We start from the raw sequence: 72,089 nt of genomic DNA on the forward strand, positions 1-72,089 counted from the left end.
GGGCCAAAAGAATACAGCTCCTATTTCAGGAAGTCTTCCAGGCAAAAGCAGAGATTTGGCAGTTTTAGCGTTCCTTTCAAGACAATACACGTACACCAAAAACATTATTCTTCACAGAGTACCCCAGAGGCCTTTCCAATCATCTGGATGCTCGTAGTTATTCCATTCCCTCAAATTCAACACAGATCTTCTTTATTAATTTTAATTTGTCATCAATAACCTGACAGCCTCTCTTTCGGCAAGAAATACTGTATTAACTGTTTCACTCTCTGTGGCAGCTATTAAAAATGTGATAATGATTAGCAGTAATGAGGTCAAATAGAATAATGTGAGTATAAGTTGCTACTAGCGAAATATATAACACAAGAGGATTTATTATGTTCACTTGCTGAAATGTAATTTAAAAACAGGATATTACCACCTGCTATGCTGGCTCATAGGGTTATCCAGATCATTTAAGCATTTCCTGCTAATATGTTTATTTGCTTCTGGCAGATATTACCACTACTGTATTTCAAATAACTACAGTTAGAATAAAGTTAATTGTTGCTATCTACTTAATATAAACATGATTATGTAAACAAATCATTTGATAATTAGCTTAGACAATGATAAATACAATGAAATGAGCATCTATATTATCTGGAGAAAATATAAAATAATATCTAGGACTGTATGCAATAAGTCGATCTTTCTTAACAGCTAAAACTGTGATTAAGAAACCTTGTTGCCCCCTGAATATTGTAAGACCAGAGCTGTTGAAATACTGTTTCCAGATCTGATAAATCTATACTAGATATAACCTTTAGATACATTGAGCGAAATGTTAAAATTTTGCCAATGCAAGAAATCCACAGATAATCTCATTATTCACCTATATCCTCTAAAAAGATTTAAGATTTAGTTGTCTTTATATTACTTTCCAATATGTTGATCTAAATATAATAATCCCAGGGTTTTGACTGTAGTAACACCGAACAGTTGGATAGCAACCTAGATGAAACTGTGGCTCTGTTTGATCTACAAAAGCTTTTTTAGATTGGGGAGGTAAGAGTTTAATGCAAAAAAAAAAAAAAAAAAAAAAAAAAAAAAAAAAAAAGCTCAATCTCACTTGGTTGAACTTTAATTTTGAGCAAAAAAAATTATGGATGCAAGGCCAGATTCTGGCTCCTAGCTATTTTGGTTTAAATCCACTAAAATAAGTGGATATTTTCGTCTTTAAACCAGTGTAATGTAGAGCAGAATTTGGTCCGTGGTCTTTGAAATTGTTATTCCTTGTGAAGAACTGGTTTCAAAATTGAAGTCCCCCTAGATAAAGGAGATACCAACTGGATTATTTTTTATGTGAAATATATACTATAAATTGGATCATGGTAGTTAATCCTTACATAACAGATATTTTTAAGTGTCAACTGCCTGACTAATATTTCCTATAGTTTTTTATTGTTTGGCCTCTCCATATACTTTTTTGAAGAGTAATAACATATTAACTACAAATGAGCAAAAAGAAGTTAAAAAGAAATAACGAATAAGTGACTGTTACAGGTCATGTTAAGAGCATAGAATGGATAGATGTTTTGGAAACAAACAGAAAAAACATAACTGTATTTTCACTTTCTTTATTTAAACCAATAGTTTTTAATTTATTTTATGCTATCATACTTGCACATCAGTTGAATAACTCTTCATATAAAAGTGATATACCCTGAGAGCTATAGAAACTATATGTTCCAGAAGTATTGATTTAAATTATTGCTATAGAAGAAAGTAGTTAAAAAAAAAAAGAAGATTTTTGAGTAATTGTAGGACTGTAACCTGGAATTATCATTAACACTAGGACGAAAAGGCTTTTTCTGTCTGCATCTTCCCGAGCACACAAATGGGAGAACCAGTGCTGGTAGTCATGTCATGAAGACATGCAAAGATACAAGGAAAATGGATTTCATATTTTGACATTTTTGCAATTGAAAACAGGGTATTTCACCCAAAGCAAGCAAGGCAGGGATATTTTGGACAAAAACCTTATTTGAGTAACGAACGCTGATTGTTCCTTGTTCACGGTGTTCTTCCAAGCACTAGAAACTGAAATATAGGGGTCCTGACCCACATTTACATTGGGACTGCTCTACTGGCACCGAGAAATCCTAGAGCCAACATTTCTGGTCCTGAATAGATCTCACTATAGGGGGATCCTCTAACAGTGTAGAACTGGCTAAATAGCTCCCATGCCTTCCCCACTCACTCACTGCAACTACTGAAGGAGACAAGGCTAAAGCTTTCCCTGCATCCCAGCAATCCCCAGCTGCTGTATGAGCTCATTGGGGTTATTATTTGTCACCATTATTTAGCCATCAGGGGACCATCCCAGCACACAGTCAGCCCAGGATCCAGGGAATGCAAAGGTGGATAGAAGCCTCCTTTGTGTCGCCCCTTTCCCCAGTTACACTTTGTACCCCTCAGCAAAAGCCGGAGATCCAGGATGCTGTACAAAATTCAAATGATTGATAATGAGTTTGGGGTACACAGGTGATAATTGGACCCTGACTGTTAAACTCTGCATGCACTATACATTTTGAATATAAATCCAAAGTCTTTGCTTTTGCCATAAGAAAACAATAACTAGAGCTGTGTTACTGGAGGAAGTCACTAGAGGCTACTCTGTCTAAACACTTTTTTTTATATAATCATACACACGTACCAGTTAACTTTCTAAGGTTGCTGTTTGCTTGATGTAATAACAACACAGATTTTACATATCAGCTAAATTTGAATCAATGATAGGTACAATGTTTGTAATTCTACATCAAGCCACACTTCTAGCATTTATTTGTGTTGTTGCTTTGGCAGCTTCTTCCAGAGATTCTTCTCATCTGACTTGTCAGGTCTACAATCAAAGAGGAATAGTGAATTCACTTTTACAGTTAGGCAAGCTGAATGCTATTACCCATGTATTTGTCACCAATCTGCAGATCCCAGCCTCTAATCTGCCATCTGGATGGATGATACAAAGTTAAGAGCCAGGGATGTGCATTTCTCAGTAACTACCTGCTGTCACCTATTATTTTAAGGATCCTGTGATTTCCTTTTATTTTGACTAGAAAAAACAAGGCAGCTGCAGTAATAAAAAGGCATATCAACTAGCTACTTTCTGGCAGATTTTTCACTGGTGAAGTTACGGTGGTAGTAGGTTTGTGGTTTGTTCTGGGGGGGCGGGTTGTTAGCAAATATATACTGGGGAATATAATATCGTAAACCTGTAGAATGTTTTTTTTAATATTCTTTTTAGAACCTTGCATAACAATTAAAATAAAAAATGAAAGCATATTTGCTCGGCCCTTATTATACACGTACGTTACATACTTATTCTACAATACTGTCCATCATATGCAAACTGTGTTTGTTTTAAAAAATGTTCCTGCCCTTTAGTCACCATGGTTGTGATGGGTGTTTTGTATTGCTGCATGCATCTCTCTCATTCTCATCATAAATGTTTTCTGAGAAATCCTCCAAGTAAAAGTTTAGCTTTCCAAGACCAAACCTAATTTTCAAATTAATTTATAAAAAATAATGTTTAAAAAACCCAAAGTCACTAGAAATGCAATGAGTGACAACATACTGGATCAAACTACTCCCTTATGTAACTATTTATATCAATGGAGTTACATCAGGATTAATTATAATTGTTATTTTAAACATTTTAATATAGTGCCATTGGTGTGAGTGGTGCTAAACACAGAGAGAGTGATGAAGACACAGTTCCTAACAGCCCAGCCCATACAATCTAGTCTGCATGTGAAGAATCTGGTCAACTATCTAGAGCTATTATAAGAGATTTGCACAACAGGTCAAATGATTTTTAACATCTCTGAAGATGAATGTGCCTCTACCCCACAGCGTAGATGTAAAATATCCTAATCACAGTGGAAAAGGTGCAATACCATGGGGGTAAGCCATGGAGAATACATGTAGATGGGCTCTGCACACCTTATGCTGTGAAACAAGAATATGAAGTGGTTCTCTCCACAGCAGCCTCCACAGCTGCAGAGGGGAGTTGGAAGCAATGCAGGGGCATGACCACTGGATGTAGGACTATGCAGAGTAAGCAGCCAACCCCCACTTCTACTAGTGTGAGCACAAGTGCCAGCTATGGAGTGCTGGTATTGGTGTGCTTAGGGGTAAGAAAAAAATCCTGTTCCTTGTAACTCCTGCAAAGATCACTTATGCAAGAGTTATATATTCTGGATTTGTGAAGAGGACCAATATTTGACCCTTAATAAATACTGTAGACATGCTCTAAATTTAACCAGGACTTGTCCTTGGTTTCTACAACAGTCTTTTGATATTTTTGTTTGTTTTTTTAGTACATCAGATCACAATCTTACAAACATAAAATAGCACTTTACTTCTTACATTTCAAAAACAAAACGTCCTCCTCAAGATCTGGTTCAATATTGTAGCCATCAGTCAGGGGGTTGTCTTTTTAATGCCCACCCTGACTAGAGGCGGAGGTTTTGATTGGTCCTAAACCTGTCTGTCAGGACCCATACTCATCAGTCAGACAGCTAGCCAATCTGATTTACCAAGGTCTGGGATTGTACAGCCCAAATTGTTGGGGAAAGAGTCCCCTAGTTGAGATGAATAAGAGGATCAACCAGGTGAATAAATTCTCTCTCTGGTCTCTGCCTAAGGAGGATGCACTTTGGACCAAGATGGTCAGGGATACAACCTCATGCTTTGGGTGTCCGTAACCTCTGACTGCCAGAAGCTGGGAGTGGACAAGGTCACTTGATAATTGCCTATTCATTCATTCCCTGTGAAGCACCTGGCATTAGACTCTGTTGAAAGACAGGATAATGGGCTAGATGGACAAACAGTCTGACCCAGTATGGCCGTTCATATGTTCCCTTACATGACCTTCACATTTTGAATTTGTCAATTCTTCCACAATCACACTGTTCTGAAAATCATTGCTGCTTATCAGATTGCTATATAATATCCATAGTGAATGATTTTGGTTTTTGAGAGATGCTATCGTACAACATTTCACTGTTTCTTTTTATTGCTCCATACTGTGTATATGCCAGAGATTACATCTGGCCTCTTCTGGTGTCAGGAAGAAATTTCCTGCTGGTTTTCTCCACCCTAATTCAGTACACACTAAATTTCTTTTTTTCCCTGTAACAAGTTTTTGCCTCCCTTGGAAACAGAGATACATATTTGCATATTTAGCAGAGTCTGTGAATTTCTGGGTATTCACTATTCTGTGTTCTGTCCAGGGAAGCCAATAGAGCATGATCCAGGTAAGCAGCAGCAGTAAGTGACGTGCCTCTGATAGTGTGCAAGATGGGATCTTAATCACATGTGCATCCTCAAGATAAAGCCTCATCATCTGAAATGGAATAGGAGAAAACACCTATGTGTTTGTAGGTTGGTTTTGGTAGGGCACACTAGGTTGGTTTTGGTAGGGCATGTGTAGCAAGTCTTAGGGCCACATCTTGCCAGAGGGAACGGACCCTAGAAAACTAGTGCAGAGGAGAGATGTTTTACAGCACAGATCATGTGTCGCAGCCAAAATACGGGTGATCATGCCCAGTAGTTGGCACTGGAATCAGGCCTAATGAGTAGTCAGAGTCAAGAGTCAGAGCCAGAAGCTAGGAACTAGGGCTAAGAGTCTGAAATGAAGTTGGAAGCCAGGAACGAGAGCAAGGCAAAGGAGCAGGGTCTGTCATAGAAGCAGCTAGGGATTTATCCAGTTATACAGACAACTTCCTGGCATTCCCTCCAGACTTAAGTAGTGTACCTGAACCAATCAGGGGTCCCAGGAGCACTGTTAATCAGGCCCTCGATGGGCAGCATATCCAGTGGTCCTCAGTCACACAAGATTCACAGCCCAGTCAATCGCTCCTCTGCAAGAGCTGTTGGGTGATGGCGTAGATGTGGCAGTGACTAGCAGACCCAGGGCTGCATCCTGTGGATCCTCACACCAAACATTAAGACAGCTGTCAGGTCCCCATGAAGTCATGGATTACCAATGAACATGAAGTTGGAGTAAATAAATCAATTCTTCCTGATTTAATGCCAATAATTGGTTCTTATATAGAACCCTTAGGAATAGGGAAAATGGAACCCGTATTGAAATAGTTTAAGATATGCTTTCCTCATCTCAGGTTTTCCTCACGGTATTATGTTATTTAGTGGATGCTAAATATTGAATTAAAATGCTTGTACATTTTGATATTTTGAATTCTATTTTAATAAAACCATTCCTTCTTACATTAATCTTGGACAAACATATGTCACCACTTTTCAGAAGATTATTTATTTCATTTAGCTTTCTCATTGAACTAAAGACCTGCTAAAAGGCTTACTCTTGTGTTTTAGAGTAAACATATATCATGTAATTTTTCTTTACTTAAAAGATAAATGTTGACCATTTAATTACATGGGTCCTGATTCAGCAAAATCTACTTCCTTGCTTGCTGCCCCACAAAAGCTTCTCAAGCCTTCTGGTCTCCACAGCTGTGAAGGATAATCACTGTTCCCCAGGGAAGGCAGCAGAATGCCACATTAGGCATTATGCACTATTATTTCACTGGTGACTGCCAAAGAATGAAGGTAAAGGGAATCTTCTCAGCATACTCAGGGATTCCCACTGATGGGTGGGTGTGTGAGAGAGAGAGTAGAAAAGGTGGGGAGGGGAATCCCAATGACAAAACTTTAATTGATGTAATCGTGTAAGAACCATATACCATACCGATTATATGGCTCTACCTCCTCTAGTGCTCAAATGCTGGTTGAGGCAAATTTCCATTTCATATTATTCTCTCGGGTTCTTGACAGGAACAGAGATTTTACTCAGTCATGCTAGAACTTAAATGGAGTACAGTAGTTTTCACAGCAAAAGAAGAATGGCCACAAGTGTTATTTTTTTTAAAAAAACAAAACAAAACAAAACAAAAAACCAAATAGAAATTTGTGAGCATTGGAAAGATGAGTGTCTCAGTCTCTGGTAGTTCATAGAAGTCACTACCACCCTGTGGTAGTTTACATGCCCACATCTGAAATATGGAACTCCTATGAATTCAGTATTGCACAAGCACAAATAGGAGCTGTGATACTAGTGATCAGCAGTATTATCACAGCGGTATGTTTGCCTTCAGCTGGCACTAAAACTTATGCATCTATATCTATAAAAAACTGTACATGTACATTTCCTGATTTCATTCAATGCTGATTTTTGCGAGGGATTGTTGGTTAGGGCTGCTCAGTTTTGAATGTCTGTCTCTTTTTCAACCTGGAATTAGATCTGTACTGACCTTAAATCTCTCTAAAAGTCAACAACCCCCCAAATCAACAAATGTACACAAAATAAAACCACCAAACAGAGACAGAATCAATTACTTGTTAATTAGGACAATTATAGTGCTGCCCAAATAACACTCTTTTAGTCCCAGCACTGATTAATAATCCTACCCATCCAAACATGGAGGATTTAGAAGACACTGCCGGAATTATTTTTAAAGCATTCGCAGTATGACACTATGGCCAAAATGTCTAATGCAATCTTTGGCTGCATAAACATGGGAATCTCAAGTAGGAGTAGAGAGATTATTTTAGCTCTGTATTTGACGCTGCCGACTGCTACCAGAATACCGTGTCCAGTTCTGGTGTTCACAATTCAAAATGAATGTTGATAAATTAGAAAGGGTTCAGAGAAGAGCCATGAGAATGATTAAAGAATTAGAAAACATCCCTTGTAGAGACAGACTCAAGGAGCTCAATCTATTCATCTTAATAAAGAGAATGATAAGGTGTGCCTTGATCACAGTCTGTACGCACCTACATGGGGAACAAATATTTAATGACAGGCTCTTCAGTCTAGCAGACAAAGGTATAACACAATCCAATGGCAACAAATTGAAGCTAGATAAATTCTAACTGGAAATAAGGCGTAAATTTTTAACAGTGGGAGTAATTAATCCATGGAATAATTTACCAAAGGTTATGGTGGATCTCCATCACTGGCAATTATTAAATCAAGACTGGATTTTTCCTAAAAAATATGCTCTAGGAATTATTTTGGGGATGTTAAATGTCTGTGTTAAATAGGAGATCAGACTTTATGGTCACAATGGCTCCACTTCTAGCCTTGAAATCTATTAAGTATTAGGAGCTGTGGTGGCTCAGCAATTCTGAAAATTAGGCCCTGTGCAATCAGTGCTAGTGCTGACTATACAAATACATGGACATCTGACTGTAATACTACAGCAGTTCACAAGCTTATGTGTCTACTTGCACTCTTGGCTATCATCATGGTAATACTATAAATGAAAGTGCTCTTCAAGGGAAACACTTTTTGAGGGCTTGAATGAGCCGATTTCTTGCTTCCTCAGCTGATCAGTTTTCATTAATGATGTGAGAAATTTAGGAGTTGGAGTATGGTTCTGGCAAATGTATACAATTCAAATGCTTTTTCAAGATATTCAAACATCATTGGGCTCCAAGACTGCTGTGATACCTACAAGAATTGGACCAAGTATTGACACGGAGGTTGGAGGCAATCAGGACATCTGATACCATTTATTGAATTATTTTTAAATGATTCAGAGCCATCCAGTTGTGAGCACAGGTAACCTACACAACCATGTGATCGTGTTACTGTTATACTGTCTTCCCTCTCATCTTCCTCTCATCTTCCCTCCTTCTTTGTTACACTCACTTTTTCTGTCATTTCAAATTAGACAGCAAAGTCTTCAGGGCAGAGATCATATTTCATAGATGTTTGTACAGCACCTATCTTCTCATTCCTAACTGGAACCACTGAATGCTATGTAATGGAAATAAACAATGAGAGTTGTTGTGATTATTAAGATTGAGATGGAAATATTGCAAAGAAAGACTTTATGAGATTCCCAGCATGTACATTTTCTCACTGTATTTTTGACATTTCCAGTCCTGGCCAGAAACCCAAAACAATTAATAAAAAAATTATTTGCACTTTTAAATGCAGTTCTTCTGTGAAAAGCGACTGTGAAAATAGCACCGTAGAGTTCCATGTTTATTATTTCTCCACAACTCCAGACCAAATCTGTTCAGTTGACAGATGAAAAGGTTTTTATTTCTAACTGCCAGTTCTGCAAACTGCACCTTATACCTGAAAATCAAGCTGCATTCTTTCTGTCTTGTGTATCATTTGTCATCAGCAATAATGATTCTCCATGTCAAAATCCAGCCTCAGTTATACCTGCACAGTCCCACTGAGCAAATGTTACTGGCAATGGGAAGAGCAACATGTACCCTCCTTATGCCAGTGGGGCACTAAAAGCAATGTTTCTGCTGCTGCCTTCCACCAGGGATTCTGCTACAGAGATGTTAAGATCTTCTAGAGACTCCTTGAGAATGCCACTGGTTGAGATTGCCAAGGACATGTGTTGAATCAGCATCCTGACCATTTCCACCACCTCAATCAGCGCCTGAAAGAGTTATGGTATCACCCACTGGAAGCGTCTGGAGAGCAAAAGATTATTCTTACAATTATAATGGTAAAAATACCTTGCTCTTATGTAACATTTTTCATTCATAAATCTTAAAGCCCTTTATAGGGGAGGGTAAGTATAATTCATTATCATTATTTTACAGATGGGAAAGCTGAGGCACAATGAGGATAAAGTGATTTAACCAAGGTCATAGAGTAGGTTGGTGGCAGAGGCTAGACTACAGTCCAAGTCTCCTGATTCCCATTCCATTGGACCATACTTGGCAATGCACAAGATTCACAATGAACACACTCCTTGAAGAGTTTGTTTAAATGAAGAAACAGATTCACCAGAAAGCCCAAAGGAAGGATTAACTTTGGAGTTTGTTTCTTATGAGCATTGAAAAAGTGATTCTTTAGGAGGAGATGCCAAATGGCAGTCAATTGAAAAGAAATCTTCCAGAGGGTAATCTTGTCTGTAATGTCGATGCTGTGAGTAGTGGCACCTGCCAAAATCCAAACTAGGCATCCAATTTTGAGAAGACTTATGCATCTTCAAGTTGTTCTAATGTGAGTTCTACAGATGGAAGTACAAGTTGCTCCTTGTAGATGTTCTCGTTAAGCTTGGTAAAAATCTATGCAGGTCTGGAGCTTCCCATCTGGTTTTGGGAACATATCTATGTATATGTACCATTTTATTGGGATTTCAACTCAGACAATTATGTCTAAAGCCTACATCCATTTAAGCTTCCCTTTTGCTCACTGCTATTAAAAAATGTTGCTGGTGCTTTATAGAGCAAGGCTTCTATTACTTCAATATTCACAACTGCCAATATTAGAAGCATTAGTTCTCTGTTCTGCTGTGGCTACTTGGTGCTCATAATCGGCCTCAAGTGACCTTAAAACAGCCAGAGATAATTAGTGGACAATTCCCCTTATGTAGGGGAACTCTCTGCAGATGCAGCTCTTCTGCTTCCTGTACCAGCCACCTCCTCCACCCCCTTTTAAGGGGAGGGTTGGGGACATGTCAGGGGCATTACAGGGGTGGAGTATTGGCAGGCAGAAGCATGGTGGAGCAGAGCTCCACTATGCCTCCTTCTCCACTGGCACCAATGGCGGAAGTTCACAGTAGGCCCCTGCTGCTCTAATTGCCATTAGTGCCAGGCAGCTGAGGATTGGGCAGCCTTAACCAACTCCTGTCATTGCAAGTGCAGCTTGGATCCAGGGGAGAATCAGGCCCATTATGTGCAATAGACTTTTGTATTCGTACATCTGGAGTCCTGGATTGAGCTATGCCTAAAATAACCTAAAAGTAACTTTTAAGTGGCCAAAAATGTCTTCTGAATACATCCAGGAACAAATATGAGAAAATAGGAATTCTTCCATATCAAATGTGTACAGCCAGGCTATCCCAGCATTTTCATTATAAATGTCACCTGTAAGAATTAGTAATAACATTGGTGTTGCCATAATTCACATAAAATAGATAAACCTTAGAAAAAACAGAAGGAAAATTCCCTTTTCTTTCCCTTACAGTTAGACAATTTGCAATCATTCTTGCAATTTTATTTCAGCTGCCGAATGTAAAAGAGGCTTTAAATTAAATTCTAATAGATGTACAATTATGGATGAAACACTGACAAAACTTCGTAAACATTCTTGACAACCTCCATAAACCTGAGGACTAACTCAATTTCAGCTCAGCTGAACTCAAACTTGAATTCTCTGTCAAACATGTAAACCTGAGTTCACTGTGTTTACACAAGTATAAGTGAGCACAGAACCTGGCCCCCAGGCTTCAGCTCTTCTAAGGTCCATTATAAATTCACTAGTGGATGTGCTGAAAAATTTCTATCAACACTTTTGTTTTGTTTATACATAGGAAATGGCTTTTGACAAAAGGGACATTATCAACAAAAACATCTATTTTCATTGAAAAAAAACAAAAACCAAACATGTTTCCTGAAAATTTTGCATTTTAGTGGACAGTTTTAAAAAAAAAATTAAAAAAAAATTTCAGTTTTGGGATTTTCAATTTTCCTCACAAAAAAAAAAAAAGATTTAAAAAATAATTTCAAACAAAAAAGTAATTTTCATTGAAAAAAATCATTTCCCAACCTAGACCAAAATTCTGCCATCACTTAAAACCATGAAACTCCACTGAAGTAATTTGGGAAGCATTATTTGGGCAGCTAATTTGCTCAGTGGTCAAAATACTGCTTCTGAATATAAAAGCTCCAGTAAGAAATTAAAAGCTAAGAGCTCAATGGCTCATTTGACTTAATTGAGATTATATGGGTATAAATAAGAATCTGGTTCCCCAAAATAACAATACAACAAAGGATCTCTAGAGATCATTTATTGCGCTATGCAATGAATGTTGTGAAGCTGAATATACACATTTGAACTTATACAAAAAGGAAGAGTCTGAGATGAGAATAAAGTCTATTTTCAGTATCAGAAACTTTTACAAGTGAACATTTGTATTGTGAAAGGCATCTTCCAAAGCCAATTTATTAGATGCTGGATATCAACCATGAACTGGCATATTGGCTTAATAATGAAGATTGCCATTGCTCACAAGATAGATGGAGAGGAGAAGGAGGGAATAACCATTCTAAACTACAGCTCTTTCACCTGTCACCTTTTGCCTCAGAAATCAGCTGATCAGTTAGTCTGAAGTTCTTGAACTGGGCTGTAAGACTCAGAAGCAGAACATTGAACACACAGCAATTACAGCACATGCCATAATTAGCCGTCCCAAAACTATAGACATCTTACTCACAAAAAGGGAAAAGCAATCCCTATGCTTTGTTTATCTATCCTCTATAGATCAAAAATATATGTTTTTAAAATGGGCACAAGGATAGAATCTTTGCCTGCAAAAGTGATCATATATGAAACCTAGAGTGATTTAGCACAAAAATATTCTGCTAATGGATAAAAAAAATGTCTTCTAACCTTTTTAGATTATTTATTAGTAATTTATTAATACAGTTGGAACAAAAATGGATGTTTTCAGAATTCATTTTTCAGCCTGTAATCTTATACCAGATGACACTCAGGCTTCCAGCTCTTTGGGAATACACATCAAACTCTGGTTCATAATTTATGTAATGACATATACTTGGACACTGATTAGCTACCTTATCAGCCCTGTAATAAAAGAAGCATAACCCCTAGTTTATCATTCATTTATCTGAAGTCATTTTGAATAATATCACAAGATTGTAATGTAATCATTATGCTGTACAGCATGTGTGGGCCAGTACCCTACACTGTCAGTGTCAGAGGACTGTCATAGTTCATACTACTTAATTTGCTCACTTCTTATATATTTATGAAATTGGAGTCAACAGTCTAGTATAGTAATAATACTCTGGATGAGATACTTACACAAATTGTTAATAAGATGTTCAACACAAGTGCAAGAAGATGCAAGACAAAACAGAAGAACTGGATTTGTGGCTGAACTTAGAGAAAATATGACCTTACAGTCAATGAGTTGATTGAATTTCCTTTGACTTTTACATCAAAAGTATCTAGAGATTGTGTTGATATTTTTTCTAGTTATAACTTCATCTTCCCTAATTGTTTTCTAGCAGAATGCTTAAATCACATGGTGAAAGCAGGATGCTTGTGAGGCAATGAGATGCACTATTTCTCCAATATATTTTGTCCTGGTTATGGAGCTAATGGTGAGGACTAATCAGAATAAATGAGAGCAAGTTCTGGATTGCTTGCTCTGGTAAGGATATCTTTTCTTTTGAAACCAAAAGTAGAATGTAAAATAGTGCTGTAAAGACTAGAACACAACGGGATACGATACAAACTAAAATACAGCCTGTGACTATAATAAATCAGTGTTGCCAATTCTTGCGATTTTATCATGAGTCTCATGATATGTAATGTTTTACTTAAAGTCCCAGCTCCTGGAGGCAAGTGATCACATGAGAGTTTCAGCTTTTGTTTTTTTTTAAAAAGACATTCTTTAAAACAAATGTATTTTTTCATGCCTGACTCATGATTACTGAATATTTGAGTTGACAGTAAAGTGTCCTTTAGAAATTTTGCAATAAAGAGAGAAAAATTATCCATAGTAAGCAATTTCTAGATCAGAAAGAATGACCAAGAATCTGTGAAGATGACATGATGTCTGGATGACGGACCACTATTATAGAAATGAGATCATCTCATGTGAAATGTTAACCACGCCCTGCAAAGTTCTGTGTGTGTTCCTGTGCCAGATGTTAAACAGGTGAACCAGCTCTCTGACCACTTAGATGCTAGTCAGCTTCCCTGGAGAAGGCTGATTTTAGATATGCAGCACATAAGCTGATCAGTCTGGGAGAGCTGATGAACTAATTAGCCATCAGCAGAGGGATATAAAAGAAAATATAGAAAGGAAATAAGCGGGAGAAAACCTGGCCTAGTTGAGCCCAGTATATGCTGAGATTTCAAGGAAGGGAGATGTCTGATCCTCCCTGGCCCTGTTGGAAAGGGCAGTAAACATTGTATATACCGTGCTGCATAAGACTGTATTGGTGTTGGTGATGGGAATATAAATAAATTCACATGAAGTTGCCACCTACTGATGGAGTCTGAGGTTTGTGGGGAATCAGAGAATGGGGATGGCCTCATTCTGCTCTCAGTTACATGGAGTAAATCTGGAATAACTCCACTGAAGTCCGTGGAGTTATTCTGGATTTTATACTATATGAAAATGAGGGCAGAATCTGGCCTATTGACTTAAAAATCAGTTAAGGCTTTGCAGAATTAGGCTCTAAGGTTGTAGTCTAAGTATTTGACCTTTCAAGCCTTAATTTTATGAGTTTGGTTTTATCACTGGCTTTTTGTGTTCTATAGCAGTGTTTGAAGTGACTATATCAGAGAGGAGAAGAGCAAACAGTAGGTGAGCATACAAAAATGAGAAAATTGGCTGTAGAAGATTTCTAGGATTTTTCATTCAGATTCTTCCTTAAACACACTGGAGTTATGGCAGTCAGAGGGCTGCTATCTTGAATGCAGAATCCAAATAGAATAAAATGAAGGAGGCCAGAAGCCCCAGTGGAATGAGTGGTGCAGTTGCAGACCCACAATTCTGAAGTGGGATTGATGGATAGAAAACTCTGTGACAAGTGGCACTAAGATAATGATTGTTGGACAGCATGAGCTATTACAGTATGATGAAAAAAATGCAAGATTAATTGTCTTGAACAGTGTAACTTGCATAAATAATGAAAAAGTAACAGAATGAAATCAGTTGCATAATATTTATTTTAAGATGGGTAATCAGAAGAAGAAAACAGTGAAAATTACAATTTTTTCCCAGAACATAGTTAGTTTAATGGAACTAATACTGCATACAAATTATTACTGAATAAGTGTCCCAACAGAAGCAGTAAAAGCACCATTACTAAGGGTTTTAAAAAAGTAAACCAGGGAAAGTATTAGAAAATGCACTGTAGGGAACAATCCTGCCTTAGCAGTGTGATGGGTGAAATGACTTAATATGTCTTTTCCATCTCTGATTTCTATGACTATGAACACAAATTTACATGTTATGCTTTAGACTATTGCTCTTCTGTCAAAGATAAATAATTACTCTGATGAAGAGTTAGATGTTTACTGTAAAACAATTAAATTAGTCTCTAGCATTTTTGAATGTAAGACAGTAAAAACAAACAAGTTAATCAATCTTGTATCCAACTGTTATTCATGAAGAATTTAATCCCATTTAAGATTTTATTTCCAACCGAATAAAAGCATATTCCTTACTGTCATGTTTCACGACAACTTTGTTGGCAATCAAAAACCCTGACAAATCTCAGCATTCATCTTCAAGATTTATGTAAAAGAATACAGAATACCAGATTATTTCTTCATAAATACTCAATACTGAATACAATCCATGAAGGATTGGTAGAATGATCAGCATCATGTGATATGCCAAATGTTATAATTACTGTAACTATCACACTGTGAACATTTGTTTTGTTAATATTAGAAGTGTGATGAAGATCAAATCATAGTAAATGACAGTGATTGTATCAAACCTGGGTCAGAAGCAGATGATGCAAAATATAAAAGGGGACTGTGATGTACGGAACAGCTGGAATATCTAGTATGGGGAACTGCATGGAAAAGTGGAAATAAACCTGAAACATTGGTCTTCATTTGAGCAACACATAAAACAAGTCGGGGCACATCGGGAAGCACAGAAATTTAAATATGATTGAAATGCATATGTTTTTTTTAGGAAAAATAGAAAATGCGAGAAGCTTTTCACATGTAAAACTGACTTTTATTATAATCTGAAAATAACTAATTTAGCAAGTAAAAATAAGCAAAAGGATAAGGTATCAATGTGGACAAAGATGTCAAACTAGTACAAGTTGGGTTACTAAAACTTGTAAAACTAAAAATGGTAGATCTGATAAAATGAAAGATACCAAAAATTTAATGCTATTTGGAGTACTATGCGAAGTTCAAAAAGAGAGGATATGGCTAGAGGAAAAAGTGTTCCTTTCTGATCTGTGCAATGGTTCACTTCAAAGCAATTCTACTGCCCCTAATGTATAGAAAATTTCCATGTACAATTCCAATGATGTCAGTACCAGTGATGGAAATTGATTAACAATGTCTGATTGTTTTCGGATATTACAACTATTTCATTAAAAATGTTATATGAAGTGGAGACGTATTTTCACATAGCGTGAACTTTCCAAATGTTGTGGTGAACATCTTTGCTTTGCTTCAAAGCAAATTCATCCCTTAAAAAATGCTCTGGATGGTGGAAGAGTGCAAAAGCCTGTTCAAGGGCAAGTAGCCAAATTAGAAACTGTTTCAAATTAAACTGAATCAGACCCTTTTATTGCTCACTCTCTGCAAACTTTTATGCAACAGTTCTGTTTCTACAGATATTTGCAAAGAGTACATTTCAAGCTTGTAGTTAAGATCAAATTGGTTTGGTGATAATTTTAAATTAACTTTAGGCAGATATGGAAGAGGATTACAGAAGTCAGATCATCCAGTGAGGGAGCAGAAACTAGACCATATGACTTAGATGTTTCTATTCAAAGTTCTTGATAATGTTATTTTTCTGTGTAAGAGACACCAACAATGTTTTATCTACTATGTAAAAGTAAACAAATAATAAATTTTACTTTCCTTGATGCAATTTTTCCCTCGAACAACAACGTTTCTTTACATTTTTATAGCACCTTCCCTCTGCAGATCTCAGAATACGAAAAATATTTAGGCCCAGATTAGTGTGTGGCCACTACCACACACACCTTTGTGTAGGGGAAAATGCAGAACTCCAAAGGGAGCATTAAGAAGTTGCAGTATGAACGATGCATTCACTCCTCTACATCACCAGCAAACTGCACTGGCTGGAGCCAGGGTGGGAGGAAGTTCAGACAAAGCCCTAAATCTTGCCTTTCCCTGCCTCTTTTTGAGTGGCTGGCAGAAGCAGAAGGATCGCAACTGTGGCCACTCCCTTGGCAGGAGGAAGGATCCCTCCCAATCCCCACTAGCACACAGCCATTAGCCAGGCCCTGGTGAGTTTTCTTCTCCTTCCTGTATTTGGTTATCTTCTCAAAATTTTTATTGTATTTTTATTTACAGTTTTCACATACAGTTAAGCACCTCTGTTTTCAAATGGAATACAAAGCGGGTGCGATATAGCATTCTTTTAAAGCACTGCAGGCACAGGCTTGGCACCTACTTATTCTAATTTTGCTTTCCTCTGAGGTCATGTTTTAATTCCATCCTAACTATTCTGCTTTTTTTTGAAACTATGACAAACAGAAAAGAAAAGAAAAAACATGCTTGAAGTTTTTCCTGGGTCTATTCACGGACATATGGCTCTTGAGGAAAAAAGAAGATAGGTACCTGCTTACCAAATTATTGGTACACAGCATAAAAGATAACAATGCAGCAACAAGAATGCTAAAAAAAAAAAAAAAAAAATTCAATAAGCCCATAAAAGCTTTTGTGTAAAATTTCTGAGTTCAGCTATGCAACTTAATGGCTCACAGTATATGAAGGCCAGCCAAACTGTTCATGGTTTGAGGAACCCTGTAAGCCTATTCATAGCAAGGGAAAAAATGGTTGAAATCTTTACAAAAATGCAAGGGTGTAAATTACTACTCCTGAAAACATGGATACTGCTTGTAAATATTCTGTATAGTGGCACTGTCAAGTACTCTCAAGACCTCAAATTTTAATTACCTTGAAAATCAGATCGTCTTTTAGTAATTGTGCTTCACTTACATGGGTATGTTTTGTTATAAAATTACTCTCTCCAGCTCTGGCTAATTAGAAAACAAGCCAAAATAAAACAAATTGCCATTTTAATTTAGATCACAAACAAACAAAACTGTGCACAGTGCCCTCTGCAATAGCGGCATACATTTTACTTTTATTGAATTTTATATCTGCAACTTTGTATGGTCATTCCTAGCTGTTTTTAAATGATCAGAACAGCCCAGCAATGCCACTATACTAGAGAATGTGTTGGCTTTTCCCTTATAAAAGCCCAGTTTTTAAGGGCCTTCCATTTAAATTTATACTGAGGGGAAATTTTGCATATAAGTTCACAAACCAGACATTTTTTTAAATGTTTTTAAGTCATCTTGCCTACCTTTGACATAGTGATGTGCAAAATATACAGTTTTTTAAAATATAATCTCTCTTCTGTAGAGTTCTGCAGTTAATAACGTAGCTCAGTTGTGGAAAACAAAATACCTGGGTCCCAATTCTCAGGTCTGGCCTATATGCACTCAGTGCAGGACACAGTTCTGGGGCTGTCCTGGGGGGAAGTTCAGCTCATCATTATTTCAGAACAGCTTCAGAGCTGCTTTGACCTACAGCCAGCTGTCACTGGCCCAAAATGTGCTCTGATAGCCAAGAAAAGCTGAAATACACAGGTGCAATAGCCACTCATCATTTTCCTAGCCATTGCCCAATGCATAGAGGACTGTCAGGGTGGTGGCATAGACTCACTAACCAGATCTGCAGGTCTACACATCCAAGGATTCCTCTTACACCTCCTAGGTAGCCAATTAATCTATTTTTATGGCTCCTTTGCATCACCAGAATTTCACAAAGGTATTGTAGGAGACCTAAGAACTGGGTCCTAACTAAGCAACATGATTCTTTATTAACATATAAGGAACCTTCTTCTCTAGAAATATATTGAACTACCACTTGAGCAAACAGAATATCTCCGGCCTGGTCTACACTGGCAATGAAGGTCAACATAATGTTGCTTACATCAACCCCCTAAAGTATGCGTCTCCACTGGCACGTAAATTCTGCCCATCTAAATCGCGGTAAGTGTCGACCTAATAAAACCACCTCCACAAGTGGCGTAGTGCTGAAGTTGAATTCCATGGCTTGCATTTGCATCAGTGTAGGCAGAGCGCAATGTACATTGACGCCATTGGCCTCCGGGAGGTATCCCATAATGCTCTATTGTGACCGCTCTGGACATTCGTGCTCTGCTGTAATGTGGCCACATAAACAGGAAATAGTTCCTCCCGTCAAGCCCCAGGAAATTTTGAATTACCATTTCCAGTTTGGACAGTGTGGAGAGAGCTTTGTAGCTGAACTGCTCATGACGACTGCACGGCCCAAATGCACTCCAGCTTGGAGTGAACCAGAGGAATTGGATCTAATTGGTCTGTGGTGTGAAGAGTCTGTTCTGGCTCAGTCCTGAGCCAGCAAAAGAAATTTAGATATCTATGAGAAGATATCTCACAGAATGTTGGAGAAGGGGCACAACAGGGATGTGCAACAGTGCCGTGTTAAGATCAAGGAGCTGAGGCAGGCTTATCAGAAAACTAGGGAAGCTAACAGCCATTCTGGCTCCTCGCCCAAAACATGCTGCTTTTACGAGGAGCTGCATGCGATTCTCAGCAGCAACCCCACCACTCTGCCACCACTCAGTGTCAATACATCTGCAGAATTCCAGTCCAGAACGAATGAGGAGTACTCTGTGGACGAGGAGGATGAGGATGAGAAAAGCAGGGTGCAGGAGAGTGGGGTATCCATTCTCCCTGAAAGCCAGGACCTGTTCGTTACCCCAGAGCAGCCCTGCCACACACACAGGACACCGGAACTGATCAAGATGCCAGGGAAGGTACATCTGGTGAGTGTCTGTGGCAAATCTAATTTTTGCGGTTATGTCCCCAGTCCCGCTTCTTAAAAGGAGTTTGTGTTTTTGAGGGGATGGGCTTCCTGGGTGTCACCAAATTTCAGTGGAGGGTTACTCCTGGAACAGACTATTTATGTGCAGAGGTATGCTCTGAGAATCCTCTGTGGATATCTGAAGAAAATGTTCATGAAAGTAATCTATAATCCTTTGCAGAAGGTTTCTGGGGAGGGCAGCCTTATTTCTTCCACCACGGTAGGAAACTTTACCCTGCCACTCTACTATTAAATGAGCAGGCATCATCGTGGAATACAGCATAGCAGCATAAGGGTCAGACCTGTGCCCCAATGCTTGCAGCAAATGTTCCATTTCCACCTGCGTTACCCTCAGCAGACTGATATTTCACATTGTCACCTAGGGAAGATGGTGCAAGTTTAAAATACCCAACCAATACTGTCACTCCATGTTATTCCTCTGCCGTGCCCGGTGTCCCTGGGCACCTCCCCAGACAATTCTTAGTACTGGTATTTTTGCTATGGGTATTATGGGTCGGGACATTGGTTGCCCTATGTTTTCTGCTGCTACAATTCACCCACAGTGTCCTCTAATCTGCTTTGCCCACCTCCTCCCAAACCAGTCCTTGGGATGTTACTGGGGAGCCCGGTGATCCGTCTCCTTGCTCAAGTGTGGGTTGTGGATTTTGGTGTTAATTAAACCCTCCATAATGGATGCAAGGGCCCCTTGCTTACCATGTCTGGAACGCCACTCTGACCCATCCGCTACTTACAGATTTGAATGCAGGTCTGGTTTGGCCTTGTGAACATGAAGGGGAGTACTTTTTACATTGTAACATTTCTTTTACTACTTTGGGTCAGCTAACAACGGCAACTTTGTGCTTTGCTTTTCTTACAGTCAACACTTCAGCCTTTAGCCCACCTTGCAGAACTCCTGCTGAAAGACTTTCCCAGATTAGGAAGCAGAAAAAAACCCTGCAAAATGACATGTTTAGCAAACTAATGAATGCCTCTGCAGCTGCTGACACAGAGCTCAGAGCCTGGAGGATGTCCTTGTCTGAAAAACTAGACATGGAACACAGAAGATCAGCACAGGAGCAGGAGCATGATATGCAACATAAGATGTTGCATATTATGAAGGATCAGTCTGACATGCTGAGACGTCTGGTAGAGTTCCAGGAAGAGCAGTGGCAGGACAGCCCCTCCAAAATGCTCCACCGCCTACCACTTTGTAATCAGCCCCCACCCTCACGCGCTGTAGGAGGAGGCTGACCAAGGTGCAATATGTGCTGCACTCCACACCGGTGGAGGCGAGCAGAAAGATGTGATGGCCCCTTTAAGAACTGCACACAACCACAGTTGCTTGCACAGTGACACTTTACAATGTTAACTTATCCTCCTTTCCCCACATTGAAGCAGGTCACAAATAAAACTTTGCAGCTTTAAAAAAGATCCGTCTTCATTCATTCATAGCTTGAGCGTGGAAAGAAGGGGAGGGTGCAAGGTTGGGGGATGGGAAAGAGAAAGGCACAGCAAAGACATACATTACTGCGGTTCATTGCAAAACCAATTTTTCAATGCTTCCCATAGATGAAGCGCTCTGCGGTTGGCTCCGAGCATAGCGCTGGAATCTGGCTGCTCAAAATTTGTGGCCAGCCTATCAGCCTCCCTGGCCCAAGACTGAGGGAATTTTTCACCCTTTGTTTCACACAAATTATGGAGCACACAGCACACAGATATAACTGATGGAATGTTCTTTTCACTGATGAGTAGACATCTCCATCGGCCATTTAGGCAGGATCCCCCAGGATTACTATTGGGATTTCAACATCTCCAATATTTAATTTTTGGTCAGGGAAGAAAGTGCCTGCCTGCATCTTACTGAAAAGACCAGAGTTCCTAAAGATGCACGCATCATGCACCTTTCTTGACCACCCCAGATTAATGTCGGTGATACATCCCTTGTGAACCTTAAGGGCCTGCAACACCATTGAGAAGCATCCCTTCCGGTTTACGTATTCTGTGGCAAGGTAGTCAGGTGCTAGGATAGCGATATGCATACCATGTATTCCCCCCCCCAGTTTGGGAACCCCATTGCGGCCAACCCATCCACTATGTCCTGCACGTTTCCCAAACTCACTACCCTTCTTAGCAGAAGTCTATCAATGGCCCTGCACATTTGCATCACAGCAGCTCCAATGGTGGATTTACCGACTACGAATTCATTCCCAACTGACCGGTAGCAGTCTAAGGTTGCCAGCTTCCACAGAGAGATGGCCACTTGCTTCTCCACTGTCAGAGCTGGTCTCAAGAGAGTATTCACACGCTTCAGGGCTGGGGACAGCTCCGCACAAAGTTCAAAGAAAGTGGCCTTTCGCATACGAAAGTTCTGCAGCCACCGCGCATCATCCCACACCTTCATGACGATGTGATCCCACCAGTCTATGCTTGTTTCCCGGGATCAGAACGAGTGTTCCACGGACTGAAGATGATGTGTGATAGCCTGCAGCAAACGGGAATTGTTTCTCTCTATGGCTTGTAACAGGCCGGCCTTGGTAATATCGCTATTTTCTGTGCTGCGGCTCCTGTCTTGCCTTTGAAAATACTGCAGGATAAGCCATGAGGTATTTGTGATGCTCACAATGAGAGTGCAGAGCTGAGCGGGCTCCATGCCTCTCCTGCAACGGTGTGCGTGCGGCATAAAAAAACAGCGCAAAAAAGCGTTTGCAGTTTTTTTGGGACAAGAAGGGAGGGGGAGGAAAGACGTTGCATCATGGGAGGACAACAAGCTTCCCAAAAGCCTCTGCGGCTATTTGCACTGTGGGAAAGCTATCTACGGTGCACTGCTTTGAACGTCAACCCAAGGGTGGCGAGTGGGGATTCAAGAGACTGACGCAAGGAGCGTGGTGTGATCACGCTCCTGCGACTTCTACAATTCAGCAGGCGAAAGTCCATTTAAAGTAAATTGACTTCACTCTGCAGTATAGACATACCCTCCATCAGCTATTGGCAGTAATATTGCTTTTATTATGTCCTAGACAATTTCAAACTGAGCACTTGAGATCTAGCATAGTGTACAGCAGTAGTCATGGTCTTACATAGGGCACTATCTCTTTTAGCCCCCAAACTGGCTATTATGTACAATCTCAAGAGTATCGCTCTGATGTTGCTTCAGTGCTTCATTCCCAGAGCAGCCTTCACACAAAACCAAAACTAGCACTTGAAGCATTAAACAAAATAAAATACCCTTACCCCACTTTTCACAGAGTTGCATAGGTCATGATGGTAAAATTCATTGTTTTCTTTATTATCTATATAGTGTCACAGCTGTGCTCATGTATACATAAACTGCATATTTATGTGCCAGATAAGTCTGTGTTCTATGTGTATATATATATATATATATATATATATATATATATATATATATATCCACTGAACTCTTGATCCAGAAGTTCTAGGGATGTGTATGGGACCAGAAATGTGGAAGTCAGGAAGATTTGGATATGAGAATTGTCACATAAGTATTAACATACTTTGAGCACTGCTTTTATCACGCATGCTCAGTGGGTACCCACTTTCTCTCCTTCTTCCCATGTCTGGGGAATGGGTAGTGGCCATTCTTACCTCATCTCTGAGGAGAAAACAAGGCCTTCCAGAAGACTATTCTCTCTCCCTTTCTAGCCAAGTTAGGAAAAGGGAGAGGATCCAATTACTACAAGAATGTCTTTTGGTCAGGCAGATGAGTGATCAATTAGTTCTGCCTGCTCTAAGACTGCAGTCTTGCTTGCTTTTGTTGCAGCCACCAAAACACAACATGGAGTCTGTGGTTACTCATCAAATATACACATTATCTGAACTGGCACTAACATGTTGTAAAGTACATTTATGTTTGTGTTGAATGAACAGAGCCACAATAATTAATCCAAAATATTGTTCCAAGAGGGATTATCTGAGATAATGTCTTCCAGAAATGTTATGTCACAAAAAGCCAAATATTCCTCTGCTCCTCTGCTGGAGCCTTCAATAAAACATGTTTACCAAAATGTTAGGTTCCAAAAGAAAGAAGTAAGGGCTGTGAAATTTGGTAGCCTGTTGCATGTGCCTGTAAATTAAATGACTGATGTATTACACACATGCTTTTCATCTACAGTTGCTAGTTTAAGTGATGCCCACATTAAAGTAGGCATCATACAACAGCCAAAAAGCCAGGTGTGCTTCCATAGTTCAGAAAGCTGTTCTGTCAGCTATTCTACTGTTCTGAGGCATAATATCTTTTGAACCTGAAATGGTCATCATTTCACCCAATGTCAGCAATGCTGAATTCAAATACTTGCAGTGCTAAGTTAATAATTTTTTTTTGGCAAGTCTTGCATCCATTTGGAGATCTGTTTGCCCTCACCATAAAGCTGGAGTGAAGTCAGTAGGAAACTCTAATAGGAAGTTGTAAGTATACAGGAGATTGGTATTTCTATGTTACAGCCAAAATAATCCTTTATTTCTACTGAGTATCTGATATCCACATGTCTCAGATCTGACCCCACAGTAGATTTATTGCTAAGAGTGGAAGTATGTCAATGAAAATTTGGTTCCACTCTTTTCCCGTCATCATTCCTTTGCAATATGGAGCTCTTCCACCCTATCATTTAGGGGTCTGTATTGCCAACCTGAAGCTCAGCAGCACGATTATCAAAACAAGAAATATAAATTTGTCAGATGCTATTCTCTGTCTGAACCAATCATATTTTAATTTAAATAGTAAAAATAACAGTTCCAGCCATGTAAGACTTAAACAAAACAAAATAAAGCTATTTGTTTATTTTGTTTAAACAGAAAAAACAATTTAGACAGGATTTCTCTTAGTAAAAGCCAAAATCAACAAAAGATTGATATTTCCCCCCACAAATGATAATGCATTCATTCACACAATGCTCACCAAGTCTCCTTCTCCCCAACACCTCCTCCAGCACATAAACAAATACAATCTTTCACTTAGAAGTGAAACTCCAAAACAGTTGCTTATCTAGCCTTTCCATGTCCCACAAACAACGTATAATATGTGAAGCTCTGGAAACTTGTTCAATAGGAATCATTAAACTACATTCCCTGGTGGTGCAATTCCATAATTTCACCCATAAACTTTATTATTATATTGTTAATTTCTTAAATGACATCTTCCATATTAACTTGGAACAGTGTATGGTACTCATAGAAATCAGACACTTGGAGCTAACAGTGGAGGATTGTGCTAAGGACTATTCCCTTCATGTGCCCCCAGATAATGTGGAGGAATGAAGAATTGGCCACACCCACTTGCCCTTGAAATGGAGCTGCCACCCTGGGCAAAGTATGGAGTGCTTCAAGAAAGGGTGTAGTTGTGGGTTGTTCCCCTTCCATTTCAGGCTGCTGGAGGTGGTCCATCTCTTTGAGGAAGCATCCACTAGCGAGCTTTAGCTCCATACTGCCAATTAAGCAAATCAGTTGCTAAATGCCACAATTTTTCCCTTATAAACATTTTCTCATTTAGTTTCTGGGCCTGATCCAAAGCTCATTGAAATCACTGAAAGCACATTGACCCTAGTGGGCTTTATATCAGGCCCTATCATTCACCGATAGGCAAGCCTTAAAATAAGACCTTGCCCAATTATATGCAAAGGTTGATACAGTCTTGAATCACGAGAACGTGTTTGCTTCATTTCAGTACTAAGTAGCCTATCCTAGATAAGCCAACCATATACCAAGAATGTTCGTTTAACTCAGGTTTTTGTTTTTTTACTCTTTCATCAATTTGAGCACCCTTGCCCGTAGTTTCTACTTTGCTTAACTGAACCATTTACTATGATAAAATCCAAAGTAAGATGCTGAGTCTTTAAAAAGAATTTGCGTTTTTTTATTCTTAAAAAAAGTACTATATTCACTACTGCCCATATTTACTTGGAACCATCTGTTACTCATCTAATTAAAATATATTTGTAATGAGCTTATTAGGGCACAGAATATGTCTTGAACAGGATGTCAGTCAAAAAGTAATTGTTTTGGAAGATAGGATACTGTAAACTCCTATTTGTTTAACACAATAATGCATTGATATTTTCATCCAATATAAAAGCAAATTCAAAGAGGCCATGCATTCACATATTTTTATAATAATATCCTTTCCAAATATGTTGCTGTTCCTTTCTAATACAGAGTCAGATGGCCTCTTATAATTGCAGTATCAAATCTTTGCCTCAATTTTCAACTGCAGGTGATTTCAAATGATTAAAGATGCACAACAGGGAATAAACAAAAATGCTTACATGCAATTATTTTTAATTAGTATTTGGCTATAAAGTGTATGCCTTCATAAAAAAGTCTGTTATTCACATAAACATCTGTTACCATACACACAAGGAAACACACTGTAAGTCTGTCATCACATCACCAAAACAGAAAATACTAAGGAAGGCTGGACAGGAAAGCCAACACTTTGAGTTTTTAAACAAAAGATATAAGCGTAACTGCCAAAACAGACACAGCACCACACCTTCCAATTAACGTAGTTCACAATCAAAGGAAGAGCTATTACCAATGGAATTATACTTGAAAATGTTAAAATAGATGGAATTATTCTTTGAAAACAATAGAATCCGTAAGCACAAGACAATTTCAAACTCTTTACTAATTTTGCACCAGCGAACATAATCAAAAGGCTTCCTGTTTGCACAGTTTCTGGTGGGTACTCTTCTGACAATTTTTTTAAATCTTAGTCCATTATTTAAGAACCCTCCCCATAGCCCCCACCAACACCACAAAAAAACCCTGCTATGGCATAAAGAAACCCACAATATTAAATTCTGGCCTCATTTTACAATCTACTCAGTGAAGTTGAAATATTTTAAGTTAAGCATGCGAGAAGAAGCTAAGTCAGAGAGATATACACAGCAAAATAAATTAATACCACAGTAATTGATAGGTGGAGATGAGGTTGCTCTGTGGAATACTGAGAATAAAATGAAGAGGAGGTATGAGAGTACCTTGCACATGAATTACTGAATCAGTGGGAATTGCTGGGCTCTGCTGTGCGGAAGCTCTTGGAAATGTCTTGCTACAGTAATACCCCCAGCAACTGAAGTTAACACATTACTTCCATGAATATAAAAATCTATAGCATTATTAAACACACAACTCAAGAGGAAAAATAACTTATCTTAATTTGCATGAAAATGAAAACAATTTAATTAAAATAGCGCAAATGACAATATATACTATTGTGCTGCCAAGATGTCCGTAGTCAGATTTAACGAAAAATCATTGCACCTCAATTGTAGCCTTACAGGGACCAATAACCGATCATTATACTAAAGACAACCTGGAGGTGGCTACTTTTTGCAACATGGATGAAGATGCCACATGTAATTTTGATAGGTATACACACCTAGACCCATTATTTATAAGCACAAATCCTTCCACATAGATGAGGAGTTGTCCCTTTTAAGATCTTTCTTTCATACGCTGTTAATGAAGGTCCCTTGGGCCCAGCCTCCTACTCAGATCAGTACATCCTGTGTCCAAAGGGAAGTCAAAAGCATCCACGAAGTATATAACAATAAAGATGACCCTCTGCCTGAAAGGAGATCAGAATCTTATCCAACTCCCTTTGATTTACAAACCTTCTCTTGCATATCAGCATTTCATATATCTTCCAAATTGTCAGAAATATGAAAGCCATACATTATGTGTGAGGAATGGCCCAGTTCATTATTATCATTTTATTTATTTAACAAATACTGTATTTAATCAGGAGAAACAGACAGCTACAATAGTTTATTGCAATCATACAACACAACAATAAATAAACATTGCACATTAAGTATTAGGTACAAGGATAACTGAAAACATCCCACATAAAAAACTCTCCTAAGAATTCCTCACTAAACAGTCAGTATTCGCAAATCTATTGACAAAGAGCTCCAAAAAGATGGAGCAGTAAATAAAAAGCCATCAAGACCAGAGGAGGTAGGTTTTACACTAAGAACACACAGATTCATTCCTGGGGTGACACTCAGAACAGAACTCTGGTCCTTCCTGCAGATTTTCAAATAATTACATAACATGCTACACAGTCCCTCATGAATAAAACAAGCTGGATGTAAATCTAATCTGCTTTTTGGGGATAATCTATTTCTTATACACTAAATAGCAAATTACCATATTTTTCAGATGTATATGTGATGTTAGGCGAGGGTCAGTATTCAATAAAGCCAAATCCTTGGGTAACTTACTGGTGAAATCCCCCTCTATGCCAATTCACAGAGGATAGAAGTTGTTACAGAGCTACAGAACTTTAGCTCAAGATGTAATGCTTTTAACTCTGGAGGCCCCAATTTCAATCTGTGTCAGCCAAGACGGCAGCCATCACACTTGCAACCTTCACATTCAAAATTCCCTCACTCCCAAATGTTTACTGTTTTGTTTTGTTACCTGATGCAACAAGGATAAGATACAAATTCAAGAAGAGAGATGTTCTTGTCCTGGTCAACCTCTTAGGACTTTTCTCAAGCAAAACTCCCACTTTTTGTGATCATAAGGCAAATAGAGTTTGGCTCTTAAAGGTACCTCTACCTTCATGATTTCAGTGAGAGTTTTGCACAAGTTGAGCAAGATTTGGGTCTCAGTGACTGTGACAGATGGCTGGGCCTGAGTTTGTAAATTACAATTATCTGCACATTGTTATCCTCATGAAATTTGCTATAATATCACTGTAGGGAATACTACCCTCCTCTATAGGACTTCCCAGGATGAGAATAAAGTTGGTACTTTTCTTTATTTCAGTCTCTCGATTCACTCTTTCTAGTAGTATAAATACTACTATAATGCAGACTTGACTGATAACACTGAGGGAACAAGTGTTAATTGTTTGTCATTCTAGTTGAGAAAGATAGTGGTAGGAAAAAAGAAAAGAGAAGGATTCCACCAACCCAGCTGTGTCCAGCTACCACATTCAGCAGAGTCTGTAAGCCCCGTAGTAAGAGGTACCACAAGAAAGGACAGTGATGACATAGAAGGAGCAAGGATCTTAGTAGCACTGGTTAGACTGAATTACTGTTCCAGATATAATGACTCAATCCAGCAATGATGATGATGATGATGATATGATGATGATATCTGTATTGTGGTAGTGCCCAGAGGCCCTATGCAGGATTTGATCCCTGTAATACCAGGTGTTTTACAAACACAGGGGAACACACAGTTTTTGTCCCAAGGACCTTATGTGCTATGGTAGTTGGAATCAGACGCAGAGGAAGTTTGGGTATGAGTGGATACTTCCGTATTTAAGGCATAGTAGCAGAGTTTAAGTTTTGTAGATGAACCAGAAAGGAAGGAGGAAACATTTGAAAAGATAATAGATGTTACAGTTCCACTTGGTTCTGTTTTTTTCACATTAAAGAAGGAACTCTTAAACACAGTGTCTGATTTCAATGCATCCAACAATGAATAAAGACAACTGAAATTTCAGTGGATATTCAAGGAGAATCAATTCCTTCATAGGAGTAATTTGAGATTGAAGGAGATGTGAGTTGACTTGATTCTGCTTTGTTTGAGTAAAGGGGACTATAGACTAGGGATTGTGAATAGGAAACTTCTACAAAATGCCAAATGCATTGGAAGGATCTGTAAATACCTCCCTCTTTTTCAAATAGGCAAAGATTGTCATAAAAAGGTACAATCAGATAACATTTCCACAGTGTTTTAGGTATGAAAGGAATATGGTCATTTTGGATGACATAAAGGACAGCGGCATGGGAAGACAGTATTATCAAGAAGCTGGAAAAGAAAACACTGTTTGCAGTGAAGGACTTGGCCACCAACTCACCTCAGAAAAGCCACTGACCTTGGCCCAATTTGAATTGTGATCAAGAAGTTCAGTTAAATGCTCAATAACACAAAATCATTAACGACTCAATCCTAATCTGAAATTTTATTCTTAAACCATTTGTAAATATAAATTTAACTGCATCTGAAACTGTAAACAAACAAACAAACAAAACAAACCCAAAACCAAAAAACAAACCCAAATTTCTAAGTAAATCAATCTGGGGTAATTCACATGTTCTAATATATCATTCTATAAATTCAGATCATTTAAAATATGAGTGAAGGCATAATCTGAAGCTCAAACTACATGAAGAAGAGATGGAGTTCAACCTACAATCACCATAAAATAAAGGGATTCAATGTAGCTAGAATCACAATAGGATCAAGGGGTTAAAAATAATACATTTGTATTAATCTTCAGATTTCACTTGGAAAATATTTATGTGCCAATGCTGTTTCAAATGAAGAGTGAAAGACACACTGAATATCTTCTACAAAGCATAATATTGACTCATACGGACCAAAACCATGGAGGAACAGTTTGACTAATTCTGAATATGCTACTTAGAAACAAACAGTAATTGACAGTACCAGAAAATGATTCATTCTCATTTACTAAGTGCAAAATATAAGAATTCCTTGAATAGGCTTGGCAACTACAGATGTTTTAGTTTCAAATTTTTGAGAACCCAGGATAAGACACCTGAGTAATGAACATCACAGGGGGAAAAAAAACTGTATTCATTATACCAGCTTTATTTGTGCAGTTTCATACTTATTCACTCATAGTTAATATTTATGTTTGGTTCAAAATAAATTGTTAGTAGTGACAGAAATACAATTGCAATGCACTCAAGAAGTTTAAACCTTAAATTTAACCTACCTTTAGGGCCATAAATTATAGCTGTATGTGAGGTTCTCATTACGCTCAGTGGCAGAAATGTAGAGAAAAGTAACTCACTCCTCTCCAGGAATGAGAAGTTTTAAAAACATTCATAAAAGTTGTAATTAGTAAAAGCCCTTCAAATAAACAATGTTATGCATGTTACATGCATTTAGAAGAGTGTGTGCATATCTTTGCTTATGGTTAGGATTTACAATAAGTGTCATGTCTAAAAGAGATTAATTTTAGTTTTTGTTTTTTTAATTAAACTCCAACCAGAAGCTTATTACTCCTATAGGCAGATTCTACCTGGGGCCCATGCGGTGCTTATTTACATATACTCCAAGTATACAGTGTTGCCAAGTCTTCTGATTTTATCATGACTGTCATGATATTTGGTATTTACCTCAAAGTCCTAGCTCATAGAGTTAGGTGATTCCATGTGAATCTCAGCTGTCATTTAAAAAAAAGAAAGAAGTTCTTAAACTTCATGGTTTTGCAAAACGTTTTGAAAACATTAACACTAAAAGCTCAAAAACTAGCAGGCAAATAAAAAGAACCCAAAATATATTCTTTTTTAAAAATCTTGTGATTTTTAAACCAATGTCATGATGGGGGGACAGTGGGGGTGAGCGGATTCATGATTTGGAACCCCTCATGGTTGGCAAACTGCAAAGTTGAGAAAAAGAAACAATACAATTACAACTACCACCTAATAAGTCACCGATAATGCTGAACAAACAGAGATATCCAAAACAGCTGAGAAAAACTGCTTCAAAAATACCCCAAACGCCTGTTTCTAATATTAACTCATTATTATCTGTTTCTTTGATGTTCTCTGAGGCTTGATCGACACTAGACTGTTTTGTTGACAAAACAGTCAGCTTTTTTTTTTTTGACAAAACAGTGCTTGTGTACACAGTGCAATCACACACACACACCTGCCAACAAAACTGCCCTGTTTTTTCAACAAAGTAAAATCAACTCGACAAGAGGTGTGGGGCTCATGTTGGCTTAGTTAGGGCGACTCATCAATGTAGACACTGCATCTCCCCTCACACTGGCTGTGGGGCTGTCATTCTTGTCAATTTCACCGCTCAGCCCCGCAGTGAAATTAACAAGAAAGCCCCACTGAGAGTTGAGCAGCTGGTCTCCACTCCCAGCTGCCAGCGGGTGAGAAGCCTGGGCAGCTTCTCTTGGCTTGCGGTGGGGAACGGGAAGGAAGAAGCAGCTTGTCCACCTATTCCCAGCCAGGAGCTGGGTCAGGGACCGGGCAAGGGGGGGCCAGAAGCTGGGGCAGCTGAGTGGCTTCTCCCTGGGAATGCGGATGGGAAAAGCCTCAGGCAGGTGGCTTTCCCTGGCTCTTGGCAGGGAACATGGAGGGGAGAAGTCCAGGGCTGGCTCCCAGTGGGGAATGGGAGAGGGGCAGCCCACCAGGAGTCCAGGAGCCTGTGGGGCTCCCGGCAAGGAGCTGACAGACTGGGCTCTCAGCTCCCCACACTACCCTTATTAGGTCATGGAAGTGATCCTGGTGAGGACGCACGGTACCGACCCAAGGAGGTAGTGTGGACATCAGCCATCACAGTAATTACTGCAGTGGCTGTAAGTCGACCTATGTTAGGTCAGCTTATTTTTTTAGGGTAGACAAGGCCTTAGATTTCCTTTTTTTCCTGAGGCCTAAAGCTCTTTTTCCTCAAAGCCCCTGTCATTACCTGCTGTTCCTGCAGCTGCTCTGAACTGCAGCACATTTCTGGGTCTATTACAGATTGCAGCCTCTGGTGTTCCATGCTACTAAGGCTATGGTGGGCAGTGCCTTCCTCTCCAAATCACTTCCACGGGCTGCCATCTCTGCTCCTTCTGAAAGTATTGTTTGCAGCCCCTTCACATCTCCTCTCACAAGCTGCAGCTTCTGTTGTTCCCATTGCTATTTTGACCTGCAGTTACTTTCCCTGTTAATCCCACAGGTTGAAATTTTTTATTGCTGCTGTTGCTACGCTCTGCAGCTCCTTCTTTTCCCAACTTTTTTTCAGACCAGGGGCCCAATCCCTCTCCCACCCAGTTAATGGGTGCTTTGCCATTATGTCCAATGAAAGCCAGACCAGTCCTGCAGCTATTAAGAAAGTCTCTTGAGATTAACCACTACAGAGCTGATAGTCTCAAGAAACATTTTGAGGAATACCTCTTTGTGCTCTTTAGCAGGAAGAATTTTTCTTTGAGAAACATGGGGTTATGCCTCAGAAGAAGATGTCTAAAATACAGAGGGGAAAAAATCAGAATTCATTTTATCAATTGCTTAGTTGATTGTGAAGAATTTGTGAAGAATTTCTTGGTTTTATCTGAAACTTTTCCCATAGCTTTTCACTAGGCTATCCCAGGTGCTAGCACATGTCAACATTTGAAAGCTATAAATAGGAACATAAGGGATAGAAAAATAGGGATACACTTTTTAATTCCACTGAAAATACAACAGCTTTTTGGATGAACAATGTGGAAACATGGTAAATATTTTGCTGGAAAAATAGCAGCTATCAAATAGAGATTGTTGATATATTTGTTAAGGCACTTTTGCTACAGTATTTAGAAATCTTGTACACAGACATGGCCAGCTTTGTTTCTCATTTGCAACACAAAAATATTCAATCAGTTGCATTTTTTCCTTTGTTTTTTAAACCATAGAAAGGAAGAAAGGTCCTGGCTATAGAATATTCTCTTATTACTGAATGGAAGAACTTTCTTGTTTTTCTTAGAGTCCTAGGAACCACTTAGGATGATCAATTTCTGTCCTTGCTTTCTGCTTATCTGCCCTATAATTCCTGGGACTAGTTAGGATCTATCCTAAATAATACAGGATGTCCAAACATTAGTATGTTACATCAAAAGTCAAGACACATGAAACCAGTTAAACAACAATCTTTTCTGTAAATGCTTCAGCAAGAAGAGTTACACAGTCTGATTCTTTCCTGAAGTTTCTATCTCCATCTCCCGGGTTTCCTGTTTCCTTCTTGTTGGCTCTAATCCATAAGAGATGATACTCTCCTACTGCAACAGTGCCATAAAGCTATAGAATTACTCCCTTCTTTTCCAGTGGAAATAATTCCAGTAGAAAGATTATTTTTTACAAAAGAATGCTAAACTTACTGTATATGATGTTTTTGCTAATGTGATACCAATACTATCAAAATATGCTCTCTTCTCATGTGCTTATACTTTTGATATCTTCCTGCTAGATTTTAAGTTAGCCCAAATAACTGGCCAAGGTAAATAGACTCTAACATTCACCATAACAGTTTCATCTCTTTTCCAGGTGGATTCAGCATGATCTCTCTTACTTAGATATTTCAGGCTGACTTCATTGCTTTTATTTTACTGATGGCATGCCACTACCTAGGTGTACAGAAATTACCCTAACAGAACACACCAGGTTTCTGATAGTGGGCTCCACCAGGTGCTTCAGAGGAAGGTGAAAATAAAACCTATTAATTAATGGTTTAGGGCCATATGTTCCCATGATTTGCATGCTGAAAGGTGGAACAAATTACTACAAAAACTTGCTTCCAAATTCTACACACAAGCTAAAACCTCCTATTTGGTTTGCTGCCATGCCAATTTAAAACATGAAAATTGTTCCAGGGCAGGAAATCTGCAAAATATCCAAAAATTCCAAAACTGTGAGGTGTGGACTGGAGAAATACAGGAGGGATCAAAGCAAAACCCAAAATACTAGTCTCAGTAATTTACCCTGGAAATTCAAAATTCTGCCCCAGCACCATAAAGCTAATCTCATGGAGCCCCATTTAGTTCAGTGGGGTTCTATACAGGTGCAGGGATCTGCCCACACAGTTTTCTTTCCAGAATCAGGGACCAGAAGTTACTAAAGAAAACATGGTAAATTAACGCTGAGCTGAGAGTAGTAAATTACTACCAGCCAAAATCTGTGCCTCAGTCTGGCAAATATAGAATACAGAATATAAATATTTCTACAAGCATTAAAGAATTCACAGACTACTTGGAATCACTGGGGGCATGTTTTCTTCATCTCACGATGGCAAGATATTTGGAAATATTTGCTACACATTTCCTTATGCTGTTTCCCCTTACTGTAGAGTCTGCCATGTGTGTAGTGATACAGCTGTTCACATCTTCCTCAACCTAGGGTTTGCCCTTTTTTATCTCTTTAGTGAGAGTTACCAGTCATTCCCACTAAATTTATTACATTTTTGTAATAAGTTTATGACGATCTGAGCACCTTCTGTATCTTTTTTAATAAAAAAAGGAAAGAATACAGGCATTGAATTTGGTTTTTTTTTCTTCTTTGCTTTTGTTTCAAGGGGCATCACTGGTTAAAGTTTGACATGATCCCTCTTTAGCTGTAAATATTTTGTCTGTGAAGCTGAGAAGAATGAGGGGGGTATTCCATGACTGTTGAAAAGCTGCTTCTTATGGAGAAGAGTTCCATGGAAGTCTTGACCCCTGTATATCACTAGAAGCTAGAAATATCCCTCCTTTTAACCGTCCCATTTTTGCTTCAACCTTTCAGCACCCTTTCCACTTATCACATTTTTCAAGGTCACTCACTAACACTGTCTCTCCAGTTGCCAAATCAATACAAGTAACATCACACTCTTTCCATAAAGACTGCTTTGCTTAAATTCAAGCTCCATAGAACAAACTTACACTGCAACACCGCAGATGTCTCCTCAATAAGAACAGCCCAATCCTGATACTTCTGAAAAATCAACAGAATTATGCCAAAGACTTCAATGCAAGCAGGAGTTGGCAATGAGGGCCAAATTCAGCAAGCCAATTAAGCACATGCCTAATTTTAAGCATATGAGTAATGTTGTGCTTAAGGTGAACCACATGCTTAAGTACCTTGCTGAATCTGGGTTTAACATTCCTCAGAAGATCAGTCAAAGCAAAACTCCCACTGAAGGTATTGGATATTTTGACTGAGTAAAGAAAGCGTGATCTGGCACCAAGAAAGAAAAATACCTGATTGCAATTTAGACGTCTCCCAATATGTGCTGTGCTGCAAATTAGCTTAATACACTTTGCTTACAAATATGTTCAACAAACAGCTATACAGAAGTTTTATTATCAGATTAAATGGTGCTGATGATTTAGTTAGGGTTGGTCCTGCTTTGAACAGGGGGTTGGACTAGATGACGTCCTGAGGTTCCTCCCAACCCTAATCTTCCATGATTCTATGGTAAACATTTTGTTCTTCTCAGTCTTTCTACATATATCCAAGTATGGATTCCCTATTACCATGCATAGGCCCACCCCAATGATCCATGAGTTTCACCTCCATCTTGTCATTTCGGGGCTACTTTATCATATTCTATGGTCTTTCCTGTGTGTGTGTAAGGATCTGGGGTGTGGCACACTGACCAAAGGTCATCCTTCATTTTGGAAGGCGGGTCTCTGGGCTGCAGGCTGCAGTCACCACAAGATTCTGGTTGATTTTATGTTAAAGTTACGTAATGTTTAGATAAAAATATTAAATAAAAGATTTCAATACCTTAATAAGGAAAATGCCACAAAATGCCTCTCTATAAAATTTACATCTTATTGTCAGAGAGCAAAAGGGCAAATGGCCTCCAAAAATCAATGCTTTTTCATAAATTCAATGAAACACAGAGTTCACAGAGTGGATAGTTCTCATTCTTCTTTTCCTCCCAGTCCAAATACTCTCATCATGACATGACTCCAATAACCAGGAGAAAAAAATCTTAAGGTCAATTCTGAACTGCAGCTACTGTTTATTATATATTAATGCCTTACGCCTGGATATCTACTGGCCAAAAATGGTTTATTCATTGAGAAATTCAGGCACGTTGTTATTATTATGTCATAATCTTACACATTATATTATAGGCAGAAATGCTTACTATTTAGTAACATGAGATTGGGAGTCAAGAGACTTACATTCTACTCCTTGTTCGGCTACTGGCTCACTGTGTGACCTTGGGCAAATCTTTTAACTTCTCTGTTCCTCACTTCCACATCTGTAAAATAGGATGAATAATTCTTAGCTGGGTAAACTATTTTTACATCTTCAGATGAAAATTGCTATATGAGTAAATTAATAAAAGTATAATTATAATACCTTTCATACAAAAAAATTCTACAATATATAGGGATCATTCACCCTCCAATGAAATTCAGCTAGCAGCCATGTTATGCTAGCAACAAAACTCAATAGTTTTTAGATGGAAGTAAAGATTAACTTCTCCAGCTGAAACTACAGTGGGAATTTCAGGTATGATACAAGGAAAAATCCAGGAATGTTGTATCTTGACCACTCAGGACTGGACCCGTCAGAAAGACCAGACTACTGCTCAGCATGAGCCTTCATTATAAATACCAGAACCATTATCTTTCACTATATAGGAGAACAAAGATAAGAGTTTGCAACCATTCTAACTGCCGTGAAGACACTTAATTTAAATGGTTCAAGAAAAACAGCAATATTTCATATGAAGCTAAATAGATTTTTTTTAAACCATGCTAAAAAAATTTCACTTGCATAGTAGTTCTTGTCAGTAAAATTATGTTCATGCTAAATTCAGATGCCCTCTTAAGGACAACAGCTGTTTAAATCAACTGCTTTAGAATGTAATCCTCTTGTTCAATAATGCCTTTTCTTCCAGTACTGTAATTTGCATTTTTGCCAAAGAATCAAACTCACACTTAAGTGTGAGAACTGTTGAGGATTTTGCCTCTTTGTTTCAAGTCAACTGATACCCCAGGCTCTGCTGTGACATTATATAAATATTCAAAAAATGCTTGTGCAGACCATAATTTCTCCAGGTCTCACAAATGAGGAATTATCCAAATAATGGATTATGAATGGGATCACAACACATGGAAACATTACCCACTCAAAACATATTAGAACTCCCAAAGACTCCACATGAAACAAAAAGGCTGGCAGTCACAGGTTTAATGAAATAAAGCTGCCCGCCTGAGATTTAATCCTAGTAACTCAAATTCACAGAGGAGGCACCAGCAAAATGTGAAAATCTGTGTAAATATTGTTTATTGATTAAACACATTGTCAGAACTTGATAAATACAGACAGACAGGCAAACCTAACTAATGTAAACACCCACCACAGCGAAAGGAGAGTTTTGACTGAATTTATGGTTCTGCACGATTGGATCAATATCTTGAAGTTTTAAAATCAGCTCAAGTTTTCAAATATTTGATACATTTTTTAATATGAAACTTTCTCCCCACCGATCCCATGCTCCCTATCCCTTTAAATGTTTGCTTTTTCCATCTTGATAGCTTTTCAAGATATTTTCATTTAGTTAATATGGTCATTTTAAAAACAAGGTGTCCCAAAGACAATGAAAGACATAACTAGTTACCCGCTAGCAACCCAGTGTCACTGCTGTGTCACCTCCGAAAATCATTGTAAAACACATCTATCATAGAGTCGCTAACAGTAGATTTTACAGAGGTTGCTCAATTCATTCTTCCATTGGTGCCAGAACCTCCAACCATTTATTATATGAGTAATCTTTATACATGCGACTGGGACATAAATAAAGATTACTCACATGAACAGAAGTTGCAAAATTGGATCTAAGATTGCTGCTTTGGAGCCAACCATTGTATCAAGAGTGTGTTTGTAATGACTAATAAACCAAGAGTCCTGTAGCACCTTAAAGACTAACAAATTTCTGCAGGCAAAAACTTTCGTGGGCTGAAACTAACTTCTTTTTGCAGCCAGTCTATCTTCTGGGAAAGTCCAAAGAATTTTTTTTTTCAAAAATAAATTTTAAAACTGAGATTTTTTTTTTTGAAAGTTGCAAACAGCCAAATAAAAACTGGAACAATGGGTTTATTATTTTTTTTTATAGAAAATCTTTAAATTAAAGGAAACTTGTTTCTTGGCCAAATTGGGCTAGTTTGGACCAAGAATGGATGTCTCCATTCTCATTCTTTCCCGTATATTTTGATGAGCAAAATAAAAACTCTTTATTTAAAAAAAAAAAAAGTGAAACAGACTCTGAGATGGACTGGCTCCCTAACTGTATTATTCATGACAGGCATATAGGACAGGATCAGAAGTCCATTTAAATCAGTTCAAGGATTCCCCTTGGCTTCCATAGGCTTTGGATTAGACCCTTACAGAGCATTTTTTTCATTATATCTAGAAATCAGATACTGATAGGACTAGCAATAAATTAAATGCAAGATTGGGAGGTCCTCAGATTCAATAGGAAAGACGGATGGAAAATGAAACTACCATAAGAAGTAAAAGAAGTTCAATATAAATTAGATTTGTTAATGTAAAGAAAAAGGGAGGAATAAAAAAAAAATCGGAGAATTAAAAAATGACTGCCTAATTGTAATATTATTAATCAAATATTTTCTGAATGGCTAAAGCACAGAACAAATCCACTTCCTGATCAAGTCAGAAGACAGCTTTTCGGTAAAAAGTTATCAACCCACTAGGTTAGAGTTTTCCTCCTCAGGCAAATAACCATGGACCTGCCCCTAATCTGGTGAATCCCTACGGAACTGCAAGAAGCCAGGCTGATCTCTTTGTAGGCTCTGACATACACACAAGCCTCTCAACTCCCTAGGGGAGACACCATGATCAAGAAGGTGGTTTTCCCAGGGTGAGGCTCATCCATTGCACAGCGGGTGTGCTGACCCCTGCGATTTCCCCAAATGCAGGAAGCTCGACTGCAACTCCCTAGTAGTACACACTACTAAAACTGCACTCTCAGAGCCTCCTTTAGTCATGTCAGTCACTAGGATCTCCAGAAGGTCTGTGCAGGAAATATAATGGAACTGGTACTGTATTATAATTTTCACCTAACCTCTGTGGGTAGAAGGGGGATAAATGTAAATTCCCCAGTCCCTATGTTCCCCCAAGCACAAGGAATGAAATAGGCTGCTAGGTCTTGCATGGAGTCATCCTAGAGCCAATTCCACTATATTTAAAATGAGAAAATATTCCAGTTTTCAGTAGTGAAGAGGGAAATGCATTGAAACTATCAACTTTTGTGAAACACATCGGTCTCATATATATGTAAAACTGACAGCCACGTCAGAAAGAGCACTACCATTCTTACCTACTGAGAACTGCACTTGATAGGGATTTGGGGCTACCTCCTTGGTAATTGATAATTCCAAAAACTGGAATTTTATTCCTCGTGCACTTTTCAAGAGACAGTCTAACATCAAATCACACATCACTATTATATATAAATAAAAAATTTTCTGGGGCCCAAACCTGCACCGAAGGTAGCTGGTTGCAAATCACCAAAGGTAGATTTGCAGTTGACTTAATAGGATCAAGACTGGGTCCTTTACATAGGTGATATATTTATGGAGAAAGGTATAGCTAAAATGAAGAGAAAATGCATAGCTAAGTTCTTCACTATTATTAATAACAACAAAGTCTAATTTTCATGAAATTTTGCATGTATATATCAGCGAGTCCTCATATAAACAAGAGAGTGAATGCACTTTGTTTGAACTCTATAGCTCTTACATTCTATTTTTTACTGATTTTTGCTTATATTTCTCAATATACTTCCATTGTGTTCATGGCAAAAATATGGGTCATTTTTAGTCCTTCAATTTTCTATCATACTTGTTTTTCTTAGATTTCTATTTGTGTAATTATAGATTACTTCCTACCACTTCTCTGAAATAAGCTAAAAATTACTGATTTCAGCTGTCCTAAAGAAGCAAGTTAGAAAATAAAGAATTGATAAGGGGACACGTTCTGCTCTTAGATGTAGATGTATGGTTTCCATTGATTTCAACAGGAATCCTTCCATATATGTAAGGGTATAATTCACCCATAACAAAAAGACCTGGTAGAAAAACATCAGCCTTTCAGTCTTTTAAATGGTTGAGTTAAGCAAAACACACTAGAAGATAAACTTGCAGTCTGAACCTGCACTCTAAATGAGTAATCTTTAATCACATGAGTAGTCCCATCAACTTCAAGAGATTGTTCATGAGTAAGCACGATTGACATGTGCGGCTTTCAGCATCAGATCAATGCAATAGAGGGACCATAGCTACTACAGATGCTAATACAGCCTCTACAGAGACACGGTGGGCCATGATTAATTATCACCCACCTAATTCTTGCTCAAAAGTCAGTTTTCTCCACCTGGCACTGAAAAAGGAAGAACTTTGAATTGCCTTACTGTTGGGATGCAAAGCATTAGATATTATCTAATTGTCTGACTAAAGCACCCTCTTGAGTAATGTGTAACATTAACAATAATTAAAAGCTGCAGTTCAGTCATAGAAAGGAACAGAATAGTGGCTTTTACAAATCTTTTTGGAGGCTGACTTTGTTAGGAATTTTACAGTCATCTTGAATACTGCATTAACTGTGTTTGAACTTGTTTCCACCACTGAAAGCTTGGCTCTTTTCCATATGAAGCAAAGTGCCATTTGGGGAAAGACTTCAGTGAATCAGAGTGGGGATGGAACAAGGCTGTAGGGGCAAGTGGATGAGGGAAGCCATGGGGGAGTTACAGCAGGGATGAAAAGCTGTAGCTGGTACTGGGAAGACTGCAAGGCCATCAGGGAGCCATCTGGGGAAAAATCATTTTATTTATAACTTAAGTAATAGCACAAGCCACACAGCAAATCGATTTGCTTTTGGATCCCAGTTATTGTCTGATTGTCCAGACAAACAGCATCTAGTTTAAGTGAAGTCCACTGTAGTAATAACAAGGAAAGAACACAAATTTTAATTAAGCTTCCTGAAAACTGTGTAAGTATTGAAGACCCACATAAAAATGACTATTTTTTTTTACTAACTTGCAGTTGAAAATGTGTCATTAAAAGCTATGTATCTGATTTTCTGCTCTGCTGGTTGGGATACTAGCCAAAATGATAAAGCATTCATCCTTTAAGGGGAATAAAGTACAGGGAAATAAATGCTGAAGGTCTCATGCTGACGATATTATGAGATGACACTGAAGTGAGAAAGTTCATTGTCCTTCACTTGTTGGTTTCTGTTATACAACAAGCAAGTGATGATGTGAGAAATTTGAACAAAGAACATAGGAAGCGAACTGAGGAAAAAACAATGATGAATTTCAATAAGAAAGTCAAAAGCTTCATCAATATATTTTGAGTATAAATGACACTGTTTTCTGAATTTTCTGTTTCAACTTTAACATGAACAGTACGTCAGCTTCAGATGCTGTATACAAGAAATGTCAGAATGTGGTCTTTCATATCACCAATGATGATTCAAATTAATTTTTGCTTCCTTCACTTGCTTCTTTCCTAATTCTACAAGCTTGACTTCATACCCAGTGAAACTTACATTTATTTGTAATCTCACTGCTAACACTCCGCTGAACGATAAAAGAACAATAAACTTAATAAAAAGCCCAAGTGATTGGAAATTGCTTTGGGAATGGCAGTCCAGTATGAAAGCTATAAATTTACTTGTATACTCATGACATTGTCAGCTAATTTTTATGAAAAGCCCATCACAGAACATTGCACCAAAGCACTGTGATCACTCGCATGTCACCTATCATACTTCCCCTGGTAACAAAATAGAAAATGCATCATAAAATGATGCTTCAAACCACAAATTCATCTTGAAATGCTCACTGTAACCAGTAACATTTCTTTCTTGACCCTGTCTTCCACCTGAACCTTGAATTAATCATTCCTTTCCTGTAACATTAAAGAATACCCAATGGTGCTTTTGATGAAATTTAAAATAAGCTAAAACCCAGACCCACAATATTATTAGTAGATAGGTTAATATTGCACTATGCAAATCTACACAGGGATCAGGAAGTACTATTGATTTAAACTAAGTAACATCACCACTGACAGTATATATTTAAATAAATAATTTCATTACTTTATCTTATTTACATGAGAATCTATCAGGTTATAGTTAGGGCCTGATCCAAAGCCCACTGAAGTCAATATAAAGACTCCCATTGACTTGGCTGAGTGCCCTAAAATTGCTCAGGAGTTGAGGGTCCTCAGCACCCGGCAGGATTGGTCTCTGCTAAGAATGCTGGGTTACTTTGACTTGGACAAATAGGTGCAACAGGATGAAATTAGGAGAGGCCTAAATGGAGATGGCTGGTATTATTACTACATTGTAGTCTCTCTCTCTCTCTCTTTTTTTTTTTTTTTGGTAATATTTTCCCGGTTAAAGTAAGTAAAGGGGTACTGTCCAGATTGGTAGGCCCCAAATTTTGACCTACCTCATTTCTTGTATAGGTGTTTAGACTCTGTATAGTTCTTTATGAATCAAACGCTGTCACTCCTGTGTTGGGATGCTCATTACTTCTGGGATGTGATCATTAATACTTATAACAATGGCGCTAAAGCACTTTTTAAAAATACCACATTTAGGGCAACTGCCCACCCCTACTACCCACCCTAAAAAACTGGGTGTATCACTGAAGATGTGTATAGGAATAAAGAGTGAGGAGCCTTTTCATCCAGGCTACAGAACTGCTTCGCTGGCTGAAGTACTTTCTGCAGCCCTAGAATCCATTCACTCATGGGAGGAAGTTACTATACCTTTGTTTCTTACTTTGCCCAGCACTTCACCATGCCCTCGTTCACACAGCTGCACAAAGAGTCCATTAGACTCATAGACTTAAAGTCAGAAGGGACCATCGTGATCATCTAGTCTGACCTTCTGCACATTACAGGCCACAAAACCTCACCCTCCCACCTAGGCTTTGTGCCACCCATGGGGGTATGTGTCTCCTGTGTGACATCCTGAAATGCTGTCCCTCCCCGGAATTACACTGATGTCTGCCCGAGTCTGCAGACAGTCCCAAAGCTATTGTTTTAGACAAGTGTCAGCTTCTCTCTTCCACAACAGTGGGAATGAAATCTGATTATGATGTAAATAGTACCTATTTTACTGCTGATCATTTTAGAAGAACTATCGAACAAACATGCTAATCTACTGTTGCTGGATGTAATGGCAAATAATAGGACAACTAGTTACTGCTGATATGGGATATGAGGAATTCAAATTGCCATCCCCTAAATCTAATTCCACCACTGCCCCTGCCCAAAGTGGAAGAGCTGAGGAGATGAAGCCCCACCTCAGTACCAAAAGCCTCCCTCAACTGCTTCCAGGATACACCAAACAAAAATTGTTTCCTACACTTTCCGGGCAACCAAAAGCCACAGCTTTGCCCAGGTCAGCTATCAGAATCTCCAGCTTCTCCCAACAAGTTCTACAATGCAGTAAAAGATTGTAATACAAAACTCTAATGCAAACTGAAAATTCTGGAGAAGACTAAAATAAATATCACAAGAAATCCTGGTGTGGATTTTGGGGGAGGGAAGGGAGTAAGGAGAGGGCTTCTGGGAGCAGTCTCACAATATTCCGTGGACTCTGATGCATAATTCCTTCACCCAAAACATAATTTAAATTTAATGTGCCACTGAGGGCCTTTCTTACTGAAAAATCTTGACAATAATGTGCCCTTTATATTTCGCTAAGGACCCGATCCTACAAACACTTAATCACAGGTGTGGTGCTTTCTACCATGAAAAGTCCCAATAGTAAATATTTGCAGGATCAGACATTAAGGGCCCAATTCTGCCATCCTTAATCATTTTGGCCTGATCCAAAGCCAATTTGCTGGTGTGAAATCCTTTCTACTGACTTCAATGAGCTATGGATCAAGGCCTTTGAGGAGTAGTATCTTCCTCCACAAGAACGCCAGCTGAAAGAAATAGAACTACTTGTAGAGTAGGATACCACCCAATGTGAGTAATAGTGACAGAACTGGGCCTTGATTTAATAAGCATAATGTTGTTTATCATAACATGTCAAATTTGACAGATCTGCCAAAATACAAGTGTAAGTCATTCACAAGACTAGGTTTTATAATTCTGATAACATAGGAGGAAAAATCCTCAATGTTTTACAAAGAAATTAGAAAAGTAAAATGACATGCAATTGAAGATGTTTATTTCTTTTATCATATTATATATGAATCTTTTATAAGTTTTCAGTGAACTATATTAATTAAAAATTAGTTCTGGGAATATTTTGCAAGTAGCCTAATAAGATATTACGTCAATACAGATTTTCGCAGTCTATTTTAAATTTGAAATAAAGAGGTCCTCCTGAGTATGTGTAATGGAACAAAAATGTAAAAAATCATTGCAATACCCAACACGTTGCATTTGTATGCATTAAGGAGCAGAGTGTAGGTCAAAAAAGTGCAAACTTTTCTAAGTACTTTGAATTAATTCCACTCCAAAATGTTTAATTATTAAAAAAAATTGTGATGGCAAACACAATAGTTGAGTTGATTATTATTATTATTATTAGGAAATTATTTATTTTGGCCTCTGTTGTGACTCAGCCCTATACTGCAATGCAGGAAATGAAGGCCCCTCCACCTTGTGACTTTTCATCGATCATGAATCCAGGTACGGTAGTGAGAGCAGGGGCTGTATGCCTGATACTAGACCACATACTCCCAAATAGGTGCATGGCAAGGGTGTGAAGAGAGGGGTAATGTAAGCAGAGCCATACCTCCTACCCAACCCATGCTCCAGCCGGCATTGCTGCCTCCTGTAACAGGCCAATGCAGCACGCTTCCCTCCCTGCACTACACAGGTACGTTGAAGGAAGTGTAACTCAAAAAGATATCTTGAAAGTTACAGTTCCTTTCAGGAGCTCCTCCTGGGCAGCACGGTTACATGCTGCTCCTTACACATGGCTGAGAGTGAAATCTAGCCCTTTTATAGCTTCCAGGACGTAACAGGTACTTTGCAGTGCAAACAAGACAACATGGTCTCTGCCTTAAAGACGCTAAAATCTAAGCCCCTGATCCTTCATCAGGATCCACCTATTGTAGTCTTCTTGGACCACGTGGAGGTCCATTGACTTCAGTGGATCTCCACACATTTGAAGTTTTTAGACTTGCTTTTTATGGAAATTGTGGGGGAAATCTTATCTTCTCTGTTCCTTTTTAAACCATAAAAAGTAAGAAGAAAGGGGGAGTTTCCCCACCACAGCACAATAAAGCCTCCATTCCTCAGGGTTGGGATGATTCGTGTAGTGTTGCCTCTGTTAACAGATGTAAGGGTTCAGTCTGGACCACAGTGCATCAGTGTAATAGACCATTTGGGCACATCCCATTGTAGGATCAAGCCTGATTTTCTTGTTGAGGCTTTTGAAAAAGTAACCTTTCCTTTTCCACGGTTGATTCTGAAGCTTTCCACGCCTGGTCTAAACCCAGAGGTTAATTTCTCTGGAAAATTTGGGCACAATATCTGTAGCTATTTATGATCAATGGTAGAATAAACAAACTCTTTCAACTAAAATATATAATTTTGCTCACTGATAACTCAAAAACAATGAATAAAATAATCAAGTTCTTAGGGAGCCAATGCTCAGAACTATGCCTGCAATTCAGATGGGTGTTAATTTTCTAGCTTCTCAAAACTGATCCCAATGTGAGCACTGTGGGTAAATGTTCCTAGGAGAGCTATAACCTCAGTATTTCCTAACTTATTTTTTCTGTTTAAATTTTCAGTGTAACATTCTATGGGATTTTATTAATTTTGCACTTAGTGATTTACTAGAAGTCAATTAAACAGTAAGCTAAGCACATATGATGGCGTCTAAACATTTCAATAATGAGCAAGGTTGTCTTTTGTCTACCCTGTGTTTCCATGCAAGGAAGTAAGGGATTGAAGGTGTCCCTTTACTCCCCTGTGCGGGTAACCCACATCACAGGTCACAGCACAATGGGAAGAGTAGCCTCTGTAGTGCCAGTACTCCTTCTTCCTACACAGGCAAGCAGGGAATAGGCTGGTATGGCCATTAGAACCTTGACCACCGCTCAGCCCCAAAAGTACTGGCTGATGGCAGTTGGTTGTGGTTTTGTGCTGGTTGAGCCAGCACAAAAGGAGAAATCTGAAACCAGTACAGATTTGGAGCAAATCTGGCACATGGGAAGGGAACTATGGTCATAATTCGTTCTCTATCTGCTGCTCATGCTACATGCTGCCCGTATTCCGGGCAGGTTACAATGTCTCTCACACTCTAGCCCAATATTATTAATGCTAATTTTGTAGCCTTACAATAGCCATCTGTTGTAGGTGCAGCAAGTATTATAATTTCAGTTTTTTTCAATAGATGAAGAAACAGGCACAAAGCAGTTAAATGATTTCCTCAATGTCAGAGCGTAAGTCTGATACAGCAGTGAATAAAAACAAAGGTTCCTGGTTCTTATTTCTATTGAAGTAGTTGAATTTTTTTTAAAAAAAGAGCAAGTGTGCCTATAGTATGTGGCCTATGGCACATCACTCATATTTGCGTTATTTACTTTGGGGGTTGAAGCATGTCCTTCATATTCATATTAATGAGCTGCTTCTCATGAGGCAACCCATTAAATTTAATAGGGGAGCTAACGGGTCATAGACTTTGTTTAATGTGGAAGATAAACATATTCTAGAGGTTTGTTTCTTATTGATGCAATATTTCATCACTTTAAAAAAATAAATCTATCATTAGTCAACTGAGTTTCCACTATAGGTGGTAATGAACAAATAATCTATTGAGAGTGGTTGGTTTTTGTGTTTGTACTGCTTGGAGTATTACATGGTTTTCATTTTCTGAAGGAATTGGGAGTGTTATTTCTAAACAGAAATGTCACAAGCTCTGAGAACTTTGGCATCCAGAAGATTTCCTCCCTCTTTGGTTCAGGAATGAGCTCTACCTCCTCCTATAGTATCCCTTGATTGTTGTATGATTGTTTTTTTAGCTTTCAATTGAGATAAGCTAAAGCCGTATTGCTCTTCCTAGCACAGTAATTAATATGTTGTATGATGTCCCCATACTCTAGGCCAGAGCCTCAGTTAGTGTAAATTGGCATAGCTTTATGACAGTAATTTAGCCCCACAGCAACCTTGTGAGTTAAGTTTTAGAATTATTTCAGTTTTACAGAAACTAAGGCACAGTTTGACCAGTCGATTTTCTCAGGGTCACATAAATCTATGGCTGAAAAGAACCCACGTCTCCTGATTCCAGGTCCTGTGCTTAACTACTAGACTATACTTCCTCCATATGTGGTGCTTTATCTTTACTGATAGGACAGTCCACCCTCTTATATGGTCCCCATCATAGTACCTGAACCCCTCACAAGCATGAATAATCTTCATCACAGCTCTGTGAGCTAGGGAAGCATTATCAACCTCATTTTCTAGATGGGGAACTAAGGCAGAGAGAGACTAAATGATTTGCTCATATTGGAGTGTGCATCAGCACACAACTACCTATGAAGACTACCAAGGAGTCAGATGCCAGAACTACTGAACAATATTTTTCTGCAACTTGGCATTCAGTTTCTGCCTGGGGAAAGATATAGCCTGTGCATGGCATTGAGTCAGTGCTCACCTATTGCTGAAGGAAGTAACCAAGAAGCATGAAAAAAGGTGATGAAATGACGATCATATTGGTCCCTGCTGGTCAAATTCTATAGGGAAAAAAGTGTGAAAGAAATCAGGAAGGAGGAGAGTAGTTTGCTTGTTTAAAAAATAAAATGTAATCTTTGCTTAAATGTAAGCACAAGTTTTAAAATAACTTTGAAACTATTAACATCAAAATATTATTGGAAGCATGGTTTTAACTCCCCCCCTATTTCAAAACTACAATTTATAATTCACATTGATGTGAAAATGAAAACAAAAAAGTAGAAAGAGTTGATTGGAAGAGTTATGCTTCTTGAGGAATAGTCTCTAGGGTAAATGTATGTTTAATTAAATATACAAATCAGTGTTTATACTGCAGAAGTATCTCTCTTTTGGATAAACGGCTGTTTGCTGTCACACGTTACTTTTGAATATTTGTGGATGACCTTAATTATTTTGGATACCATACACTTCTTGGGGAACAGATTTAACTACGAATGTAGGGAAGGTGAGGCAATAGTTAATGTAATGCGGTAAACACTACTCTTGTATAAGTTCCATTTTGTGTAATGTCTTTTAGTTTCTTGTTGAAAACAAGAATAAATTAAATCAGATTGCATGGGGGTGCGTTCAACAATACTTACCATTGATGTTGATCATGTAGCAAACCTCTGTGTTTCCAGAGTAGTCTGTGAATACTCTTTTGTTTTTTTGTTTTTTTTTAAAAAAAGGGCCTTGAACATTTAAAACTCAGTATTAAGTACTTTTGTAATGTCAGGGAAGGAATTAACACATTTGTTAAAGAAAGAATTTAAGTTATTTGGCTAAAAAATTGCTCCCTTTAGAATGAGTGCTCTTTATTCAACCTTTCAATGTCAGTTATCATTTTTAAAACAGCTTGACCTGGAAGCATACAGCTAAAATTGTGGTGACTGTTAATGACAGTTTTATTGGACACTATGCTTATAGTTCACATTTTGAGGTCTGTATGTAATTGATCTTTCTACCCTACATGAGAAACACTGCAATAAGTTGGTTGCTGCACCACATTATAGATATAGAGAAATAATAATGATGTCACCTTGAGATTCAAAGATCGTGGAATAGTAATAGTCTCCTAGCTCATTCTCCCAACTGTGATGACCTCTCCAGTACTAAATCTTAACAGTCTCAGCATTATTTTTGAATTATTCATGCTAGCCTTTCCCTCACTACAAAATCAAGGAAAATGAATGCATCATGCTCTGTCAGCTCCACAGGTATTTTGGTAAAAATATAAAATATTATTTGGTTTCACAAAATCTGTGCAGCAATACAGGTCACATGCCTATCCTGAACAAAAACAAAAATTTCATATGCAGAAGAGATGGAGCATATCTGTTGAAAATTCTGAATCCTGCATTTTGAATCATCATAAATTCTCAATCCTGCATTTTGATTAATAGCACGTATGTCTCCAGAAATGAAATAAAAATTAAACAAGCACCAGTACACACAAACCACTTTTCAATTACTTTGACAATGCAACATTGACAGTATTTTAACAATCATCATCAGGTGAGAGTATAAAAGTATCAAATTAGTGATTTACGGATAATCTGTCACTTTTCTAATATCCTGTTTATAGCTGATTTTAGAGAATTGTGATGTTTGTGTAAGAACCAATAGCAGCAGATAGATAAAAGAAAATATGTATTTCTTGGAACTGCAGTATAATGAGATTAAAAACAACTAGTTTTTTCTTAAAGATAGTAGGTTGACAAGTCTTTTAGTTTTTCAAACCTAGATAATAAGAGGACTACAGTTTAATTCCAGTGAGGGATCTTATAAAAAAGTGCATGTGGGAATAAAATAAAATGCATGTAAATGTAAACTCAAGTAGGTATCCTGATTCATCTGTAGCTGATGACCTTTAAGTTCATGATGAAAAACAAATGTCAAGCTTTCAAAAGACAGGAGTATCCCTGGCTTTGCTGGGGATTTTGTATGCTATCGCACAGACTGTATTAATTTAATCTAGCATCAATAACCTTGAAATCAGAATTTTGCACTAAAAATCCAGTTTTATGTTTATTCAGAAAGCAAAAGATAAGAGGTGACTTTATTTTAAAGGGCTCTCCAGTGGCTTCAGGGCAAATATAATGTAACATTACTGATTTTGCCTACCTTGCTATTCAATACTAGCTCCCATGGCAACAGATTTTATATGAATATAAAGAATCTGATGAAGATCTCGTTATTTTGCATACAATTTTAATTACAGACAAAGCTTCTTTCAGTGGAGTTATAGAACATTCCCTCAAATGGAGCACACACTTTGAAAGTCTTGGTGAAAGAAGTGCAATTTATTTAAAATGATCCAGAGAGTCTTGTGACCCATCAGAGAAGAACACAAGGTCTTTTTTTCAATATATTAGGTCAGCAAAAAACCCTATTTTGGAAAGTATAAATAAAACAGAAAATGAGTATTTTTCATACTGTAGATACTGTATGAAATGGCCTGTTTGGATCAATGCAAGAATTTCAAGTAGATTAACAAAGGAATGTCACATAATTGTTTATGAAATTGAATATGTAATTGATTAATTAATGACTTTGATGCTAATGAAGAATGCTTTTATGTGAGTTGTATATGCTCCCCACAATGTGTATATTAGTTGAGATTCAGTTATCCTGCACAGGAGTTACACCTAAATTTAGAAAGGAGACTAAACATTTTTATTTTTTCCTTTTAATTACATTTAAATCCCTTCCAGTTCGGTCTATTTCTTCTTTACCACAAATTTAGAAGGAACACTTTTATTGTGATGAAGGTAACTTTTTTTTTTGAAGACACAAAAAAGCACCCACATGTTGGAAAGAACTAGAAAAGCACTAAAAACTCACTGGTTTTAATCTAATTGAACATCAGCTAGGACTGCCTTTATTGCAATTCTGAATGCTATTAACATATATAGCAGAATATCCCAGCAGGTGGAAAGAGTACATTAGACAGACAGACTGGTAGTAACAGTTGAATCTGGATATACCAAGAAACTGAAGATGGTTAGGATCCCCCCTACACACACCCCTATCATTATAAAACTAGGTCATTTTATAGCTTCAAGTAAACCAACCTTTGTTTTTCAGCATGATCCTGCTCCCAGTGAAATCAAAGGAAGTTTTGCCATTTATTTCAATGAGGAAAAGATCTGACCCTTACTTAATTTGCTGCTAAAAATATTAATGTTGATAATGTGTAGGAGTGGATGCCATCTTACTATCTTTCATACAACAAAAAAGATTATTCCACATGTAAGCCCAAAACAATGTGCTTTTGTAGCTCAAGCACTTTTATGTTTGTTTTGTGCTATGCTGAAAACTGACAGAGTAAAGATCCTACACAGAGAATTAGCCAACCCATTTTTTTATTTTTGTTAAAGTACTTTGATGCTTAGACATATAGTATCTTTTGAAATTGTGCAGGATCTTCCACAAACAATGTCTGAGTCATTCCATCGATGTGTTGAAGTTTCCTTTTTGATGGCACACTGACATGAAAGAGAAAACTTATCTGTCTACAGCAGTAAAGTCTGAGTTTAGGTCCAAAGAGAGCTGTTCCAAGATACCACAATGACTCTGTTTTGACAAAGGAAGGCTGTCACTACAACATGAACTGGTCATACGGTGGAACAGCCTTGCACTGGCAGGGAGATGGACTGGATGACCTAATAGAACTTTTCATCTCTAACTCTAGGTTTCTGCGATAACCAGGGTTTATGGCCTCAATGATCAGAGAGTATTTCAAAGTGGAATGTATGGCCTCTTACAGAATAGTGACAAATGAGATTTAACTTGGAAAAATGCAAGCTAATATATCTAGGGAAAAATAATCTGAAACAAAGGTACTCATGGTTGGAGGAAATCTGGAAAGAAGTAATAGCAAGAGAAACCTCTGGGTGATAATAGACAGCAGATTACGTATGAGTTTTCAAAATGGGTAATAAACTTTTTGGATGCATACACAGACGTGTCATGTCACAGAAGAGGGAGATTATGGGGCTTCTTTATGTGGCTCTGGTTAGACTGCACATAGAATCCAGTCTTCTAGTCAGGGCATCACTTTTTACTTTCTATTCTGTGCACCATTATTCTTACATACTGTGCCTTCATTCTAGCACCAAATTTCCACAAATCAGTAATATTCTGTGCCTAACGCCTCAGGAAAAAAATTAACTTGTCATTAACTTTAAAATGACAAAGGAAAACAATCTACAAGACATAACTGATAGAAAGTTATCCCTAATATTCAGTTTAAGATTTTCTTTTCTCTTCTTACTTCATTCCATTACACTTATTATAGTCGCTTAATGATTCACCCATCATGTATTTGTAGGTAGTTACTGTATCTCTCCTTAGTTATTAGTCATGCCATACGTAAAGAGGTATTTTACTTTTTCTTTTTCTTAAGAAGTCTATCCTTGCTCCTCTTAGTTGTTTTTGGTGGTCTTTGCTGAACATCGTAGAGTTTGCTGACATATTTGTGGTAATGAGGAACCCAAAACTGAATAAACACTTTAGGAGCAATCTAAACAGGGATAATATAGAGCGATATGAACATGCCTGCTTTGTGAAATGATAGGTGAAATCCTGGTCCCAATGAAGTCAATGCACTGTACTGAAAGATTTCCAGTGACTTCAGGGGATTCAGGATTTCAACCCATGCCTCTACACAAGTATTCCAAAATTGCATTAGCCAGTTTTTTATCCACAAGGTAAGTTCTTATATCCAAGTTCATTTGAATTCTGGAGTAAGATTTTGTGAAATATGTGTCCAAAGCTCTTCTAAAAATCAGTTAATTTTACACATAACATGTTCCCTTTATAGTTTACTGGCAGTTAGTGCTTCCAGGGCTGGTCAAAAAAGTGTGTGGAATCCAGCTCAGTTAGAGGGAGGTAGTGTTGTCTAGTGAATAGAGCGCTGGACAGGAATTCAAGAAACCTGGGTGCTGTTCCTGGACCTGCTGTTGGGTGACCTTGGACAAGTCATGTCTCCAGCCTGTGCCTCAGTTTCCCCATCTATAAAATGCTTTGTAAAGCGCTTTGAGATCCACTGCTGAAAATCACTGTAAGGGCTGGATATTATTATTTCTGGAATATTTTTTCTTAATTGTGACAACAACAATTTGGGGCAAAGCGGTGGTTTTTAGTTTAAACTGAGCACAGTCTCCTTTCTTACTGACCTCATTAAAGCTATTGGGTAATCTTCTGAGATGTTTGTGGAAGAATACGAATGTTAAGGTTAAGTACGACCCATGGAATAATAATGACACAGCCAATATTTTGATTCATTTTAACTGGCAACGTTTCAGGATCCTCCCCGTAAATACAGACAAAAACCAAGGCACAGTGCTCATGTCCCTGTAGAACCTGGAAAAAGGAACATTTGAACTGCTTATGAATAAAGTGGCCATCAAATATGATGTTACTAACTACAGTATCCAGTTATAACTATTTTTCTGTCCTTTAGAGCCAGAGAAATTTGGCTAAATATTGGTTTATTTAAAGAGCAGGTGTTGCAGTATTTGTTAGATTTGACTTAGAAGAGGTTGGCCCTTCCTGCTGTTGCTATACAGCTGGCAGAGATGACATTCTTAAACACAATCATCATGGGCTTGTGGGAATCTCATGAATCATTTTCTAAGTCACAAACATCTAGAAGGGTGAACATGATTTAGAGAGTGAAAACAATGTGGCAAGTCCTCATAACTGTTTATCTATTGAGCAGGTACAAGCAGTATCAGCTATATGCCACTCAATATTTGAGGTCAACTTAGTTTGAGTAGTGCTCTGCATTCCTGAACTCATTCCCAAATCATGGGAAGGCAAAGAAAGGAAAACAAATAGCAGATGGGGGATTAGGGAAATAAAATGGTCATTTTTCCAAGTTGGGTCATGCAGAATGGATTAGCAGGTTTGGGGCAGTTTAAACATGCTGGCACAAGCAACTGATGCTGGCCTTCATCCACTACATACAGTGCCAAATTCGTGAGAGGATGGAGCTTTATTTGTGCATGAGGGTGATCACATGCTGCCTGCACATCAGTTTCAAGTGGTTATCCACATGCTATTTACATGCTCCTGGCTTTGATCCATATTACTTCAACATTTGCACTTAAAGGCTGCTGCAGAAGCAAAACTGGCAGGACTGGACAAACTGTTCAGATTGAGGATGAGTGTATCTAAAGACAGCAATCAACAACATACTAATTGTAGGGGCATCACACAAAGTATGTAGCATGAACCAGGAGAAAATGTGAATGAGTTCCACTTGGTTTGAATTCATACATTTCTAATATTTATGCTTACTTTTAGGAGTTGTAACATGATAAATGGTTATGGAAAGGAAAATGTAAATCTGTGACAACTCAGTTAATGCAAAGTCTGGCTACAGACTGACAATATGAAACCCAGTTTGGTATAGCAAAGATATCAGCCCAACATTGACCTGATGCTTTTTCAGAATAACGGATTCCATTTTTACTGATATGACAGCAACTGATACAAGTTTGGTTATAATAAATTTAGGGGAGAATAATTTAGTTCTGCAACCACGAAAATCACCAGGAACTCTAATTTACCTCAGAGTGCCTTCTCAGAGTTATACAATGCTTGGTCCATGATCCGAACAAGGACTAATGCTACATAACTGAAAATAAAGCTTCAAACACAGAAATGGGGATTAATCACAGTCAATGCAGAGACTACCCAGATCCTGAACAACAAATGAGGTGTCACCAATTGTATCACATAGCTCAGGATGTTATTGCTGTACAGTCCACTATCAATTACATCCGTGCAAAAGCACTACACTCTTTTTAGGTATCCAGAAAAATCTTAGTTCAAATTGAAGATGGTTTTCCCGCAGGCCCTGCTCTTTCCCCAATTTTCCAGCTGAGCTGACTGAGGCACAAAGAGGTCAAGAGGCTTGCCCAAGGTCAGAGATGGAATCAATGAGTAAGGTCAAATTAGATCTTAGCGCTCATCCTTTGCTGTAACTGCTAGACCATCACTACCTAAAAAGAGGACTGTACTCAGATTATTTAGCTGCCCTGAAACTATGATAACAAAAATGTTATGGATGTGTTTTTTTAAAAAATCACTATTAAACACCTTATCTCATAAGAATGCAGGTGTTTGACTAGCATAGTAATATGTTTCAAGCAATTACTATTTACCATAATGAACTCACTATCCAAAAGATCCCATAAACCTCAGGCATAGTATCATTTTTACTACCATTTTTTAAAATAAAATAAATGCATAAAAACAAAAATATACAGCTCAAATGCTGAAGTCCTCTCTGACTTCAGTGGGATTTTGCCTTGTGTAAGGGCTTATGGCTTGGCCTAAGCATCACAACCACAGCTTGGGCTGTCAAACCTAGCAGATAGGGCCAAAGTCAGCATCAGAAGTCAAGACAAGGGTCGGGACAAGAAACTAGGAGCACGAATCAGGAGTCAGGCAAGAAGGTACAGTCCAATGTAGCAGCCAACCAGATACACAGACCACTTGCTATGCCTCTTTTTCAGTTTAAATTGGAAGCCCTGACCAATCAGAGGTCCCACTATTCCTCCAATCAGGACCCAAGGGAAGCCACCCTGATGTAGCTTCAGGTTTCATGGTCTCTTCATGTAAGTTAGTAGTGAACCATTGAGTGAGAGCAGAGCAGCAGCAGTTGACTAACCCCCCCCCCCCCCCGGCAGACAAATTTGAGATGTGTGGGATCATGACTTAAGTTAGTATGATGCAACAATGGCATATTATTTATTTTATAATATTCCCTGAAATATACTAGCAATCTCAAGCAGTAGTAAAGTAAAAAGAATGGTTCAACTGCTTCTGAAGGAAGTAGGGTGTTTTTCAGAGCTGTTGCATAATGTGATTGATACTAATTGCCAAAAAAAAATCTCCTTCCTGGAGTTCCTCCTAAAACTATACATGGAAGGGCAAGGGAAGCTTACCACCACAAGGAATGAGCCATGAACCTGCCCCAATCCCTATGGATCCCCTGTCTCCATGCTGGGAGCCCAGCACCAATCTCACCCCAAAATGAAGTCAGAGTTTAAGGCCAGAATTGACCACTACATCATCTAGTCTGACCTCATGTATATCAGAGGCCAGCAACACCACCCACACAATAAACCCAGCAACCAAAATGAGAACAAAGTATGACAGTACACAGGACACTAGATTATATGTGCCACAGGCAGAGAATAGGAAGGACCAAGGCACACCAATGTTCAAAGCCCCTGCAGTATCAGAGAAATGATTAAATTGGATATACCCAGATAATCTTGTCAATTGTCAATGTTATCAATTGTCCACCCTCCCTGCAGCAGACGAAGGCAAAAAACAAAAAAAAACAAAAAAAAACCCAGGTCACTGCCAATTTGATCTGGAGGAAAATGTACAAGAACAGGACTTTCCAAGCCAGTGGCTGACTTTGAATGCCCTTCCACAAATTTAAAGGGGAATTTCCCATCACAGAGGGCAGCATGGAAAGGAATACAGTACTTCCCTTTTCTTGAGGAATTCTTGAGTGGGATGACAATTCATGCTGCTCCTAGGCCATTCCTACTCCCTAGCCAGCCATTCCCCACATGATCCCCATATCTATGTAGAGGTGGTACAGGAAAAGGGGGAAATGCTGCCTCTTTCCATATGGAAGTGGTGAGAATCATGCTCTGTGCGTGGATCAGGTCCTAAATTAATTAGAAATGTAAGTACTTTAAATTTTACCTGAATCTTTTAACAGTAATACTATATGTATTAAATAAATTAGACAGAAAAAGTTAGAGAAGAATTGTAAAAGGTCTTATTGTTGTATGTCTCAAAATACATACTAGGAAAACAGATTTTTTTCAGAATTTCATGATGTTGAAAACTTGTAAATACGGATTAGGAACATTGTGCCATGATAGCTATTTGCACATAATTTTAGAGTTTATTTAAATCAATAACAGACATACAAGGTGGAATCTTTGTTGGCAGAGTTCAGCAATAAGGAAGCTAAAGCTCATCAATTCCAATCTAGAGATCAAAGCAGTTCAGTGGCAACATGAAAAGACTATTTAGAAACTGACAGGCTGCTAGTTTTTTTTTTTAAAAAAAAGGCTAGCCAAAAAAACAAAACAAAACAAAACAAAAACAAACAAAAAATTTAGGAAAAAATTATTTTGAGTTTACAGCAAAAGTTTTTTTTAAAGACCTTAGAATTAGATGTCATATTTGTATTTGTTCAATAATGAAACAATATATTTGTTTCAAATATTTCATAAGCATTTTGGCTCCATTTTTGTTTAAGACTATTAAGCTATTAGTTCTATTAAATTATGTAAAATTATATAGAACATTTCTTTTCCATTTCTATAAATCAATGGCAGTTTTAAAAAAACAGAAGAAGTCAGTGCTATTACATGAGGCACATAAGATTGGAACAAAAATTAGGAACTTCTAAAATGAGATTTGCAAATATAGGACACTGAGCAATTGCTGATTAGCTCATCCAGATTTCTGGGAACAGCTCCTAAAAATAACACTTGTTAAAAATACAAGTTTTATCTTCTTTAAGACTAGAATGCCCTCTTGTCATTCTTCAGGGTTCCTTTAGTCTTGTCTTTGGTCATGCTTTTCATATTTTTGTCTTAGTCACTAGTACAGTAAGTTTCAGAAAACTCCAGACCTTCTCAGGGTATCCATTTTCACCTTCACCATCTAAATACCCACTTTCTCCTCTGTCAGCTATGGTATTATCCAAACTTCCAAAATATTCCTTTGGATTTGCCTGTTGCTGTCCTTTGATGTTTTACTTTCTTGTATAATACAGGCATTATAGAACAATTAAGAATGATATCCGCTTTCTTTAGCCTGTAGCACTCTGGAAACTCCTTTGTTCTTTTTGAGGACTAGAATAAAAACAAACCCATAAAAAGAACATTACCAACTTTCTTAAAGATAAGGTGTTTTTAGAAGAGGCCCTTTTCTATGGAAATTGGCAAAAATGTAAGTGAGTAATTTATTTTTCATGATTTATTGACCTGATCCAAAGCATAATTAAATCAATGGGACTCTTTCTATTGACTTCAAAGGGTGTTGGATCAGATTTAAATAACTTCTTGGAAAAAGGGCCTGATCTTGTAATCTGTACTGATATGACTACTTTCACTGAACTCAATGGGACAACTGCCATTGTTCCAAAGAAATACTCATCTCCTTTATATTCTAATAGAAGAGAATTGGACCCACTCACCAGCATGAGTCAAAAGCAATGACCTTGAATCTCAGTGCCAAATTTTACAACCCTGACAAGCTTGCCCTGTAAACACTCACTAGGCTGCTGTATTGGACCCAAACCTTGGATCCCATATGCTCTTGGCTTGCTGGGGATGGGCAAAGTTTATGCACTTGCTCTTTGGCTCTGGGCCTGTAGGCAAACATTCTAGGTGCGGACCCTGATTCTGCCTTCCTCCTTGACGGTAAAGAACCCATGGTCCAATAGCTTAGGCCATGAAACTAGTATTAATTCTCTTGAGCCTCCCCAATAGTTGCTGCATGCTCTCAGAGTTCCATTAATGCTTTGGACCCTCTGGTTTACTGTTTCTCTCTTTGAAAACTAGGCCACAACATAAGCAAACAACACAGACTCTGCAAAATAATATCTAAAAACACACACATACTTTACTCACAGAGAGCATAATCGATACACAGATCTATAGAAAATAACAAAACCCACATGCAAACCCCTCTCTCTTAAGCATCCTCACCCATCTGAGAGCCCTTTCAGTTTTTGTCAGTCCCTTCAGGGGTCTCAGGTCCTTCCTGAACGCCTCTCCTCTTGCTCAGCCTTCAGGTTCTGGTCAGGGTCTCCCTCTCTTCCCTAAAACAAGCTCCCCTTAGCTTGAATGGTCAGATTTCTCCACTCAGAGATCACATCCCTTTTTAACAGCATTTTTTAATATCTTTTTTTTTTTTTTTTGTTCCTTCTTTACTGCTGTGGATTTTCCACTGCTCCAGCTGCAACCCCTGAAGGCAACTTGGGAGAACCAGCTTCTCTTACATTGGCCACTCTCTTTAGCATATTTCTACCAGGCTAGAGTAATGAGTTTTTGATTGTCCTGTAGTGGCTTCCACACAGATTGTGAGTGATATGTGACCAGTCTTTATTAACAAACGGCTGATTCAATACACATTGAGGGTTAGAGTTATAAACAGAGTTCATGAAATCAGAGTTCATAAAGACTGTCCCAAACAGGCACAACAAATTTTTGCACCTAAGCCCCAGGTGACTCAAAAGAAAAGTCCTACATCCTTATACAAAAATCTTAGGTGGCAGCATGTAGGTTACATATAGCTACACACTGCACCGAAAACCAGGCTGTGTCCTCACTGTGGTATGTAGCTACACATGGCAGTGAAAGGCTCTGGCTGGGGGAAAGGCTCCAGCAGGGGGGACTGCCAGAGCCTTTCCCCGCTGCTGGATTTTTTCCTTGCAGCAGGGAAAAGCTCCAGCAGCCGGTAGGCATTAGGACACTACACTGCTAAAAATAGCAGTGTAATTGAGGGAGGCATTGCTTGGGCACGTAGAGAGCTGTGTAAGGTATATACCCTAAGGTATGGTGCATCTTTACTCTACTCACCTAAACAGTGCCTCACTATCTACACTGGTATTTGTACCTGTGCTAGGAGCTGTGCAGTAGATGTACTCTAAATGCCGCGGTAAGTGTGGACACAACTCTAGACCATGTCTACACAACAGAACATATCGTGGCACAGTTGTACTGATGTAGCTGTGCCACTGTAAGATTGCTTATGTAGCCGCTCACGTAGAGTTCTCCCATTGCCAAAATAAAACCACCTTCACAAGCAGCGGTAGCTATGTTGGCATGAGAAGTTCTCCCACCAACATAGTGCTGATGTGGACAGCACTAACTTATGTCACTCAGGGGTATGTTTTTTTTTCCACACCTCTGAGTGACATAAGTTATACCGACACAAGTGGTAGTATAGATAAGCCCTTAGAGTCAGCCACTCTCTTATTCATCCCTATCTCATCACTGACTTCCATAAGAAAACTGTTTGGTTGAGGGACTGTGAGCGTGTCTCTTGTAATGGCATACACTGTATGCCACAGCAATCTTGCTTCTCAAATTACAGAGCTGAAAAAGACCTGTCAAAGACAGGCTTTTATGAAAGGGAATTTGAAGACATTCATAAACATCTAGACACAAATTGCATTTTCAATATGAGAATCTCAATAGTTAAGGCTACATTTGGGAGATGACTATGACCCTCTTATTTTCTGCTTACTCTGTCAAAGTTTGAATTCATGTTGGGTTTTTGAGCAATTCAAACAAAGGATACTTCCATAAACAACTATTTCATAAACTACAGCATATCTAATTCTTTGGATTCTGAAGGCTGAGCTGAATGTTGTGCTTGTAGTCTACTGAGAATTTGCTTGAAAACATAAAACAATCTACAAGGTAAGTTACAAAGCTGTTGACATAGGGAATGAAAATGGAAATTCTGTAGTAGTCTCCTACATCTGTAGTTTTATACCATACTTTGCCTGATGTTTGTTGATTGGTGCAGTATATCTTGATGTTAGTATCCCATTTCAGAAACGTTCTGACATTATCTATTTGGCAGTTTGAAAAATAGTATAAAACTCGCAATGCATTTGAGCACACGTTTCACCATAGCAATCACAATATCCATTTCCACTGATGCAAGAGGCAGGTTAGTACCAACTTCGAGTAGCTTCATTTCTAAGACTACAGTATGTGATTCTAATATATAAAGAGATGGCTGCATATATATCTATTGTGGCTAAAAAGACTCAAAGAATGAACAGGCTTTATTTTTCAGTGTTCCTTGAAGAGAGGTGCAGGATCATTTGGGAGGAAGAAGAAAATCTGCCCTAACACAGTAATCAATGGAGAGAGATGTATGAATTATATAAAACAAATCAGTTCTTTGATACCAATATGATTTACATGAAAGGAACCAGTGAGCGTTTATTCGTTTGGAAAAAGAATCTTGAATTGCAATTTTTAAGGTCATTACAAAGATAGGCATGTTTCCAAACTGACTAGCAATGAATGATGGCAGTAACATCAGTTGTGAAGGATATATACTACTGTAAATAGGTTAATATGTGAACAGCAAAAAAAAAATATAAAATGTAAAGTGATTTTTCTAAGAAATGTACAAAATGCATGAATCCTATTGGAAGCTGGCAATAGCTACAAAAGCTCCATTTAATATAGCCCTCGAAGTCTAGTGAAGTTAACTGCTCTATTTCACCAAAAATCCTGATAAATTTGCCTTTAGAAATGTTGCTGTTTTGGGGAGGGGGTTTGAGCAACTCAAAAAGAGGATAGCAATTAACTTTCCTGTGACAGTATGATAGGTATAAAAGAGTTCCAATTGCTAGTTTCATCTGTAGCATGAATAAACATTTTCCAATAAAGTCTAGAATGGGGCAGCCAAGAGATAATTTTATGAGACTGCAAACAAACCAAAGGCAAGGAATATCAAACACCATAACTTTTCTATGCTTTGGTCCTACAGAAAATGAAGCTAATTTCTACTAATATCCCTTTAATGTACATGAGCTGGTACTAGATTTCCCTAAAGGCATTAGTAGCTGGCAAACAACTCCTAGCACCTTGATTACAGGAAATGACATTCCTGCCTTATGCCAAGCTTCTTGGATAAACATAAGTACTGAAAATAGTTTGCCTGCTAAAATGCATTTTCTTGATTTAACAGCAATTCCACACTTCAAACTACCCAATTTCCTTCCTCTCCCATCCCAGCGATCATTTGTGTTCCTGCTGGATGCCTCCAGGTTCTCACTTCACTTCATTTTTTTGTTTTGTTTTGTTTAGAAAAAGGTGGGCCCAAGCTTCCAAGTTCAAATGTAGAATCAAATCCAAACTTTCAGAAAGTTTAGGGGTGTTTGTATCTGGGGTTTTGGCTTCATCCCATTACAGTGACAGTGGCTGGTTAAAAACCTCAAATCCAGATCTAAACTTCCTTGCACTTCAGGAACGTTCAACTTCAATGTTTTGGTTACTGAACTCTACAGTTCATTAACATATGTAACACTTCCCGCACCTGTTGTGTTTCCTACACTTTTATAAGAGTAATTCCATTCTCTTTCTGACTTAAACTGCATGGGAAGAGATTTATAATCCAATGCTTACCATAATCAGAGAGTTTCATGCTTTAGAGATATACAGGACTTGAAAAATCTGCCTGACACTTCTTAGCCTGAGGTCTGAAAATTACCTGCACTGCCATGAAGAAACTAATGCTTCCTAATCAACACAGGCAAGTGGATTTTCCAAAGCCTGGATATATATACTGTGAACATGATTTTCTACTCTCATATGACTTGTGTAGTCATGTATATCTATGCTATGATGATCTGGTTGTGTTGAACATTCACTTTACACAGGCATAAACGACCACACAAGGTTCAAGGCAGAGAGAATCTGGCCCCATTACTACAGTGGCAATTTTCTTAAATTATCTCAGTCACTGTTGAAAATCATTGTCTATGGCCAATCAAGGGTATAATATGGATGGTCCTATCGATCCTCCTGATAATGATTACAGCCAATGGCCATTTTTAAATGTATAGCCCTTCACATGTCTAAGAAGAATGTCTACTCTTCTTCCAAATTCAACAATGAACACTGTGGAACTCTCTCTCTTCTTCACTTCCACCTCTCCCACCCTGTCCTCATTTTTCACTCTCCTAGCCAGCAGACACAAATCATATCCCACATCATCAAAATTTAACTCCTTATACATTTCCCAGACACACACACAAACATATGCCCTACTTCCCGGTGACACAGGTGCATGCTGTTCAGCACTTCACACCAATTAAAATGTACAGGCAAACTCCCAATAATGTGCTGTAAAGAAAAATCTGGGTGAAGAGATTATTTCTTTTATTTAAAAAACCTATTTTGAAACCAAGTTCAAAGTACTTTTACACACATATACGCACACACACAACGCCCATCCCCCCACAGGACCAATTAACTCACACTGTGCACAAACAAAACAGCTAAATATGTACTGATATGAGCTTCCCAGATTTACATTTCCAGAACGTATCCCTGCTGTTCAGAAAATAAAAGTGTCTTGGCAAATGAAATCACACAGTTTTTGGTCTCCTTTAGCTAGTTTTTCCTGATTGATTATTACAAACGTGAAAAGCAATGCTGATTTACATGTTCAAATGAACTCACATAGGGCTACATAGAGGCTTTTATCCACAGCTGAGTAGGAGGCAGTGGGGGGCTACATCAAACCCAGAGTGGTTCCAGGCAGGATTGCGACTCAGGAAGTTTCCCCAGCATGTAGGAGAGAATGGTGCTTCTTTCTGCAATGCCCACCCTTTCTCTTTGAGCCTGTTGAGGTTAGAGCATGATCATGCCCTGGTTTCTTATACACCTGGTTTTAGATGATCTGTGCCCCTGAAGTACACTGGGTGAGCAGTTTAGTAGTTTCTATGCACCTTACAGGCATTGCAGGGAGAGCAGGATACCTGTGACTGCGCTGAGAAGGGGTGAGGTGCAATCTGGTCCATAAGTATACATTAAGTGCATTTCCATGGTACTGTTGTTATTATCATTGGTTCACAGAAACCCAGCTAAGATCACTGATCATGGCTCTCCTTTTTTCACTCTGTTTGATACTATGAGAATGTGTCTCAATTAAATTAAAAGGTTGTAAATTTAGAACCTAGTCACAGATCAATTTTTGTTTATCCTTCCATTTAGTTTGAACTGAATTAGCTCATAGTCGCTCTAGTAGTTTTCTTCCCCAGTGTGATTTTTACCCAGACAGACTCTTTCTTACCAGTGAATCCAAACCTTGTCCATCTCCTTGTTCAGTCTCCTGGTGTTAGTTCTTGTGGTCTCATAAGTAAGTGGGTCTGGTGTTGTTGGGGGGAGGTTGCATTGATTATGCTCTAGATTTGGGGGAAATTGCTGTTTTGTACTTGATCAAGAATATGTTACATGAGGAGTGCATTATAAATAATAGTACTACTAATAAATAATCAGTGGGAAATAAAGGAATGTCTTGGTATAGAATAAAAAGAAAGAGGTATAGGATGAAATTCAACCCTCTACAGTATGCCAACACATGCCTATTAATTACTTAAGTTTCACTTCAGTCCTCAAAACCCATAGTGAATAGTTGCTCCACAGAGTTTAAAAAAAACAGTAGCAGTTTACTTCATTTACTTCATGGGTCAGTATTGGGAAAAGTGTTGTTTATTATAATGTATTTAATGATGATTTGGAAAGAGACTTTGGTGAAGCTGGGAGATCATGAGAAACTCCAGATGATTTAAAAAAGAAATTGAGGATCTGGGCAGGATAATGAGAGATTACATTTAATTTAGATAATTGTAGCATAATCCATATTGTCTAGACCTGAGCGAAAATAGGAATTTGCCATTTTTGTCTTCATCCTGAATCAGGACAAAAGGTGGAAACATCAGAAATTTTTATGCAATGAAATATTCTGAGAAATTTTAATTTGGAAATGGTGAAAAGTTTTATTTTGACATTTTGCATCAAAACAAAAACATATGAACATTCCTTCATCAGTTTTTAGCTTCCTCATCTGTAAAGAGGATAATGACATAAACTTTTTTTGTAAATTGCTTTGAGATCTGCTGATAAAAAGCACTATATAAAGGCTAGATACATTATTAGTTATTGTGTTAATCAAAAAGTTTCATTTCAAATCAGTTCAACATCAAATTGCATTTCCTCATGGGACTGCATTGCCTTTTGGGAGCCTCATGCCCCAACTCTCTCCTATGTCCAGGCTCTGGCTGGACTACATCTTGCATGATGCATCATACAACATACAGCATAGACCCAGGGGAGTTGACATTCCATCAGTGCAGTCAGGCAGCACAGCCAATAGGAGGAATCGGAACAATGCAACACAACAGGGAAATTTAATTTAATGTTGAACTGACCTAAATTGAAACATTTCACGTCACTTAAAGACACCTGAAATATTCCAGTTCATGACAAACTGACCCAGAGTAGAATACTTCATTTTAATTTTTAATGGAAAATTTAAATTGGCAAACTTGAAATTTTTCCTATAGAAAATTTTAATTTTGTGGAAACTGCATTTTTCATTGAAAAAAAATCAATCTGACAGGAGATTCCTAATTAGCTCTGATATTGGCAAAAAAAACAAACTAAATTTGTCATACATATTGATGAACTCAGTATGTGGGACCCTCTGAGGAAAAACCCTTGGGGATTATTGTAGCCAGCTCAATGAAAATGTCTGACAGGGCACAGAAGTTTAAATAGTGAACAGGGGATAGAAAATAATATTTTAAATGTTATATTGACATTAATGATAATGAACATTGAAAGATTCTAAAAACCAGAAGAGAGAAGAGTTAGAGGAGACCTGAATGGTTCATAATTCTGAAGGGCAGTGTGAAAACTGATCGTGGCTCTCCTTTCTTCACTCTGTTTGATACTATGAGAATGTGTCTCAATTAAATTAAAAGGCTGTACATTTAGAACCAATAAAGGAAATACTTCTTTATGTCATATACAGTCAGCCTGTGGAATTAACCACCACAAAAGGCTATCAAGACATATGTTGTTGCTGGAGTTTAAGAAGGGCTGGATAATTTTACAATCACTATTAAAAGTGTCACAATACAAGCTAAAATAATGATAAGGGTAATCAACTCTCATGCTTCAAGGAATAAACTGATTATCTGCAAAGGGTCAGAAAGGATTTTTCCCCTCCATGTACAACATTGGATAAGAGCATTTTAGGGATGTTTTGCTTTCCTGTGAAGTATTAGGTATTGGTCACTTCTATAGAAAGAAAAACTAGGTGGATGAAATCTTTAATCCAATATGGCAAATCTTTCCCTTTAATCTTGTGCTTCAATATTTTCATAATACAACAGCTTCTTATTTAAAGAGGAAAAGCTTTATACTGAAACGTCTAAAGCAGTGGTAGTCAGACCTCAGTGGTTCAGGAGCCAAATTAGCAATCAACATTACCCAAAAGAGCCACAAGAGTGTGAATTCATTGTTTCATTTTCTATAGTTATATATGTGTGTGTGTATATATTTATATATTTGAACAGTATGACAGGAAATATTTAAGTTTTTTAATACAATTCTCACAACAAAATGACTGACCAAGTATTATTATATCACATGTAATTGGTTAATAACATAGTAAAAGCATCCTGATTGGCTAATAATTATGAGCAGCGAAGAGCTGAGGGAGACACACTAAAGAGCCACTTGTGGCTTGGGAGCTTCAGTTTGAGCAATAATGGTCTAAAGTGTCACTGTTATTTTGAAGTTATGTTAAAAAAACCCTGAAAAAAGTAGGATATCCGTTAAGACTACTGCACCATGAGTCCTATGTAGTCCACTCTACTGCCACTAAGAGTGGCCTATGACCAATACTTCTCAGGTTTGTGTAAATCCTCATTTACCTGGTCAATTGCTATATCAAAAGGGGGAACATTCCTTCCTGGATCCCCCTAGTGACCAAGTTATCCCCTTAAACATGAGGATTGATATCAGCTGTCGCTTTTAAAATCTCCAGTAGCGAGGCTGGTTAGTCAATTATGATTCATTCTTTCAAATATATACTTTGTGAATGTGATCCAGGCCTTTTTCACCTCAGGATTAGATTATGGCTATCTGTTCTGTTAGAGGCCTAGTGCAGTTTGAGTTGCCTGACCACCGTCCTACAGGCCTAGCATAGCTTCAATTGCTTGCTTTGCTATTCTGATCCCTGTAGCATGACATCTTCCGGTTGGCAGAGATGAATAGGACTACTGAGTAACCTTGCAGATGTCTCAGTTTCCGCATACCATGGCACATAAGACAAAATACACAACATGTATGCTTGCAGCTGCACATAGATAATGATGATGGGAACAACACATTATCCTTGAACATCTGGGGGTACACTTTTTTATTGCCATGGGGCATGTTTTTACACTGCCCCTCCTACACCAGATGTTGTTTTGACAACCCCAATTATCATGGTGAGAATGGAATGTAAAGGGTGAAAACCCAACGTAGGTAATTAGCATATATGACAATAAGTAGAAAGGATCCACTGACTCCGTGGCAGGGCCACTGAAGAAAGCCGTTCCTGTATACAGCTTTGAGTGACTGTTTAGCTCTCCAGGCTTAGTGAGTATGGTATATTGTAGTTAATTTTAGGCTTTGTATTCAACTAGTATATGTATAGAAAACCTTGCACATTAAACCTTATTGATCTGCAAATTGGGCGTACCATGTCTCACTCATATCACACTGATCACTAAGTGTCCAGTATCAACAGTTCTACATGGGGCTAGCTCTTAAACCAATCCAGAATTGAAGTTAGTCAGCAGGCTGCTGCATTCTTCACCAAGCAATATATCTTAACAGTACCAGCCCTCTGGAGGCTGGCTTCCTATTTGTGCTGGCTTCCTGTTGGTTTTTGGGGGGACTTTAAGGTGTTGGTCTTGACCTAGAAAGCCCTAAACAACTTAAGACCAGTTTGCTTGAGAGACCAGTTTTCTCCACATGCTGTCACAATTGTGATCAAGGTAGGTGCTTGTGTGGGAGCCCTTGAGCCAGCAAGGTGTTTTCTGAGAAAAAAACCTCTGCTTTGGAACATATGCTCTCAGTCTGAAATACCCCAGATTTGTTCAGAACAGCCTACAAGGCCTATCTTTTCACCAAGACATTCGGGGAAGGAAAGCCTCCTGTTGGGGGCCGATGTTTGTGTGAGGAAGGGGAGCACTGATGGGCTTGTTTTTTAATAACGGTTGGTTATTTGAGGCTTGTGAGTCTGGAGTATCTGCTAATTCTACTTTTAATTGGGTTGTATTTTTACTTTAGGCAAAAGCCAAAGCAAAGCTAAGGCCAGGCATTTTTTTGTATAATGTTCTACATCTAAATCACTAATTCTACCATTTAATTAGCCCACATTAATTATTATACCGCTGTATATGTATATACTTTTAGCACATTCCTTCTTGCCTCCTTGACAAACTAATACAGAATACACTTTTTAAAGGTCTTATCTATTATATAAGTCCCTTTTACTGTACATCTAACCGTTCCTCTTGCCCTTATCTAGAACTCTCCTATTTCAGTTATGTCCATTTTGAGGTAAGGTAATTATAACTAAACATAGCGTGTCAGGTGAAACTATACCACCAGTTTATACAATATTACATTTTTAACTGTGCTATTCTCTGACTCTTTCTTAATACATTCCAGCATTTTATTTCCTTGTTCGATTGCTGATGCTCATTGAGCAGACACCTTCATTAAATGTTCATGATTACACCTAGATGCTTTTTCCTGAGAAGTTAATTCAGAACCCATCAGTGTGTTTCAGTAGTTTAGATTATTTCTTCCATAGTACCTCAGCTTGCAGTTGTCAATGCTGAATTTCATCTGTCATCATGGTACCCAGCTGCTTAGATATTTCCTCACAATCCTTCATAACTACATTAATTTAAATAATTTGGATGTCTTTGGCAAATGTCCAGATAACTAATAAATATCTTAAAGATTGTAAATAAAGTGAACAATATCAGACTGAGAAGATAAATTTTGAAAGTGAAAGTATTTAATGACATAGAGGTAAATGGTAACTGGGATAACATGGTTTTACAAAAGATAATTCATGCCAGACCAACCTGATCTTTCTTTGAGAAGGTAACTGATTTTTTTAGACAAAGGAAATGAAGTAGATCAATCTACCTAGATTTCAGTAAAGCATTTGATACAGTTCCATATGGGAAATTATTAGTTAAATTTGAGAAGATGGTGATTAATATGAGAATTGAAAGATGGATAAGGAACTAATTGAAGGGGAAACTACCACAGGTCATACTGAAAGGTGAACTATCAGGCTGGAAGGAGGTTACTAGTGGAGTTCCTCAGGGATTGATCTTGGGACTGATCAACATTTTTATTAGCAGCACTGGCAAAAAGTGGGAGTGTGCTAATAAAAATTTGTCAATGACACGAAGTTGGGAGGTACTGCCAATACAGAGAAGGACTGGAATATCATACAAGATCTGGATGACCTTGAAAACTGGAATAGCAGAAACAGGATGAAATTTTATAGTGCTAAGTCATGCACTTAGAGACCAACAAGAAGAATTTTTGCTATACGTGGGGACATATCAGTTGAAAGCATATTGATTGATCACAGGATCATTATGAGCTGTCAATGTGGTAAGTCCACAAAAAGTAATACCTCTTTGGATGCATCCTAAGACTGCATTTTCAGGAGAGATAGGGAAGTGTAAGTACCATTATACAAGGCACTGGTGAGACCTTATCTGGAATACTATGTGCAGTTCTGGTCCCCCATGCTTAAGAAAGATGAATTCAAACTGGAACAGGTGCAAAGAAGTGTTACTAGGATGATCAGAAGAATGGAAAACCTATCTTATGAGAGGAGACTCAAAGAGCGTGACAAACAAAAAGGAGGCTGAAGGGAGATATGATTGCTCTCTCTGAAAACACCAGAGAGATAAATACCAGGTAGGGAGAAGAGTTATTTAAGTTAAGCACCAACGTGGACACAAGAACAAAGGGATATAAAATGGCTATCAAATAAGTTTAGGCTTGAAATCAGACAAAGGTTTCTAACCATTAGAGAGATGTAGTTCTGGAATAGCCTTCCAAGGAGAGCAGTGGGGGCAAAAAACCTAACAGGTTTCAAGACTGAGCTTGATAAGTTTATGGAGAAATTGGTAAAAGGAGACTGCCTACAATGGCTAGCAGCCGATGATGGGACACTAGATAGGCAGGGCTCTGAGTTACTACAGAGAATTCTTTCCCAGAAGTGTATGGCTGCTGGGTCTTGCCCACATGTTCCGAGTCTAACTGATCACCATATTTGGGGTTGGGAAGGAATTTTTCTCCAGGTCTGATTGGCAAAAACCCTGTATGTTTTTCCCCTTCCTCTGCAGCATGGGTCACTTGAAGTTTTAAACTGCTGTAAATAGTGGATTATCTGTAACTTGAAGTCTTTAAATCATGATTTGAGGACTTCAGTAACATAGCCAGAGCTTATGGGTCTATTACAGGAGTGGTTGGTGACCTGCAATGTGCAGGAGGTCACATTAGATGATCACGATGGTCCCTTCTGGCCTTAAAGTCTATAATAGAAAGCATTCCTGAATTCAGAGAGGTAGGCTTTTCCTCATTTACATTCTAAAAACAATAAATATACATGAGATATCCCACTATCAGATTCTTTCAACCCTGAGAACTGCTTCCTATTTCCTAACCATTTTTAGATCCAAAACCATGATTTGCCTTAAAAAGCAAGCCAAGTTTATATTACCAGAGGAGGGAGTAAATCTTCTGTATCAAAAAGGCATTATAAAGCTCAATTCTATTAGAAAACAAGTTTGGCCAAATGCAATTAAAGACCTTGGCTCAGTAATGTCCTTCCACAAAAGTCTGAGACTGTTTATCAAAAGTGTTTGCAAGCCTAATTAGATTAAATTCAGTCACTCTCTTTCATACATTATTTTGTTAATTTTCTCAAAGAACTCTAGTTCTGTATTGCTGTTTACTTAAAATGACACAGTTAGGGAGTTTAAAGAGTTTCTTTAAAAAAAACAACTCTATATTTTAGAAAACCCTCTGTATTGTATCTACTACCATCTAAGAATAGGAAAACAGGCCAAAGCTTTTAAGACTCATTCTACCTTAGAAAGCAGTGTGCACATAATAATTACCTAAACAATTTTTCAATGAGAGGGAATGAGACAGGGCAAGCATTTCATGCTAATTATCCTATAAGGCCATGTGATGCTTTTCAATTTCTAGGTGCAAATATGGGAGACTCAGCCTGCAGTGAGTTCTGCATGGCTGTAAGGTCTGCCTGCACAGAACTTACTGCAGGAGTGGGTATCCATCTTCATGACATCTAGATATCTTTTTCCTGTATTTGTGAAATGTACTTTCCTAGATACTTAGGGGATATCATTTATGCAGTAGGGTTAATATGTTCAATAATTGCTTGAAGATATTTTGAACAGTATATTGCCTTCATCTACTGATGATTGCTAGGTGGACTGTACTTTCAGAGAAAATACTTTATTCCTTTGAAGTCCTGCATATACAATAATAAAAAGTATTTACAAATGCTTGGAAATAACTTGTTCAAACTAGAATGTGCTTTCTTTATTTTGTCAAAACATTGATTTCCTCAAACCATGCATTTTGAATGAAGCCATAATTAACACAGCAACAAAAAAAAATCAGCATGTTTAAAAATCAAAATTTTATGTCAGTGAAAGATGTCAGCTTCATTTTCTAGCTCTATATCATTCTATCTACAGAACAGGTACAGCACAGATATCTCTACCACCCTGCAGCACCAATGAGTCTTGATTCTCACATGGAGGGACCAACCTTGACAATAGTTCAATGGGCTGCCTAATTCTCCAAACATTTATGAATAGGCTTAATTTTAAGCATGAACGTAATTAAAGAATGTGTAAATTTTTCAGGTTCAGGGCCTAACTTAGTCACTCATAATCCTCTCTTTTGATACAAGAATGCCAGTTCCTGTCAAAATGTGTTAGTAAATTTTGTGATGTGGATATCTGCAATTTCTATTCAGATTCTTTTCATTGGCCTCAGTGAGAATTGAATCGGGCCATTAGAAGTGAGTTGAGATCACTTATTTCAGAAAACCACTGAACATGTTTTGGACCAGACAATCTCAATTTTGTTTACAACTGACCTGGATTATATTACAACTAGTGAAAAACTTCATATCCTATTAAAAATCTAGTCCCATCAGCATGTGTAGCCCTTATCGTGCCTAAGTGTATTTGTCCAGCAGTTCCATACAGGATATTAACACAATTCTAAGAGCACTTGGTTCATTAATGGCTGCTGAAGAAGCAAGTAATAGGGATTAATTCTCAATGCACAAATATATCATGGACCATACTAACTAAATTACTCAAATTGGTTGCAATCTACTGCAAACAACAAAATGCTTTTTCCATTTTTCTTCTCTGTTGGAATATAAGTATTTTGTGTTCAAAGACTGTTTCATTGAAACACTGTCCACGTCAAACACTTTGGATGTGATTCATATATTGTTAAACTATTTACATTCATTGCCATTCATCCT

The 72,089-nt window shown here is 38.1% G+C and overlaps 1 pseudogene; it reads left to right on the forward strand.

Moving 5' to 3' along the window:
- The first annotated feature begins 38,987 nt into the window (after positions 1 to 38,987).
- LOC137143607 (U1 spliceosomal RNA) lies at positions 38,988 to 39,094 on the forward strand (annotated as a pseudogene).
- The last annotated feature ends 32,995 nt before the right edge of the window (positions 39,095 to 72,089 follow it).

The sequence above is a fragment of the Emydura macquarii genome, unplaced genomic scaffold, assembly GCF_026122565.2.
Source record: "Emydura macquarii macquarii isolate MOO-44397 ecotype Brisbane River unplaced genomic scaffold, CSIRO-AGI_Emac_v2 contig_3343, whole genome shotgun sequence".
NCBI lineage: Eukaryota > Metazoa > Chordata > Testudines > Chelidae > Emydura > Emydura macquarii.